General features: G+C 23.3%; 5 protein-coding genes across 5 annotated transcripts; 2 read left to right on the plus strand and 3 right to left on the minus strand.

The window, feature by feature from the left end:
• Positions 1-7,967: 7,967 nt before the first annotated feature.
• On the minus strand, positions 7,968-12,825 carry LOC129618512 (homeobox protein 2-like). Its single transcript, XM_055533308.1, has 4 exons — positions 12,660-12,825; positions 12,033-12,389; positions 9,871-10,026; positions 7,968-8,203 (listed from the first exon to the last, which is right to left on the minus strand). The coding sequence occupies exons 1-4, from the start codon at positions 12,823-12,825 to the stop codon at positions 7,968-7,970; spliced, it is 915 nt and encodes a 304-aa protein (XP_055389283.1).
• A 2,755-nt stretch (positions 12,826-15,580) lies between these two features.
• LOC129618514 (uncharacterized) lies at positions 15,581-16,391 on the minus strand. The gene is made up of 2 exons (XM_055533309.1): positions 16,090-16,391; positions 15,581-15,818 (listed from the first exon to the last, which is right to left on the minus strand). Exons 1-2 carry the CDS (start codon positions 16,389-16,391, stop codon positions 15,581-15,583), a joined length of 540 nt encoding a protein of 179 aa, XP_055389284.1.
• A 9,193-nt stretch (positions 16,392-25,584) lies between these two features.
• Positions 25,585-31,996, plus strand: LOC129618515 (uncharacterized). The gene is made up of 8 exons (XM_055533310.1): positions 25,585-25,656; positions 25,781-25,941; positions 26,168-26,339; positions 27,070-27,224; positions 28,513-28,609; positions 28,684-28,877; positions 30,963-31,076; positions 31,876-31,996. The coding sequence occupies exons 1-8, from the start codon at positions 25,585-25,587 to the stop codon at positions 31,994-31,996; spliced, it is 1,086 nt and encodes a 361-aa protein (XP_055389285.1).
• Positions 31,997-43,948: 11,952 nt separating this feature from the next.
• Positions 43,949-45,086, plus strand: LOC129618516 (uncharacterized). Its single transcript, XM_055533311.1, has 4 exons — positions 43,949-44,200; positions 44,347-44,554; positions 44,661-44,796; positions 44,861-45,086. Exons 1-4 carry the CDS (start codon positions 43,949-43,951, stop codon positions 45,084-45,086), a joined length of 822 nt encoding a protein of 273 aa, XP_055389286.1.
• Positions 45,087-45,130: 44 nt separating this feature from the next.
• LOC129618511 (uncharacterized) lies at positions 45,131-46,338 on the minus strand. The gene is made up of 3 exons (XM_055533307.1): positions 45,805-46,338; positions 45,529-45,642; positions 45,131-45,457 (listed from the first exon to the last, which is right to left on the minus strand). The coding sequence occupies exons 1-3, from the start codon at positions 46,266-46,268 to the stop codon at positions 45,226-45,228; spliced, it is 810 nt and encodes a 269-aa protein (XP_055389282.1). The 5' UTR covers positions 46,269-46,338; the 3' UTR covers positions 45,131-45,225.
• Between the last annotated feature and the right edge of the window lie 13,122 nt (positions 46,339-59,460).

Consider the following 59,460-nt stretch of genomic DNA (forward strand, 5'->3'; position numbering starts at 1 on the left):
AAAAAATTTGCAATTTTTTGACAAGGTAGGGGGTCGTGCAAAATTTGAAAAAATTTTCAATTTTTTGACCAGGTAGGGGGTCGTGCAAAATTTTAAAAAATTTTCAATTTTTTGACAAGGTAGGGGGTCGTGCAAAATTTTAAAAAATTTTCAATTTTTTGACAAGGTAGGGGGGTCGTGCAAAATTTTAAAAAATTTTCAATTTTTTGACAAGGTAGGGGGGTCGTGCAAAATTTTAAAAAATTTTCAATTTTTTGACAAGGTAGGGGGTCGTGCAAAATTTGAAAAAATTTTCAATTTTTTGACAAGGTAGGGGGGTCGTGCAAAATTTTAAAAAATTTTCAATTTTTTGACAAGGTAGGGGGTCGTGCAAAATTTTAAAAAATTTTCAATTTTTTGACAAGGTAGGGGGTCGTGCAAAATTTTAAAAAATTTTCAATTTTTTTGACAAGGTAGGGGGTCGTGCAAAATTTTAAAAAATTTTCAATTTTTTGACAAGGTAGGGGGTCGTGCAAAATTTTAAAAAATTTTCAATTTTTTGACAAGGTAGGGGGTCGTGCAAAATTTGAAAAAATTTTCAATTTTTTGACAAGGTAGGGGGTCGTGCAAAATTTTAAAAAATTTTCAATTTTTTGACAAGGTAGGGGGGTCGTGCAAAATTTTAAAAAATTTTCAAATTTTTGACAAGGTAGGGGGTCGTGCAAAATTTTAAAAAATTTTCAATTTTTTGACAAGGTAGGGGGTCGTGCAAAATTTTAAAAATTTTCAAATTTTTGACGAGGTAGGGGGGTCGTGCAAAATTTTAAAAAATTTTCAATTTTTTGACAAGGTAGGGGGTCGTGCAAAATTTTAAAAAATTTTCAATTTTTTGACAAGGTAGGGGGTCGTGCAAAATTTTAAAAAATTTTCAATTTTTTTGACAAGGTAGGGGGTCGTGCAAAATTTTAAAAAATTTTCAATTTTTTGACAAGGTAGGGGGTCGTGCAAAATTTTAAAAAATTTTCAATTTTTTGACGTGGTAGGGGGTCGTGCAAAATTTTAAAAAATTTTCAATTTTTTGACAAGGTAGGGGGGTCGTGCAAAATTTTAAAAAATTTTCAATTTTTTGACAAGGTAGGGGGTCGTGCAAAATTTTAAAAAATTTTCAATTTTTTGACAAGGTAGGGGGTCGTGCAAAATTTTAAAAAATTTTCAATTTTTTGACAAGGTAGGGGGTCGTGCAAAATTTTAAAAATTTTCAAATTTTTGACAAGGTAGGGGGTCGTGCAAAATTTTAAAAAATTTTCAATTTTTTGACAAGGTAGGGGGTCGTGCAAAATTTGAAAAAATTTTCAATTTTTTGACAAGGTAGGGGGTCGTGCAAAATTTTAAAAAATTTTCAATTTTTTGACAAGGTAGGGGGTCGTGCAAAATTGTAAAAAATTTTCAATTTTTTGACAAGCTAGGGGGTCGTGCAAAATTTTAAAAATTTTCAAATTTTTGACAAGGTAGGGGGTCGTGCAAAATTGTAAAAAATTTTCAATTTTTTGACAAGCTAGGGGGTCGTGCAAAATTTTAAAAAATTTTCAATTTTTTGACAAGGTAGGGGGTCGTGCAAAATTTTAAAAAATTTTCAATTTTTTGACAAGGTAGGGGGTCGTGCAAAATTTTAAAAAATTTTCAATTTTTTGACAAGGTAGGGGGTCGTGCAAAATTTTAAAAATTTTCAAATTTTTGACAAGGTAGGGGGTCGTGCAAAATTTTAAAAAATTTTCAATTTTTTGACAAGGTAGGGGGTCGTGCAAAATTTGAAAAAATTTTCAATTTTTTGACAAGGTAGGGGGTCGTGCAAAATTTTAAAAAATTTTCAATTTTTTGACAAGGTAGGGGGTCGTGCAAAATTTTAAAAATTTTCAAATTTTTGACGAGGTAGGGGGGTCGTGCAAAATTTTAAAAAATTTTCAATTTTTTGACAAGGTAGGGGGTCGTGCAAAATTTTAAAAAATTTTCAATTTTTTGACAAGGTAGGGGGTCGTGCAAAATTTTAAAAATTTTCAAATTTTTGACAAGGTAGGGGGTCGTGCAAAATTTTAAAAAATTTTCAATTTTTTGACAAGGTAGGGGGTCGTGCAAAATTTTAAAAAATTTTCAATTTTTTGACAAGGTAGGGGGGTCGTGCAAAATTTTAAAAAATTTTCAATTTTTTGACAAGGTAGGGGGTCGTGCAAAATTTTAAAAAATTTGCAATTTTTTGACAAGGTAGGGGGTCGTGCAAAATTTTAAAAAATTTTCAATTTTTTGACAAGGTAGGGGGTCGTGCAAAATTTTAAAAAATTTTCAATTTTTTGACAAGGTAGGGGGTCGTGCAAAATTTTAAAAATTTTCAAATTTTTGACAAGGTAGGGGGTCGTGCAAAATTTTAAAAAATTTTCAATTTTTTGACAAGGTAGGGGGTCGTGCAAAATTTGAAAAAATTTTCAATTTTTTGACAAGGTAGGGGGTCGTGCAAAATTTTAAAAAATTTTCAATTTTTTGACAAGGTAGGGGGTCGTGCAAAATTGTAAAAAATTTTCAATTTTTTGACAAGCTAGGGGGTCGTGCAAAATTTTAAAAATTTTCAAATTTTTGACAAGGTAGGGGGTCGTGCAAAATTGTAAAAAATTTTCAATTTTTTGACAAGCTAGGGGGTCGTGCAAAATTTTAAAAAATTTTCAATTTTTTGACAAGGTAGGGGGTCGTGCAAAATTTTAAAAAATTTTCAATTTTTTGACAAGGTAGGGGGTCGTGCAAAATTTTAAAAAATTTTCAATTTTTTGACAAGGTAGGGGGTCGTGCAAAATTTTAAAAATTTTCAAATTTTTGACAAGGTAGGGGGTCGTGCAAAATTTTAAAAAATTTTCAATTTTTTGACAAGGTAGGGGGTCGTGCAAAATTTGAAAAAATTTTCAATTTTTTGACAAGGTAGGGGGTCGTGCAAAATTTTAAAAAATTTTCAATTTTTTGACAAGGTAGGGGGTCGTGCAAAATTTTAAAAATTTTCAAATTTTTGACGAGGTAGGGGGTCGTGCAAAATTTTAAAAAATTTTCAATTTTTTGACAAGGTAGGGGGTCGTGCAAAATTTTAAAAAATTTTCAATTTTTTGACAAGGTAGGGGGTCGTGCAAAATTTTAAAAAATTTTCAATTTTTTGACAAGGTAGGGGGTCGTGCAAAATTTTAAAAAATTTTCAATTTTTTGACAAGGTAGGGGGTCGTGCAAAATTTTAAAAAATTTTCAATTTTTTGACAAGGTAGGGGGTCGTGCAAAATTTTAAAAAATTTTCAATTTTTTGACAAGGTAGGGGGTCGTGCAAAATTTTAAAAAATTTGCAATTTTTTGACAAGGTAGGGGGTCGTGCAAAATTTTAAAAAATTTTCAATTTTTTGACAAGGTAGGGGGTCGTGCAAAATTTGAAAAAATTTTCAATTTTTTGACAAGGTAGGGGGTCGTGCAAAATTTTAAAAAATTTTCAATTTTTTGACAAGGTAGGGGGTCGTGCAAAATTTTAAAAAATTTTCAAATTTTTGACAAGGTAGGGGGTCGTGCAAAATTTGAAAAAATTTTCAAAATTTTTGACAAGGTAGGGGGTCGTGCAAAATTTTAAAAAATTTTCAATTTTTTGACAAGGTAGGGGGTCGTGCAAAATTTTAAAAAATTTTCAATTTTTTGACAAGGTAGGGGGTCGTGCAAAATTTTAAAAAATTTTCAATTTTTTGACAAGGTAGGGGGTCGTGCAAAATTTGAAAAAATTTTCAATTTTTTGACAAGGTAGGGGGTCGTGCAAAATTTTAAAAAATTTTCAATTTTTTGACAAGGTAGGGGGTCGTGCAAAATTTTAAAAAATTTTCAAATTTTTGACAAGGTAGGGGGTCGTGCAAAATTTTAAAAAATTTTCAATTTTTTGACAAGGTAGGGGGTCGTGCAAAATTTTAAAAAATTTTCAATTTTTTGACAAGGTAGGGGGTCGTGCAAAATTTTAAAAAATTTTCAATTTTTTGACAAGGTAGGGGGTCGTGCAAAATTTGAAAAAATTTTCAATTTTTTGACAAGGTAGGGGGTCGTGCAAAATTTTAAAAAATTTTCAATTTTTTGACAAGGTAGGGGGTCGTGCAAAATTTTAAAAAATTTTCAAATTTTTGACAAGGTAGGGGGTCGTGCAAAATTTTAAAAAATTTTCAATTTTTTGACAAGGTAGGGGGTCGTGCAAAATTTTAAAAATTTTCAAATTTTTGACGAGGTAGGGGGTCGTGCAAAATTTTAAAAAATTTTCAATTTTTTGACAAGGTAGGGGGTCGTGCAAAATTTTAAAAAATTTTCAATTTTTTGACAAGGTAGGGGGTCGTGCAAAATTTTAAAAAATTTTCAATTTTTTGACAAGGTAGGGGGTCGTGCAAAATTTTAAAAAATTTTCAAATTTTTGACAAGGTAGGGGGTCGTGCAAAATTTTAAAAAATTTTCAATTTTATGACAAGGTAGGGGGTCGTGCAAAATTTTAAAAAATTTTCAATTTTTTGACAAGGTAGGGGGTCGTGCAAAATTTTAAAAAATTTTCAATTTTTTGACAAGGTAGGGGGTCGTGCAAAATTTTAAAAAATTTTCAATTTTTTGACGTGGTAGGGGGTCGTGCAAAATTTTAAAAAATTTTCAATTTTTTGACAAGGTAGGGGGTCGTGCAAAATTTTAAAAAATTTTCAATTTTTTGACAAGGTAGGGGGTCGTGCAAAATTTTAAAAAATTTTCAATTTTTTGACAAGGTAGGGGGTCGTGCAAAATTTTAAAAAATTTTCAATTTTTTGACAAGGTAGGGGGTCGTGCAAAATTTTAAAAATTTTCAAATTTTTGACAAGGTAGGGGGTCGTGCAAAATTTTAAAAAATTTTCAATTTTTTGACAAGGTAGGGGGTCGTGCAAAATTTGAAAAAATTTTCAATTTTTTGACAAGGTAGGGGGTCGTGCAAAATTTTAAAAAATTTTCAATTTTTTGACAAGGTAGGGGGTCGTGCAAAATTGTAAAAAATTTTCAATTTTTTGACAAGCTAGGGGGTCGTGCAAAATTTTAAAAATTTTCAAATTTTTGACAAGGTAGGGGGTCGTGCAAAATTTTAAAAAATTTTCAATTTTTTGACAAGGTAGGGGGTCGTGCAAAATTTTAAAAATTTTCAAATTTTTGACAAGGTAGGGGGTCGTGCAAAATTTTAAAAAATTTTCAATTTTTTGACAAGGTAGGGGGTCGTGCAAAATTTGAAAAAATTTTCAATTTTTTGACAAGGTAGGGGGTCGTGCAAAATTTTAAAAAATTTTCAATTTTTTGACAAGGTAGGGGGTCGTGCAAAATTTTAAAAATTTTCAAATTTTTGACGAGGTAGGGGGTCGTGCAAAATTTTAAAAAATTTTCAATTTTTTGACAAGGTAGGGGGTCGTGCAAAATTTTAAAAAATTTTCAATTTTTTGACAAGGTAGGGGGTCGTGCAAAATTTTAAAAATTTTCAAATTTTTGACAAGGTAGGGGGTCGTGCAAAATTTTAAAAAATTTTCAATTTTTTGACAAGGTAGGGGGTCGTGCAAAATTTTAAAAAATTTTCAATTTTTTGACAAGGTAGGGGGTCGTGCAAAATTTTAAAAAATTTTCAATTTTTTGACAAGGTAGGGGGTCGTGCAAAATTTTAAAAAATTTTCAATTTTTTGACAAGGTAGGGGGTCGTGCAAAATTTTAAAAAATTTTCAATTTTTTGACAAGGTAGGGGGTCGTGCAAAATTTTAAAAAATTTGCAATTTTTTGACAAGGTAGGGGGTCGTGCAAAATTTTAAAAAATTTTCAATTTTTTGACAAGGTAGGGGGTCGTGCAAAATTTGAAAAAATTTTCAATTTTTTGACAAGGTAGGGGGTCGTGCAAAATTTTAAAAAATTTTCAATTTTTTGACAAGGTAGGGGGTCGTGCAAAATTTTAAAAAATTTTCAAATTTTTGACAAGGTAGGGGGTCGTGCAAAATTTGAAAAAATTTTCAAAATTTTTGACAAGGTAGGGGGTCGTGCAAAATTTTAAAAAATTTTCAATTTTTTGACAAGGTAGGGGGTCGTGCAAAATTTTAAAAAATTTTCAATTTTTTGACAAGGTAGGGGGTCGTGCAAAATTTTAAAAAATTTTCAATTTTTTGACGAGGTAGGGGGTCGTGCAAAATTTTAAAAAATTTCCAATTTTTTGACAAGGTAGGGGGTCGTGCAAAATTTTAAAATATTTTAAATTTTTTGACAAGGTAGGGGGTCGTGCAAAATTTTAAAAAATTTTCAATTTTTTGACGAGGTAGGGGGTCGTGCAAAATTTTAAAAAATTTCCAACTTTTTGACAAGGTCACTTTGCAACTTTTTGACTTTTAAAAAATTTTCAATTTTTTGACAAGGTCCGAGGTAGAGGGTCGTGCAAAATTTTAAAATATTTTAAATTTTTTGACAAGGTAGGGGGTCGTGCAAAATTTTAAAAAATTTTCAATTTTTTGACGAGGTAGGGGGTCGTGAAAAATTTTAAAAAATTTGCAACTTTTTGACAAGGTCACTTTGCAACTTTTTGACTTTTAAAAAATTTTCAATTTTTTGACAAGGTCCGAGGTAGGGGGTCGTTCAAAATTTTGAAATATTTTCAATTTTTTGACAAGGTAGGGGGTCGTGCAAAATTTTAAAAAATTTTAAATTTTTTGACAAGGTAGGTGGTCGTGCAAAATTTTAAAATATTTTAAATTTTTTGACAAGGTAGGGGGTCGTGCAAAATTTTAAAAAATTTCCAATTTAAAAAAATTTTCAATTTTTTGACAAATTAGGCGGTCGTGCAAAATTTTAAAAAATTTTCAATTTTTTGACAAGGTCGGTATAATTTGGGTGCAGGGTATAAGACAATCGGCTTATACCGACTCAAACGTTTTTATTTGCTTTAATAATAAATCGTAAACCAAGATGGATGAAAATTTAAATTCCAAAATTATTATAATAGTGTGAAATTAGTTTTCTTTTTGTTGGTGATATATATGCATCAGACTCTTAAGTATACATACATATATTACAAGCTAATTTTAAAGGTCGTTAAAAATACATGCATGAATACATCAGAATTTAAATGAAGTTCCAAAGTCCAAATTTATATCTCTTCACTTTTATAAAATATTTTTTTAGTTACACAATGATATTAAACAAAAATTACTTGGATGAAATTCTATGCTTGATTCCGTTTTTTAACTATAATATGTGGTTAGAACAATATAAGAAATTTCCAGGTATGATGAAAAAAGTCTTGTATTTTTATAGTTTTTGGTAACAGTAATTAATTTTTAATTTATTTTTAATTAAAATTCAATAAAATAAATAAAAAATTAAAATAAAAATATGTTGACAAAGACTAATGACATTAACATTAACAGAAAAACAAGCAAACCCAAAATAAAGAAAAAAAACTTGGTATTTTTAATGAATTGTTTTTTTTTATATTTGGTCTGAAAGGAATTTAACGTAATGTGTATATGTATGTGCACTATAATAAAGTACACTATTCGTTCATTAAAGAATGCATGTTAAATTGTAATAGTTAAAAATGTTAAACTCTTTTATTAGATCAAAAATTAGTTGTTCTAATATAAAAGAAAATATTTGGTGATCAGATTCAGTTTGACAGAATGATAACATAAATAACAGAAATACAGAATTTGGTCAGTAATGCATTTTTAAATCTGGTTAAAAAAATTTAAATAAATTTTTTTAAGCTTTATTTAAGTACCGTTCGTAACTTTAATATGAAAAAATGTTAGATTATATTTCATGTATTTCAACAAATTTTCTGGGTAAATTATACGAAGCGGGAAAGTTGCGTCTAATCTATATACATACATATATCAGAAGGTTAAAAAATTGTTTAAATTACTTATTTTAATAGAATACATAACGTATATTTAATAACTGTTTTCAACTTACTCATTTAAAAATTTTTCAATTTTATCGTATAGTATAAAGCGAGATTGCCTATGATATAAAATATCCACAATTTGTAAAGGGTCATAATGATATTTCCTGATGTCACGTTTCTTACGTTTACCAAAAACAGGAATTATAATATGATTTTTTTTAAACTTATTATGATATCCTTCAGTATATTTTCTATTGTTGTTGTCAATATAATTTTTATTCCATTTAAAATTATTATAATCTGAATTGAAGTTTTGATTTGATGAAAATATTTGATTTATTCCACTATAAAAGAAAAAAATTTTTATTAGCTTTATATTAAATATCACAAATATTTATTGGATATTGCATGTATTAATTTCTGAAAGTATAGGGAGTCTTTATTTGGACAAAACTTTGAACTAAACCATTTCCAGGTTTGATTTGAAACATTGTTTATTCATTGTTAAAAAATTCACAAAAATCCTTAAATTTAAAAATTTTTGGTAAAAATATTGCATATAAAATTATTGTACTCGTATTGTATGTTTCCTTTGAAAATAGTTTTATTTTTGAGAAATATTCAAAAGCAAATGAGAAATAATTTTTCAATATTTTTTATTGTCAGTTCAATAAATTTACAAATAGAATGAAGAGTATTAGACTAATAACAATGATGTTCTTAAAGTTTCATTGTAATGGCATTTGAATGTGTACGACAAAGAAGTTGCTCTAACATCAATAATTTGTCATATGTGTACAATAGTATTTACATATAAAATTTACAGAATATAAAATTCTATAAATCTGTGTACTTTATTCTTTTGAATCAAAATTTCTTTGAAGTATTCAACTTTATATCACATTAAAGTTAATTTTTGATTTCTATTCGATCAAAATCTATTCGTTTTTGTATCAATCGAAATTTAATATAGTCTCGGTTAAAAATTTTGATAAGGATTAAAAAATATTTTTTTTTTATAAACTATAGATATGACAATGACATATAAGTAGTTATATAAATTTATGTTAAATATTTGAATGTAGAAATAGTTTTGGAAATGGTGAAAGGATTCATATAAAAGAAATCTACAAATTAAAATTTTGAAATGGGAATATTTCATATTCCAAAGAATGAAATATTTCTGAAGAAGAAAGAGTATAAATGTCCATTTGAGTTAAAGAGAATTAAATGAAATTTGAGATTTTCCAATGTATTCATGTAAAGCCCATATTATATATACGATCAACATACACATATATGCACAAGTTGTTAATAATATGGCTTATTCTACACGAACATAAAAGTTTTTAGTACACACTGCTCCTTCTGTTAAAGATTACGTTCAATTTAAAAAAATTAAAAACGATTATATGAAAAAATTTGATTTTATCGCGAAAACCTTGATATGGTGTTCCTGGTGGGAAAACTTGTTGCAATTAATTAAATTAAGAAAAGCGATTTTTGTTTGAACGTAGTTATCATTGTTCAAATTGAATTTTAAGAAAGTTAAAATTAAATTTTAGTGCTTTAAAAAATATTAATATTAAATTTTAATTTTTTTTTTCTTAAAAAATGTTAATTTTTTGTGCTAAGTATGAAAATTTAAAAAAAAATTTTTAATAATAATTTTTTGACTTACTTCGTTTTTGTGATTGTATTCCAGGATTCATTATCCCATTTACCATTAAAATTGTTAAATTTATATTTATTTTCATAATTATTGTTAAAAGGATTTTCCTTAAAATAATTATTATTTTTCATATTTTTCTGATAATATGAATATTTTAAAGGTGGATGAAAATTATTAAAATTTGTTGGTGATATATTTTCATTTCCTTTCAGATTTTCATTCGATTCCATTTGATTGTGATTAAATGTTTTATAATAATCATCATATCTATATATTGGATGAGTTTCATTATCACTTCTTTGAAGACCTAAAGTACCATTATTTAATTTATTAACAACATTTTCAATTATTTCACTTGGTGGATCACTTGGTAATGCCCATGCCAAAGCAACTGTTATACCAAGAATTAAATAATTATTATAATCGACAATTGGTACGATTCCATCCCAAACTTGAGTAAAAGAAAAAAAAAGTATGTATGTATGTAAAAATAAAATTATTAAATATTAAATCGCATAAATATAAAAATTTCCATATTTTTTTCCAAAATCAAAACTATATTCAAAATTGTAATTTTATTATTTATAAGTACATAAATTTTGTTTTTCCACCTCTCAAATGAGGAATTATGTATTTAATGAAGAAATTATTAATAATTATTAATTATATACACACACACATTTATATAATTATTTTCATTAATTATTTTAATAAAATATTTAAAAAAAAATTAATATAATACATACTGTACTTATAATAGATTATTTAAATTTATGTAAATTTATAATTGAATAATTTTAAATTTATAAATTTTAAGCTATAGTGAAATTTAATTATACGAGTAAACAATATAAATAAAATGGTGTATGGAAATTTTGATATTTATGGATATAATAATTAATTTTATTATACGCAAGTTTTGGTTTTATTAATTAAAAATTCGTTGCCGGAAAATTTGGAATCGCAACAGGTTGTTTGCAAATAGAATAGGAATAATTAAGATTTATTATAGGTTAATAAAAGTTTTTATAGCTTTTAATATATTAGTTTTTATTTATAATACATGGAATGTTTTATTATTTTGTAGAACAATTAATTTTATATTAAAAATTTTTTTTCAAAATATAACTCTCAAATTCTATGAAAGGGATCACTTTAGCAATTAAGCGAAAGGGTGTGTGTACGGTTCGTACTTTAAGTACTTCTACAAATATTTTTAAAAATATTTTGAAATAATTAATTTTCGCTGTGATGGAAATAGTACGATTTTTTATGTGTAAAATCTAAAACATCAATTATTTTAAAAGGAATAAAATGCAAGAAGATAATTAATTTATAATATTTAAAGATTTCATTTATCATAAACTTGAAATATTTATGATTTATATTAAAGAAAATTTAAAATTTTAAGTAGGTTAAAAATTAAAATTTAAGGCTTTGTGTTGGAGGCGATTTGTGTATTAACAACAGAGATTTGAACTCAACTAAATAGTGATGATTACTTATAATTTTGTTTTTCGTTATTAAAATTAATGAACGCTATTCTGTTAATTAGTTTCTAGTAGCATGAATTCAATTTTGTTGTCTTATAAAGAATATTGTGAATAATGATGTTGAAATATGAAATTAAATAAATTTTTCAAGTCAAATTTAAATACCGTGATTATAAAAATTTAAAAATTCAATCACAAACAATAATGGATCACATTTTAAAGTTTTAAAAATTTTGCAACTTTTCAATATGACAATAAAATTATATTAATTTTTATTTTATTAAATTAAAATTTTAAATTCGAATATAATTATTTTAATTTCTTTACATTTTGTAATTCATAAAATAAATTTTAATGAATTTATTTTTAATATATATTATATTTAAACTTATATAAATTTATTTTTATTATGTATCAGTAATTTCCTTGGAAAACACATATTTAATAATATGTGTTTAATGTCTTTTCTAATAATATAATTTGTGTAATGTAATGCTAATGTTTTCTTAATAAATACAATTTACCAATATGTTTTACACCCCCATCAGAAGATTGTTATATTTAAGAATTTAAATGTTTTCGAAAAAGAGTTGTTAAAGTCTAGAAAATTGATTTTTTGGAGATATTCGAGAATTTTAGAGTTTGTAACTTTTAAAACCATTTTATTATTTCGATTAAGGAAGACATTTGAGGAGTTCAGTTTGTCATTGGAAAATTTAATATTTTCTAAATTCTCATTTTACATTATTACAGTAAAGTAAACTAAAAAGAAAATTTAATTTTCGTGTATATTAATCTATATGTAAATAAATACGTAATGCTTGTATATATGTTAAAAAAAATATTAATATACATTTTGTCTAATTTTAAATTCCTTAATAGAATATATGAATTGAAAAATTATGTATGGGTAAAATATAAAAGAAAATATACATAATCGTTAAAAAAATTTACCTATACGTACCTATTTGAAATGAGCTTCCTTCCGGGAATGTTAAATAACGTCTACTTCTAGACAATATCCTTTCAGTATCAGCATTTTCCTTATTTTCTTCATATTCCTTTATAAAATCTTCTTCATCTTTTTGTCCTGCTTCTTCATCATTATGATAATGATATTTTAAGTAAACATCCTTAAACATACTACTATGCTCTAGAACATTATAACTAACTTTCGTAATAGGTTTATATTCATTATTAAGAATATTGATGTCATTATTAACATTAGATGATTGTATATTGTGAATATTATCAGTGATAGGATGATGAAAAGTTGAAAATTTTTTGTTAGAATAAGAATGTTTTTCGATACCAATGAACTCTTCAAAATTTCTATTTTGTTTTTCATTTATTTTATGATTAATATTTTCATTTAATTTAAAAATTTCATTTTGATAAAATTTACTATCATCATTACTATTATAGTTTTGTTTTATTGAATTTTCTTGTAATGAACTATTTTGAATCATAGTATTTTTAGTATAATTATTATAGTTTTTTATAATTTTATCATTGTGTAAATATTTTCTGGTAATTTTTTCATTATTTATTTTATGATAGTGATTATTTATAATATCATGATTATCAAAACTATCAGTAGATGGAGAAATAAAATTATTATCGTTATCATTTATGTTTTCGTTGTTATTGTTGTTAGAAATGTCAAAATAATCGATGGTGTGAAAATTTTCGCTATTCGTATCATCATTATTATTGGAATAATCATTTTCATTGTCATTTCGGTTATTAAATGACATTATCAAAATTAACATAATTAGAATGAAGAAGAAAATTAACCAAAACATCCAATGCCAAATGGTTGCCGATTTTAATAATAATGTTCTTCTTGTTTTTGATGATATTTTTGATATTGATAGTGATGACAATAATGGTGATGATGCTGATGATGATGATTTGGATATAGATGATCTCTTGAAATATAATTTTGAAACCATAGTGATGGTAATTTATCTAAAGGAATATAAATATATCAAAAGAAAAAATAAAGAAAATAAAGTAATTTTACAAAATTTATAAAAAGGATTTTACTTGGATTTCCTTTATTTTTGCGAGGAGGAGTGTTTTTTTTTAAAGAAAATTGATATTGCAGGTGGGTGTATTTTTCAAGAGTAATGAGAACTAATTTTTGTATATATGATTTCTATTATTTTTAAATAACAGCAAATATCCGTACAAACCTATATGTTCGACAATATGTGCAAAAAGTACAGTTTGCTAGATTTGCACAATTGAACAGGTTTATAATAAAATCTAAGTTTAATTTTGTTACATGTATTTGTAATAAAATAGTTGTAGTAACTGGTACTATATATAATAATTTTTTTTATTTAAAAAATTAAATCAATTTCATTTTAACTTTTAATATACCTTTTATTCTATTAAATTCAATATTTTTATGAACACTTAAACACTTAAAAAAAAATAAAAAAAAATTACAATATTGCAATTACATCTGCATAATTAAAAATATACTCCTAACGTTACTACAAATAATTTAAACTATTAAAATCCAATTCAGTTCATCTTTACTTAACACTCTTACAATAACACTAATGAAGCCCACTACATATTATTCTAAGACATTATACTACATATTATTCTGTAACTATGCAATGTAGAAATGTTCTATGTGGTATAGTTTTTTTTCTTCTTGGTTTAAAATATCTATTATATTATTCTATATTGAAAATCAATTGAAAAGTTTATTACCATTTAATGTTCTAATTAGCAACATTTTAAATGTGTTTACTTATTGTATACTTTAAAGTTTAATAAAAAAATGTAACAATACAGCAATACAATTGAATGAACAATTTGTTAATGGATGTTTAGTAGTAATTGTTTATTATTAAAAAAAATTGTACAATTATACTTAATTTTTATGTTTTACTTACATATATATATGTATACCTACATGAATTTATTTGTAATTATTAAATGGTTTTTAATAAAAAAGTAACACAAACTTAATAAAATGCAAACTATAGTTGTGTTGAAAACTTGTATATAATATTCTGTATGTTATTACTCTAGCTACTGTAGAATATATAGGGAATTTATGCAAATATGAAATTTATTATTATTCTATTATTACTATGCTATGACGATATGTAAATTTATGCCTCATCGGCAGAGTTATCCTGAATGTTTGAGAAGGCTGTAATATATTCATCCAAAAGGTTGGACAAACAGGGGAATGTGGTAATTATATGCCAATAGCAATCCTAAATTTAATTAGCGAAATCTATAAGAAAGCTATTAATAAACGAATTCGTAACTTTGTTGAATCAACAGTCGCTTTTGATAAAAATTAATATGGCTTCATAGAAGGAACTTATACTGATTCTGCAGCTTTAGATGAAGGTCATTATGTTTCGGTTATTTTTACTGATTTAATAAAGCATTATTTTTACAGATAAAATACAGCGTGCGAATCAATAATACTATAAGCGCTGAATTTTTTATAAACACTCTCTCTATAATAGGAGAATCTCTATAATAGGACCATTTATGTATTCCTTCAAGTTGTAATAAGGAATCAAAGTACATCAAAAAAAAAGGTAAAAAAAATATCAAAGTCTTATATGGATTTCATCATATGGAATATCATGAAATTATATTAAAAGCCGGATATAATGTAATATAAAGAGTGAAAAACATTTAACGTCTTGAAATCTGCAAAGATGAACATTAAAAATAGGATAAATATTTAAGCATTTGAAAGAGAGTATTATTCCAATTACTATGGCAATAAAAAGAGATATTAATCAGTTGTTGTATTTCGAGAAATGCAAATATGTTTTTAAAACAGCAAACAAAGGGATGAAATATGAAATTAAATTTCAATTCCAACAAGATAAGGGCATACAGTACATAATTATAATATTAGGCAGAGAATGCATTTAGTGGTACCTATAACAAGTACATTTATGAAGTTGGGAGGCCCAAACAAACAGTAATACATTACTGGATAATATCAAGATTTGTAAAAAAGTAAATTTGTTCAAAAGTAATGTAGCTTTTAGAAAAATTACTTTGTAAGATTAGTTTTAGTATAAATTTCTCATAAACAATAAATTATATATGAATTTTGTGAAATGAAAGAATAAATAAATATATAAATAAAATATTGTAAATAAATATTGTAAATTTGGGGTAAAATATTATTGGGTCGACGATATTATTTTATTCTTATTTAAAAAATTGAAAGCCAACAAAAGATTTCAGGAAGTATCAGTTTTAATAGATGATAATATCATGGCTATACTTTTAATATAGAACAGTGCTAATTCCAAATTCTATAAATTAAATCAGAAGTTTATTTTTATTCAATTTCTTCTCATATATATTAAAAATGCATACTATATAAATGAAAACATTAAAAAACAAAAAAATTATTTAAAATTTTTATTCAATCACAATAATTTATATAATAACATTTTATCCATATAAGTACATATATTTATATATACAAACATTCAGTACTTGTATTCATTCAGCCCAAACACTTGTAGGGCAAAGAGGATATTTTTCATTACAATCACCTTCATATGAATGCGCTTCATCATATATTTTATGTTTTTCTTGTTTAACTTTAAAAACTGGTTGTGGTAAAGTGAAAATAGCTCTTAAAATTTCTCGAAATATATCTACAGGTTCAGTATCATCTTCTCTCTGACCAATTTCACATAATGACTTTAAAATACATTCAGTTCCATTTTGTCCCAATCTGAAATTAAATATATTATGACATTATTATTGAAAATTAATATTTATGTGTATTTTATATTTATGCAGTTAAATTGTATGTATAGTATATAATATGTATGTATTTTTATATAATGTTTATTTTCATGTGGATGGGAATGTAAATTTTAATTTAATTTTTATATCCTTATAAAGTCCTTTATATATTAAAATGTAGTATGGAACACGAGTAAAATTGAATAATAATTTTTTATTTTTTTTTTTTCTGGTTTTTCTCATAATTTAATACTTACTGATCCAAAAATTTTTCAAGTTTCTCATATAGTTCCTGACGAGATGTACGATGATAATTTATATCTATGAGATCGTATTTATCATAACTTGGTATATCTGTGTCTCTTTTCTTACGTTTACCAAATATCGGAATGACGTATGGCTTGAATGAAGTTTTTTTATTTTTTTTCTTAAATTTTTTTCTTATTTTTTTATTATTAATATTGCCACCAGATGTCGTTGATGTAATTTTTTTATCTTTAAGAGAATTTATCGATGTTTTGTATGAATATTGATTATATTCAGTGTTAGCATTTTTCATATTTGATGAAATTCTGAAATAAAAGAAAAAAAAAATATTCAAAATAAAAATAAAAAAAAATTATAAAAAAAAATAGAGAATTTTTATTAATTTAACATTCACTTAAATTGATTAATGAAAATCATAAATTTTTATTCATGTCAAGAGGTTTTGTTAATTGAAAATGGTAGCTTTTTTATTTGCTATCGTTTTTTTTTTGTATTTTACTAAAAATAGAAATTTCTACAAAAAATTAACGAAACATAATTTCATATATGAATTTTGTTATAATAAATATTTCATTACAATAGGTGGGATATTAAGTAGCCATAATGGTTGTATACAAAATTTTATTTTTCAAAAATTATAAAATTTAAAATTAATTTTAGATAAACGTATAAAAATGTTTATATATGATGTAGAAATTCATAGTTGAAATTCATGAATTGTTCTTTGCTCTATACAGCGTAATATGCTTGTATGTAATGGTTGATATTTATTTTTAAAACCTCGAAGTTATTTTTTAGCAGAATGGTTGTTAGCAGAACCATATTTATTAGTAAGACTTAATTTTTTAATACAAGAATATTAGTATTAACTTCAAAAGCAAATTTCTGCAATTTTTTCAACTATATTGTCCAACCATATTGCTTTTACAATAGACCCATGGAAAATTCAATAAATAAATATTTAAATGTTATACTATATGATATTGATAATTTTAGACACGTTTTCATTGCACTAATTAAATCAGTTCATAATATTTCTATAATATAATTCCACTTTAATACCAAATACGAATCAAACTAACAAAGTTTTTGTCAAATCAAAATCAAGATCATTTAATTACTAGCTATATATATTTCTGAAATAAATTTTATGTTAATTATTATAACTTGGACAATTTATAAGAATATAAATATGTAATAATAATTATAACCATATTATAATTTTGATAAAAATTTCCTTCTATAATTAATTATTTTGTATTATTTTTTGTAGTTAGCATCAGTCCCCTCTTCCTTAACAATATATAATGTGTTACTGTCTATCAAATGCAACATATCAAATTTTTTATATTGTATGTCATCGATTTTTACATTTATATACAAAAGATATAAAAAAGATCCTGTGTATATTAAGGTATATATAACATAAAAATAGAAATACATAAAAAAATATATTTATATAATTATTATACATATACATATATACAAGTAAATAAATATAAATTTCATGTAATACCTGTTATATAGAGATGACAATATCATGGGATTATTATTTTTCCAAATAGGATTGTAATGATTATTATTATATGGCCCTAACCAATAGTTATGTCCTTGCCAATATCCATTTAATGTTGAATTTTTATAATATTCACTGTTTTTATATGGTGTTGATTTATTTAGTTTGGTTTTTTTTAAATAATTGTTGCTATTGGTATTAAAAATACGGTCGTTAAGAATGTTATCATCAATAGTATTAGAATAGTTTTTCCATTTGATACCATTATTATTATTATTTCTCCATATTAGTTCAGCCTGATGATGATGTTGATGTTGATTATTATATTCATTTATACTATTGCCATCTGTTATTATTGGATAATTTTTTTTTTTTTTGCATTATTATTATTGTTATTTTATTTTTCGATAATGATAGCAAAAATTATATATAAAAATACATGTATGTATGTGTGAAGGTGATTTATTTATCATTAATATGAAATTTACGTTTTCATATATATATATATATATATATTTTTTTTATATTTATTTATTTATATATGTACATATTTTCATTATTATTCTTACCATTTGTGTTCTTGTATCCTTGTTCATTTTCATATTTATTTTTTTGTTTTCTATTTAAATATTTATTTTTATCATCTGTATATTTGATGTTATTAATAGAATCTTTACGATTTGACAAAATGTCGGTTGTATTTTTTTGTGTACTAAAATGTTCGGAAATTTTTTCAAGATCATCAATTTGTTCACTAGGTGGTTTAATTGGTAATTGCCATGCAAGCGCAACTGTTAATCCATAAAGACCATAAAATTCATATCCTGGATAATAATAATAAGCACAAAATGCTAAAATAACAATAACAAAAAAAAAATTAAAAATTATATTTTATGATATATAGGAAATGTTAACATTTCACGAATTTTTTTTCTAATGTACTTATACATACATAATATACATAACTAGTTTGTTTATATTATGTTCTATTATTTATGTACAAGTTTTAGCAAGAAATTCATTTTTTTTTTGAAAATTACATTTTTTTTCAAAACACAAAGTTTTTAACTGAAAATTAAAGTGAAGTTTCATGCAACAATTTGCTGGATTTTAAGCGTAAGTCCAAATTATTTTAATAAAAAATCGTGAAGACTTTGATCTGGGATCCACCTTAACATAGAGAAGTACGGAAGACATATTACATATTACATATAATATGATCGATATTAATTTTCATATTTATTAAAAAAAACTGTTTTTATTATTACCACATTTTAAGAAGCATGGTTAAAATATTCAGTTGCAAGGAAATCCGTTTATTTGTTTTATAAATGTATAATCGGCTCATATTTCAGGTTCAGTTGCTGAGATCTGACTTACTCCTGTAGTTGATAACTACGTCGAAGAAAATTCATATTTAAATTTTCACAAAATCGGTTCAACCGAAATAGGCAGACAAACGAAGCGACACAGACAGAGATGTACATTTCCATAGAAAACACGACTTAGGAAATTTTAGTCCCGCCACATAACCGCAAAGGCGTTGAACGAATTTAACTTAAGAATTAAATTAAATTTTCTTAATTTCCACAACCCAACAATGAGTTGTCATTGTACTTACATAATTGTAGGGAACTGCCTTCTGGAAATATTAAATAATATCTTTTTCTTCGTGATTTTTTCTCATCTGATTTTGTATAATTAATTTTTATATCATCATTTTCTTCTTTACTATTTATATTTATAAATTTTACATTATTTTCATTATTATTTATACTTATATTCATTTTATTATCATTTTTAATAATATTTTGAGTGATTGAAATTTCATTTTCATTATTTTCACTTAAAATTTCATTATAATTTATGACATTTACACTTGATTCTGTCAATGTTAATTTATTTTTATTCTTAATTTTTGATGTTTTATTGAATTTATTAAATTTCTGTGAAATTTCATTATTCTCGTTCACAACATTTTCAATAAAATATACAAAAAATGTAATTGCTATAAAAGCAAATAATATTAATATAAAAAATATTATTTTTAAAAGAAAATAATTATGATGAGTCGATGACGAATTCATTTAAATTTTATTAAATTCCTATAAACTATTGTACTTTGTTAAATTAAATTAAAAATCAAAGAATAATTTTTTTCTAAAATTTGGAATTGGCAACTACATGTATGGGAAATAAAATAAAATTTATTATTAATTATTTTGTAATTTCTTATAAATTTTAATTTTTGTCTTTGTTATTGAAAAATATTTCTATTATAAATGAAATCTCCTTGACAATTAATTTAGAATCGAAAGACAAAGAAAATAGAACTAAAGAATAAAAAGAAAATTTTGTTCTAATATTAAATTAAAATTTTGTTCTAATATTTGTTAATTAAATTACCATTTTTATTTTTATTGGCTATAAATATTGCTTTTGGGTTTGTATGAGTCAGTGAAAACGATGAATATTGGTAGATTAATATCACTGACATTTTATGATTCAAAATTTCGTAAAAAACATAATTTTAGAAAAATTTATTTTTAGCACTTTTCCAAAAAAAATTTAAAAAAGTTTGGGTATAATCCGCCTGTTCGTCCGTCCGTGGACATATTTACCAAACTTTCATACCTTTGCAGATAAAATGGTCTTTAATATTTACCGTTATCTGAAATCCGTTTTTTTTCCATATTTTTGATATCATTTTTATTCTAACCTTTAGGTTTCTTATAAATTTCAGGTTCTCCTAAACCTCACGACTATTTCGGAGTCTCAAATTTTAGCACTTTTTACAACAACTTTTTATATTTTTTTTTTTTAAGCTTCAACTTTAGAATTTTTGGTTCCTCAAATTTCTAAAACTGCAACCTTTTCCAAATTTCTATATATGCAGAAAGATATTTATCGTTATCTTGCCATTAAACAAATATAATTATTAATTTTAACTCGCAATTAACCCTTCAAGTCGAGCAATACGTTTACGTCTTTTAAATTTTTTTTTGTTTTATTTCAAAAGTTGCACACCTAAAAGTATGCAATTTTTGAAATATATTCCTATAAGAATAAAAGTAATTTTAATCATGTAGTACATACATATATAGCATACATACATACATAGCATACATACATACATAGATTATTTTTAAAAGCAGTATTTTTACCTGTTGATGGGAAAAGTGCTACATTACAAACCATTGGTTTGACTCTACTTTATTTAAACTTAAATTTCTTTCAATTTCAGTATAGTTTTTTTTATTTTTAATTTTAATTCATTTACAATATTATTGAACTAGTATCATTCCTACAAGTTTTATTTTAAGTAAAGCGTATGGTCTCTGTTCCTATATGTATATTAAAAGAAATCTATCAATAATTATATTTCCAATTCCTCATTATATCTGAAGTGCATCTCAATAAATAAGTTTTATTAAAAATTCTTTTTGAAATGGCTTGAAATCAAAATTATATTGAGTTAGAGTTTCAATTTCGATTTTTAATTTAAATTTGAAAGGAATACTGTTATCTTTCTATGTGGTATTGTACATACACATATACATTTTTATATGTGTATTTCCATAAGTGTTATACTGTTTAAGTAAAAGTCCATTTATATTATAATTATTATTTGATCGCATATACACACATATATGAATATGAACGCGATAAATGAAAATTTATATTGTTATCATAGCAATTGTTACCATTATATCCTTTTTATTTAAAAACTTTCTTCAAAATCAGATCCTCTTTCATATTATACACATAAAATACTCGTATATACAATATTGTATAACGTCACACATGTACATGAACATGTGCACTTATATAATGTGCTGTTTTATTCTAGATTTTGGGTCAATTATTTTTAATTAATATTCAGGAAGGTCATAATATTTCAAAACAACTTAAATGGTGTAATTAAAAGCAAATACATATTCTTATACTTATATATGTATTATATGTATGGAGATAATGTATATACAAAATACCATCTCTTTCACAAAATATATACGCGAGTATACATACTTAAGTAGATAAGTATTTTTTAATTATGAAGAATATAAGTTAATATTTAAAAATTAAAAAGGATATCAGCCATTCATCAAAATGCAAAAAAAAAAAAATTATTATGTTTCAAATAACATTATATAACGCTTTATCATATACAAATATGTACCATGCATATGTAACACGTGCAAATGACTGTGAATTTAAATTGGTCAGAGAAAGTTACGCTTATAATATAAAAGCAATAAGCATCATATCTCTTAAGTTAACCTAGACAAGTAGGCAAATAATAATAATAATTTTAATGAAGTTTAAATATTTACTTCATAATATATTGTAATTATTTATTCATGGAATTCTTATAGATGTAATTGCTTTGCAAAAAAATTAAAAATGCAATGAATGCAAAAAAAAAAATAAATGAAAATTAGTGCGTACTCTAATGAACCAAATAGGAGATGTATAGAAGCTAAGACAATTTATAATGTTCAGCCATGTTCATTATGAAATTATTAAAATTTAATTAACCAATTAAGTCGTACAATTTTATTATTAACACGATTTTCTATAGAATGTTATTTGAGAAATATTTGTAAAAAACATACTATTCCTTTTGGAAAACCTAATCTTACTATAATTCTGATTTGAGCAGCACATGACTGCTAACGTTATAGTTTTAGTTTTATAAACATATACTTTTAGAATACGTTCGCAAATAACGAAGCTTTATATTAGTCTGGCGAAAATAATTCACGAGAGTGCTATTCCGCGAAAAGTGCTACACTTATGTACATAAATTTTACGCAATAGTCAATTGGTTTTCTTGCGAAATGGAAATATTTTGGGCTATAAACGTTTCCGAATCTTATAGGAGCTGAAACCTTTTGAATACAAATAAAATATTGCATTTATTTTATAAATTTAATTTGAAAATTCTTCAATTCTTTAAATTAAACCAAAAAATTATTTAGTAATTTTAAAGGGAAATAACAGTCACAAAAAAAAAAATAACAACTAAATATAAAAAAAATATTTGACTAAACAAAAGCAATACTGTTACAATTTCGTTAGAAAATTGTATACATAAATAATTTTCTTTTAGAAAATCTAGAATATCTAGGTGACCCATTAAAAGTGGAACGTTCATTTTTTTTCCACATAATATTTATATTAAAAAAAAGAAATGTTTATTTACTGTTCTTTAACGCTCATTTGTCGTTCTTTTTTTACTTGTATTTAGAAATTATATGTATAGATTTGAACGTGTATGTATGTATATTCAAGGATAATTATCATAAGCAGTGAATCGTGTATTCAGAAAAGGTGTTAATTACATTTATACATTAGAAATGTATTACAAAGAAAATTTTGTATGAGTATATTATCTTGCCATACCATTATACCATGCGTGCTATGCTACAAATATTATTCCATATATTATTTTTGATACTGAACACATTATTATGTACTTAAGTATTGTATGTATGTTAAATGGAAGTTTTTTTTTTTGTTTAGAATATGCCAGTAACTTTAACTGTCATTTATTTCAATGATATTTAATTTGAAGAGTACAATGAACTCAAAGATGAAAATTAAAAATTGTTATAGAATTTGAGTTAAAATATATTTATATATGTATGAATGTATATTTGTGTATACGAGTATTAATAATGATGAACTTTTTTATTAATGTGTTAATTAAATGAAATATGAAATGTAGTATTCTTTATATCGTATACATGCAATATATATTGAATTTTGAATACTATTCGAACTGTATGAGTGCCTACAATATTATTCCGTACTGAAGATTAACAATGAAAATAATAACTGAATAATTCATAGAAAAATTTATGATTAATTTTATTTATTTTAGCTCGTAATATATTTAAAAGAGTGTGATTTTCTTAATTATTAAATTATAAATATAAGCATTATGCTTTCCGAAAAGAATTATTGCATGCAGAAAAATTGATGTATGACATGATACTTCATACAAATAGTATGATTTTACTTTATTAAATTCGTTTTTGATTGATTTGATTGAAAAATGAGGGCTCAGACAGACATGCAATTTTTATTTTTGCAATTACTGCTTGATTGTAGAGACGTTGGGTCAAATTAACATCGCAAGTTTGAGTTGCAATCAGTTTGTTGAAAAAGATATTATTGGAATTGACTGGTTAATTGCGTTTGATCACACAATTGTATGTTTGCGCGTTTGATTGTAAACCTTGAATTTGGAATACAAATAAGAAATCAAACAATTGCAAAAGTTAAAATGGTACGTCTCCCTAAGCCCCCCTTTTAGTTCCAGCAAATTTTAGTAGCACTCGTTATGATACTCATATTTTGAATTTCATATAATATTCTTTTATTCTTTAAATGAAAGTACGTTGAGTATTTACATGAATAAATTTATTTATTTAGCTGGAAAATTCTTTAATAATAATGTCAATTTAAAATTGTTTTATTCCAGTATTAAAGCAATTCAAAAAGTTTGTATTACAATTTAAATATGTAAGTCACTGAATAAATGTGAAAATAAATTACGATACTTATGATATAACATATGTGAATTTTTACACCGAAAAGTTTTCATGTTGCCAATGTTATTGTTGACAAAGGTGACAAAATTTAAATTAAAGGAAAGATTTTCATTAAATCTTAGTTTTAATGTGTATCTATTTTGCAATTGTACCTATTCTAAAAACAAATAATTTAATAATTGAAGAATTGCAATGCCATATTTACTGTGCTTGTTCAGTGTACTATTTTGAAGGTGACCGCAATATTGATATTTTATGTATGCTTTCTATTCATTATTACACATTATTGTGACAATATTCGTAAGTATATACTAATACAGAATAATAAGAATACAGATGTGTAATACATGATAATTATTGTTTCGATTATATTTTCTTTGATGTGCGATAAATAAATTACAGTTTGTTACAGGTGTTTGTAATAGAATTTTCTATAAGTGTCGCACCTAGTTGACAAAAATTTTTTTAATAATAAAAGTGAGAAAGGAAAATAATTCATAAAACGAATATGATCTAGAATAGTTTTGATTATTTGGTTAGACCAAGAGATGTGATCCAAAATAGTTTTGAATTTTCAATGATTGTATATTTTAACAAAAATGACTCTATTAAAGCTTGAAATGATTTTTTAATATTATAATATTATGTAAGAATATCAAGGAAATGAATGATTGTAGAAAATATTTTGGATGCTATATCAAAATGCTCAACATTTAGCTCAATTGTTTTTTTTTAAATTGTTCGAATTTTTCTAAGATTTAAAATCACTTAATCTAGATTTCTAGAATTTCTTTGAAACTAGTTGTACAATTTTTATGAAATGAGCTTAAATAAAAATTGAAATTTATATTTGTTTTATTTTAAAAGAAGAAAAAAATTTTCATTTAAAGTTTGAGCTGTAAAAGTTGTTAAAGTTTTTATAGTCTAATTGATGCACTAAAACAATTGATTCAATAGCAAAATAAATTTTCAATTTATATTCAGAAGAAAATTATTATTGCTAAGTAATTTATGATGACAACGACAATTCATAGATCTTCAATCAAATTTTTTACATGTCATGTCAAATTTAATCTTTCCTCACACCAACCACTCTAGAACTAAATTCAATCAAAAAAATATTCTTAAAAATTCTTCAAAAAAAAAAACTGTGTAGGTATTTGTCTTTAAATGTACTTACAGTTATTATCAGTTCAAAAATATATTATTTCATTTTTACTCCCAAGATATTATTCAGTAAGCGATAGTCAAAGTTCATAGATGTGATTATATGTAGTTATGTGACAAATTTATACTTCAAATAAAACCATCAATCTGAAGTGAAAATAATGTTAAAAAAATCTTTTATAATTTATATTATATTAAATTATTTAAGTGTTAGTAATGTGATCGCTGATAATCTATTGAATATGACATTCAAAGACAAATTATTGAGTAGAGAAAAACGTTATTTGGATTTTGAATATACAGCTCGTATGTTTGTAAGTTTTGTAATGCATGAATTCTCATTATAATTTTTTAAAAATATTTTTTCTTTTATATTTTCTTGTATTATGAAATATTATTTTTTAATAAATATGAAATTTATTAAATGTCGTGGTGCAGTTTCAACTTAATGTCAAAAATAATATTTTAAGAGTGAATGAATTATGGGCATATGCATATGGTTTTCGTGCCCTTATGCCAATTGAAACAAGTATACAACATCGACCATTTAGTAGAAGAAGAAGAAGTGTTTATAATACGTTGGAGTCCTTATTGGATTTGTAAGTATAAGAATATTATGTACAGCTATTGTGAAATTTCAAATTGAAGTATGGTATATTAAATTATTATATAAATAAGAGATATCACCTCTAACAATAATAATCGAGGGGTGTCATATCGTATGATGACGAAATTTTCACATTTCCACTATTCGTCAAGTCACGTAAAGTGAAGCGCACGGCCATTATCTACTTTTTACTCAAAGAGTGTTGTTATTTTTCCAAGTCCTCATAATTTGGCTAAAAATTTGCCATGCTTTGTCAAAATATTTGACTCAGGTTTTTGGCTACATTCATATGAGGCGAATGTAGCCAAAGGTAATGTGAAGAATTTGTTCGCTTTAGGAGGCGTTTTTGTCTTAGAATATGGCCAATGTAGCAACCAAATGGCTAATCATGTAGGCAACTTGTCTTTAGTTGAGATCTGATAACATTTTGAGGGTGCGAGTAATAATATGATCTCGTCGCGGCAACATTTACATTTTATTGAAAGGATTCAATAATTTGGAAACTTTGATTCCGTATTTTTCTTTTTTGATATTAATGAAAAATAACTCCAAATCCATGAATACATTGCGATTCTCTCAGTTTCAATGTTCTTCTTATATAAATAAATCTTATTTGTTTGAAAATTTAATTGCTAAAATTCAGAAAAATAAATTCAGTTTTTTATATTCGATTTTAATTATAAAGAAATTTTAAAATGTGAAATTGTTATGCTCCCGTTCTATAAGAAAATATTCATTTTGTGGAACATTTTCCTATATGAATATTGTATGAATAAAACCGCAATTTACATAAATTACTGCATTTTGTCAATGCATTAATTTGCACATTATCATAAAAATTTACTCAAGCAAATTTTATTTCATATGGATTTCAAATGGTTAACAATGTTCAATAAAAAATATCATGTTAAAACTTCCATCGTTTTAATTTTCGTATTGACAATAGTTCAAGGAAATATTCAATTTAAAAGTTCAAAAAATAAAAATTTAATTCGTAAAAGAAGATATTTAGATTTTTTGGAAAATTCTAAAACATTTGTAAGTAATATTGTGTTTTTTTTTAAATTTATTAAAGTACTTTACGTTTATAACTTTATTTAAAATTTGAAATTTATATCAGATACGAATTAATCATAAAAATAATATGTTGGAAGTTAATGAAATTTTCGCTTATGCTTCAGGATTTCGTGCTAATTTTCCAATTGAATCTCATGTAAATGGTAAGAGTCGTGTAAGAAGAGAACTTTATAATGTTATAACAACATTATTAGATTTGTGAGTATATTATATATAGAAAGAAAATGTTCCACTTTTAATAAATATTACATATATTAAAATTTCAAATGAAAAATGTAACAGGAACCCTTTAAGAAACAAACCGTTATACATGCACAAATAGCGAAATTGCTTCATATTGCAGTTATTATTTTGATCAATAATAAAATTTTATTTCATAAAATTGGTACGCGTCTCAATAATTTTAATATTATACAACATTATTATGTACTAAAACTCTTATTTAAAAATTTATTGAATTGAACCGATTAAAAGTAAGAAATATAAAAAATATTGAATAACTGTGTGATTTAATATTGACAACAAGTCAGTGGAATTGATTTCATTTTCAGTTCTTCGAATTATTACAAGAGAAGCATAAACAGCGTCAATTTCTTTATATGACTGCAGAACGGGTGGATTACGCATTATCAATGTAACAAGAAAAGGTAGAAAAATTTAAAAATTTTTGTCTTTGACTGGACTCGAACCTATGTATTTCAAGCGGAAGATAATAATAACAAAGCTACAGAAAAAATGATCGAAGATTTATTCTGTACGTTCCATTCTATTGCATTTATAGTTTACATTCAGTAAACTATTGACCGAACTGCTTTACATTCAATCTCTTAAGAATACCTTTAATGTACTGAACTCATTTATAAAAGAAAAATGTTTACACCAAATATGGTATTACCTTGGCCATGAGGAAGGTGGGAAATATTAATGTACTAATTTATCGGAAGTCCAGAACATATCTGTTAATGTGAATTGCTCGATTTTATCTGTAAAAGAATATTGTATAGCGAAAATGTACGCGCTGGGTACAACTTTTCCTTTATTCATTGTAAGAGAAAAATTTGGAAATTGAAAACCAGTTTTTCGGATTTGTTAATTGGTTGAATATTGCAATATAGCCTATTCAAACTCAAACAAAAGTCACAGATTTTTCTTCTCTTCGCCGTATCTTATCTTCTGAGTTTGTAATCAAACATCTGCCTAACATACAATCAAAGAAGAATTATAAAGAAGTTGTAAAAATTTTTCAAAATTAAATTAGCACTAATCTTCCAAAAAAAATATTTGTTTTCTTCTTTTTATAATAAAGAAAGACAAAAAAAAATTAATTTATTTTTTATAGGTTTTCAGTTTTAATTCAGTTTTTCATTCAAAAATAACTTTAATTATAAAAATTTAATTCTAGTGTGATACTAGATATTATACATAGATTTAGAATATAAAAAATGATTTTATTTTTAAAAATTTTAACATTTAATTTAATAATTTTTATTGTTATTACAACAACATATTCAATAAATGGTACAAATTCAATATTAAAACGTGGAAAAAGATATTTAGATTTTTTGAATTTAAGTCGTATGACTGTAAGTGTTATACTTAATAATATTATAAGAAGTTGAGAAGGAAAACGTATTTTTTGATATTAATTTAATTACAGTTTCGTGTATCAATTAGAAATAATATATTACAAGTAAATAATGTATTTTCATATTCGGTTGGTTTACGTGCAAATATGCCAATTGAATCAGATCATTTACATTATTTAGATTTTAATATACATCCACATCATCCGAAACCAAAAACAATTAGACGACGTCATGTTTATGAAACAATTGAGGATTTATTAAATGCGTAATTAATTAACATATAATAATAATTATATATTATTAGTAAATTTAAATTAGTATATGTATATTTATTATAATAACCATGTAAATACAAATGGATTAAGGATGTTACAATTTTGACATTTATATACTGAATTCATTATACAGAATACATGATGTATAGTTACTTAAATATGAGTTAATAGATGGACTTTAAAATTATGTAAAAGATTGGTATACAAGTTGTGGTCCCATAAAATAATATTAGGCAATAACTTTTGTATATATGATTTGTATTTGGACTCGCTTTACATTTTGAGTTACGTGGAAAAAGGTTTGTGTGTCAGCTAAATTTTAATTTGAAAATATTCGGATAAGAATATAATAAATGTGATGTTATAACATTAAGACACAGGATGATAGGATTTGGGATTTTGAGAAAAAGTCAATATAGAAATAATCTTGCCTCCAAAAACCAGAATTTCCAAATTTAAGTAAACAAATTTATTCAAATTTATTTTAACTTTAAATTTTTTCTATAATTTTTTTTATTATTTTAAATTAAATAATAAGGAATCTTCTTTAAAACAAAATACGGAAAGACCCGTATAACAAAAAAAAAAAAAATTATTTATTGAATTTTCGGTTCGTGACGGAAATTGTTTGAAAACTGTTTTTTAAAATAATTGACTTAATTGTTATTTTGTCAACACTCTATTTATTACGCTCAGTTAATTTATTGATTTTAAATTATATTAAGTGATAATTAATGTTATTATGTTGATAGAAAATTTTTTATTAAAAAATTTGTTGATATTGTGGTGTGGTTATACTTGTACACATTATTATTAAAATTTTTTAACATGAATATGCAAATGAATAAAAAGGACTTCAAAAATTATCTGGCCTCAAGTTCAAATCATTAGATATTTCATTTATAATATAGAGGTTTTTTGAAATTTTGTTCAATGAAACACTTTGATATTTAAAATTTTATAATGAATTTTTCATAGAAATTGTTGTAATGATGCGCTAAAATATAAATGAACTGCTTTTTTACAATTTTTATTAAGATATTGTTAATTGAATCCGGAATGTTATGGCGACACAAGAATAACAGCATAAATTTTATTAAAGACAATAAAAACTTTTCAGTCGACCTTAACTAAATGAATTATATCATGACAGTTAGCTATCAGAAGAGTATATCACCTACCCGAACCTGTTAAGTCGTTCCACAAAAATTTCTGTTCTAGAAATTATTTAGAACTTAACTGATTTTACAGATTAAGTAAATAATTGCAATTTAGGGACTTGTTTTTCCATATAGTTAATTCAAAACTAGTAGCAAATAGTTCCTGCAAAAAAGAAGTTAAGAAGTTTTGTGAGGCTCATCAGATTTAACTTGCAATATGAATCGTATTTTCGAACCATACTATATTATTTTCCATTGTAATGAATGCATTTTCAATGTTGCCTTAAAAAAATAATTTTTCATTTGAAAATATTTCTTGTAATAATTTTCTTAACCTTAGTGCACAGTTTACTTTCCAGAGTCACCTTAAAATACAATATTCACTTAAAATTTAAATTAAAGGAAACTTTTAAATTCAAAATTTCTGCTTAATTATAGCTTTAATTTACTGTCTTTTTTTGTTCTCTTATTATATGGTATTAAATTTATTTAGTTAAACATAGAGGGTGTTGATTTTTTTTATCCTTCACCTTAATTGGTTTTTCCCTTTTTCCTTTTATGATACTGTGAAAACCAAAACCAAAAGTGGATTTTTAGCATATGGGGATTTTTAACATGACCTATATTTTGTAATGTTATGCAAATATACTTTTGTATATTAGACTACATCTTTGTATATAATATAATTATGTATACTTAATTACATATTTTCATATTATATGAATACATACATAAATTTGTACATAAAATAAAATTTAGATTATATTATATTTAAATTTAAAAAAGAGAATTTGCAATCAAAATATTATTTAATTAATTTAATTTTCTTTTACTTTCACGCTATTTTGAGTTCATCCAAAAAAAAAAAAATGGGTAAAATGAATAAAAAAATATAATTTTTTTGGGAATTTTCAGACATGGATTGGATGGTCGAGCATGTATACTAAAATCATTTTGTACGGTTACTGAATCGATACGTGAAGGTTATGGAACAGGAATGTTATTTAAAATATTTCAGTTAATTTTTACGTAAGTCGCAATTTTTTTAATCTAAGTTCTATGATTCTTTATTAGTATAAGTATTTTGTGTATAATGCTGTTGATTAATTAATGGTAAATTATTTTAATATGGAAAATATTATAGCATAGTGGTACGGTATTCCGTATTATTTACACACGCCTCTGCGTGTTTAGTGTGTTTTTCAATTTTCAAAAAATTTATTTAAAGTATGTGATAGATTATTAGTTATTTTTGTCCATAAACGCGTAATTGACGAATATTTAATTTAAAATTTAATACAAATTTGGGGCAGACGCTTCCGCTTTTTGATTTTCTATAAATTTATAAATGAATTGATTTTTTCGGTTTTAGCTTTTAAATAGCAAATTAGTTTTGATTATATGGTGGTTATGTAAAAATATGTTTTGTTACTTTATTAAATAAAATTTCAATTAAATTTCTTCTTTTTAATGAACTTTATTTAATACGTCACGTCATAATACGAATATAAGCTTTCTTGTGTATTAATATGCACCACCTCTCATTGTACACATCGCACTTTTAGGAACAAAAAGGTATTAATTGAAATATTTCCGTTTCTCTGGTTTTATTAAAAATTTTAAATATTTGAGTGTTTTTAAACTTACTTACTCTATTGTTTACGGGGACACAATTGTTCCAAGTTTTCAAGAAATCATATACATTAAATTAATACAATTTTGTTCCAGGAGTACAATACATTCACTTATGTTTTATATTTATTTGTAAACTTGTACAAGATAAATTAATTTTTTTAAATAATATTCAAAATTTGGTATTTATTTTTAGACCCCGAGATCATGATAAAAGGCATTTTCCATATTTAAATGAAAATAATTGCAATCAATTGTTACATCAGCATTGTCCTTTTGGTTTTGACAGTATATCACCATACACAGATGATTTTTGAAGAAATTTTTTGTGAGAAAAAAAATATTTCGAAAAGTAAAATTGTATTTTTTATTAAAAAATAAAAATAAATTTGTGACAAAATATTTAATTTACATTTTTACAATTAATTTAATAATTTCTGAGAATAATTTATGATTAATGAGAAAATTGCATTTTTCATTTAAGAGACAAGTCTAAGGACTATGAAAATTAAGAATTATTTTGTTTATGTTTTTAGAAAATATAATTATGTATTTAAAATTTTTATTATCATAAAATGTATCAGGAGGTTTGATTTTCTGATTTTTTTTGCGAATTTGTAAATTATTTCAAACGCTTACATTGTAAGGATTAAAGGATTCTTTTTGAGTTCTTTCCAAAATTTAACCTTTTACGAATTACCTGTTTAAAAGAAATTAATTAAGAAAAGATTACAGTAATTTTAAAAAATATTTTTATTTTCCATTTTATTTTTTAAGTTCCACTTTATTCCATTACTGTTTTTATTAGATGATAATTTAATATTAGCCATAATTTTCCAACAATTCATACTTCCATTATATTCCGGGAAAAACTCACTATTAAAAATAAAAATTTATAATATAATTTAAAAAATTGTAGGATAATGTGTGTTAAGAATATTATAACAACTTCTTAGACAGTAAAATTATAGCATAATTTAGAATTTGTGCAAAATTTAGAAGATTCAATCTGGTAAACTTAAATTAAGTCATAAAGAGTCAAGTTTTGGATAATGTTACAATAAATACAAGAATGTTCTTGCATAATTTTCTAGATCGTAAGTTTATTTTCTATCCCGTTTTATAATTTTCAAACTATAATTACAATTGAAGGTGTTAAAAAAATGAAGGAACTAAATTATATTTTAAGAAAATATCAATCTTATTTACTTCGCCTTCTCTGATATTTTTCTGCCAAGAGGTTTATCATGGCAAAATATTAAATATGTTTAAGACATATTCAAGAAAGTTCTTAATTCAATTAAATAAATACATATAAAACGCTTTTTCCGCGAAATAAATTTAATGTTTATATTTATGTTAGCACCTTCAATTTTCAACCCCATGCAAAATTTACTTATACTTACCTTATAGAAATTTGCAATATATCTAAAATTAAAAAATATTTTATTATAAAATTTTCTTTTAAATTATTACAAATCAATTCTAAAATAGTATGCCAATCTATTTTTTCAAATCTGTAATAAAAAATGTTTTAGATGTATTATAATTTTAATAATATAAGTGCATACTAACATTTTCATATATTCTCCAATTATTTTAAGTATGATTTGATTCTTCTGATTCGAAAAATCATTCGGATTTCCATTATATTCATTTTTTGATTGTGTATCACTTCTAATTTCATCAAATTTATTTTTAATAAATTCTTTTTTTGTTTTTTTACTTGAATTTACCGATATTGTTTTAATCAAATAAGCTCTTTTATTTCTATTAAAAGTTTTCTTATTATTTCGATGTCTTATTCTCCATTCATTATTTTTCATATTATGTAGATTTTCATTGGTATTATATATATTATGATTATGATCATAAAAATTAATTGTAGAATTATTACAACATAAAAATTTCCTATGTTTTCTTTGCCATGAATCATTTGAATAAGTTTTTTGAATCCTTTCAATTTTATTCCTTTGACCGTCAATAATATTTTTTGTAAGTTTTCTCTTTTTATTATTATTATTATTATTGTTGTTATTATTATTATTAATTCTCTTATAAAAATTATAATATAATGTCTGGTTTGGAAAAGTTTTTCTATTAGTATAGTAGTTATTTAGATTATTGCCTTTATTTTTATATAATTGTGTTGATGGTATTATATTTTTAGTAATTCTGTTGAATATTTCTGGTTCTGGTTTTTGTCTCTTAAATGCCAATGAGAATTTCCTTTTAGACCATGTATTCTTATTAAAATTATTTACTTTATAATCCATAATATTATTATTGTTATTATTATTGATGTCTTGATTATAATAATTATAATTCGAATATACTGGATCATAGTAATTTTGTTGAAATTCTGAAATATTTATGATAAGATTTTGTTATACACATATAGGTACATACATATGCAAAGATAAATAAATGAGAAATTCCTTAAAGAAGAGAAAATCAAATTTGAAAGTAGTATATTGAAAAATATGAAATATAACATTATTAAAATTTATTTGAAGTGAATAAGAAAAAAATAAGAAAAAATTAAGGAAAGGAAGTTAAAACTTTTCGAAAAGTTTATATTGAATGCGTATTGAACTTTAATATAAAACTTTGAAAATATTTTCATTTCAAAAACAAAAATTTATTTTTGGATTTTTTTTTTTGTTTTGAATTTGACTCAGTATGTCTTTTTAATTTATGATAGTTTCCGATTTATTCTTGAAAATAATATTATATTTCTTGTTAGGGAATAAATTTATTTTTATGGAAGAGATTATTTTGTGATATGTTTTATATTATCAATTTAAAGTTTGATATGATTTTATTGGAAAACAAAATTTTATACAATTTAAATAAAATGTCAAGAGAGGTTGAAATCCATGACATTTAATTTATTTAAAATAGATTTTATAACAAGGTGTTCGTGTACGCGATTGGAATGATCTATTATAATATTCTGTATATATATGACAAATTTCGGCATTATGGAACAATATCAGTTCGTGCTTTTCATTTTAAGATGCAAAACTCAAATGGAAATTATTTTTACCTTGTAATTAAATATTTTTTTAAAATATCAGAGCGGTACTTATTTAACAGTTAAATAGAAGTAAAAAAACAACCCTTATGACTTTAAAATTATTTTTAAAAAGATTTTTTAGAAGTGTTTTCCATTTTAAAGATGCCAACTCATAAAATAATTCAATAGAGCACAAATTATATGATAAAATTCAAAATTTTTATAGTAATTTCAGCTACATAAAAAAAAATATTATTCTCTTCTTATTTAGTTTTTTTTCTTTTTTAACTTGATTATGCCCCTTAATCACCTATAAAAATAATAAAAATTTGATTTTTAAATGGAAATTTCTTTTTAATTTGAACGAGATTTAAAGAGCATAAAATTTTTTTATGATATAAATGATTTTGTTAATCGTATTAAGGGTAAGAACCTTTTTTAAAATAAAAAATTTTTCTTTTTTTTGCATCTCAAACATTAAGACGACTTAATGAAGCAAAACGTAAATTTCAAATACTTTTATTGTATATACAGTCAAAGTATCAACCATACTTTTTTAAGATAGAATTTTTATGTCCATTTCAATTTTTTGTTTTGTTTTTGTAATATTTTTCTTTTATATGGATGATCCTTTGGAATACAATGAAGAAGGTATTGACTTTTACAGTTTGAATATTTTTATTATTGAATTTTTAAAAAGGAAATCTTTTTGTGTTGTGTACATGGGTACTTTTTATACTTTTAGTTTTTCTTTTTTCTACTTAAATGAAATTAACGTTTACTGAGGATATGAACGCATAGAATTTAAGAAAAGTTAGGTTTTAAATTAAAAAATTACAAGCTCATATTTTTTTAAAATTTCTAATGAACCCGGTTTGTTCAAGTTTTTTTTTGTTAAGTTTATTCAATTTTTAAAAATAGTTGGTTTCATTACAAGTTTAAGAAAAAAAATCAAATCAGATGAAAGCACGCGCTAATTCATAATTTTGCCGAACTCATAAATTAATAATGGTTCTTGTCTAAATTAAATTTTTTGATGGTATGAGCCAAATAATAATTCCTCAGTGCTCTGTTCTATTTTAATTGTAAAAAAACATTGAAATTCAAAAGAAAATTCCATGAAATATTCAATGAGTATAATGTTAAAGACTTTTAAATTACACTTGTAATAAGCTTCAATGGATTCCAATGAATATATGTATGTAGTTTAGATCAAAAATTAAGACTAAACAAATTTATCATATTTAACATAAAAATAGAAATAAATAAATTTTTAATCTAAAAGTTCATATTTAATTTTAAAAAAAAAATAAAGTAAATTTTAGTTTTTTAAATATTAAGATGCTTTGGGTTTGTAACATTATAATTTAAAATCAACCAATTTTATCTTATTTGAAACGTGATATTTTCAACCGCAGTCATAAAATAGTAATCCCCGTTTTTTAAAGTCAAAACTATAATATTTTTTAAATTATATGGTTTAACCACATATAATCTACTAGAGTCTGCCATACCACGTATATAACGCAGAGCGATATATACTATAGGTATATATTATAAAAAATCTTAATAAAACAACACTGACATCAAGTAAATAAAACCTGATTTACTAATTTATGATTTCACCGTATAACAAATATATATGTAAGTATATATATAACAAAAATTTCAATCTTTGGAATATTTGATTTATTTTATAAAGAGTATTTGAGTAAAATTTAAAAATTTACTCATAAATTTTTTTTTCGAAGAGAGTAAACATTTTCATATTATATTTAAAGTATATTTTTAAGGGTTATATGAAATGTTTACAAAATAAAAATGTTATATAACCAATAAACCATGAGTATAAAAGAAAAAATATCCTAGGAAACTAAAATTTAATATTAAAATGTAAAAAAAAAAATAATAATAATAAAAAAACCCAAGAATTTTCTTGTTTTTTCATTTTTATACATACTTTTAACTTTATTCCATATTGGTTCCTTTTGATGATGATTTACTTCTGCATATAGATGACTTGCTGATGGTAATGTTGGCGGTAATGTTATTAAAAGCGGTTGTGCTAATATTGGTAAAACTTTTACTGTTTTCATTGATAATGATGATGGTGATAACGATGATGATGATGATGATGATACAGATGATATTGATGGTATATTTGATATTATTGATGATGGTGATGTTTTTAAGAAAGTTGTCGACATTATCGACTCTATCGATTTAGATGATGATTTTATATTATGCGGTTTTACTTTATATTCTCTATTGGTTTGTTTTAGAAATTGTTTTTGTTTTGATAAAGGATAGAGTTTTATATTCAATTTTTCTGTCAGTTCATTTATTAAAGTTGGCATTTCATAAAATAAACTAATTTCACCGATATTTAAAAGCCCTCGAGGATAATTTGAGATTAGAAGTTTTGTGTATGCTCCTGTTACCTATACAAGTATGTAAGTATAATAGTTCATGTATATATATTTATATGAGAATGTGAATTGCATCAGCAAATGAGAATATTTTTTATTTTTTTTTTTGTTTTTTTTTGATAAAGAAAATATTTGAGTATAAATATTTTGTAAAGTTTTTAAATTATTTGATTTATCTTTGTGTGTATACATTGTAGATAAATAATTATATAAAAAAGAATTTATTATTAATTTTTATTTGCAATATGCCCGGCTAATACATGAACTAAGTGTTGTTATGCCAAAATATATTTATGAAGAATTATTGTTTTTTGAATTGAGAGTTTCAGAAAATTATTAAGTGCATTAAAAATAAAAATTGGCAGAAATTAATTTTTTGTCATATTCAAAATTTTTACTAGATCTTTAATTTTAAATTACGCTTTGTACTTATACATAAAAGTCATCGAATACTTAATTTCTGGCACAACAATTTGTTTTGCTTCAATTTTTGAAGTCTTTTAAAATTTTTAACCTATTGTAATAATATTTACGTTATAAATTTAATTAAAGAATAAATTGTAGAATTTAAAGACGTACTAAAAATTACAAAAATTGCAGACTTACAAAAATTGCAAAAAATTCGGAATTCTGGTAATGCAAATTAAGAAAATATTAAATTTATGTGATTACAATGAATAATTTTAAATTTTTAATTTTTTTTCTTGTTTTCCTGTAAGCTATAGTTCAAAAACTAAAACTATGGCACAATTAATTATCTCACCACAAAATTAGTTCCTTTATTAAATAACAAGTAACGTTTTTTTCGTTTTAATAAATTTTCATAATTAATTTTCTCCAGCCTTGTTATAATTTCCTGTGATCCTTCAAAAGTGTATATTAATTTTAATAAGAATATTTGTGTTAAAAACATATAAAAAATTAATTTTTTATAAAAAATTTTCATGTTGCTTTTTTTTTTTCGCTTGTTTGTTTTTTACTTAACTTCCTTTACTTTCCTAATAAAACACCATTTTTAAAAGAAAATGTCACGGACATTAATGCGAAAAGAAAGAAAATTTATTAAATTATATGCAAGAAAGATAACAAAAAAAAAAGAATAACAAAAAGGGAAAAACTGAAAAAAATTATAAGTAAAGAGTAAATGAACGAAGTAAGGAAAAAAATTAAAAAAAAAATGTTAATATCTTAAGGAATTTGTTAGAAAGTTTACTCTCTTTTATGTCACAGACATTATGAATGATGTAAAAAAAAAAATAAGCATAAAAACTAAAAAAAAAAAATGTGTTGAAAAGTCCAAATAAATCTTAAGAGTAAAAAAAAAACAAAAAACTTTTTTAATTTTTCAACACAAAAAATGCAGATAGATTTAAAAGTAGTTCTTCATTTCATAACATAATACATTACAATTATAGGATATTGAGGTAGATGTTGCGAATGCCGAAAGCTTTCTTACAAATACTATTGTATTAATAAAACAATTTTTAATGAGAATCGTGAAATGATAATAATGTTCTATGGATCTAACTTAAGAAACAAAATTTTTTCTTCTATGTATCCGCTATTTTGAATGCTTCAATGGTTTAAGTATCAGTATATAATAATCTCGTATATTTTTAAAAATTGTTTTCATCCGTTTAGGGTGCTTATCGCCAAAAATATTGGAACCAATATCTCAATAATATTCATATTTAACGAACTTTTTAAGTTCCTTGCTGTTTTGTGTAAAAAATTTACTTTAATCATGACATTTAGTTTGACAAAGATGGCGTATTTTACTTGTTACCATATAATTATAAGGCTTTAATTCATCTCCTTTATTCTAATTGATTAATTTTTCCAATAAGATTACATTTTTTTTCAATTTGAGTTTTGCATTTTTTTCTCAAATAATTGAGTGAACATCTCACTTTTAAGAACAAAGTGAATAAATTCACAATAACTCTTCTACGCAATACAGAATAATTCTTTCCATTCGAAAAATATACTATACAAATATATAATTATGATAGTTACTCATTTTCAACTCACTTGGCGAGTAAAATACCGAGATACATGATCAGTCTCTTAATGTTCAAATAAATTCGAAAATTAGTTTATAATCTTCTCAATTAAAAGACGGAAAGTTACAATTCCGCTTGAATAATTTAATAATTGCATTTAATGCCTTATTCCTGAAATAGAAAACCCTTTAATATAATATATTAGCGAATATATATATCATGTCACATTGTTCAGCCAAAACAACACATTTCCTTTTATTCATAATACCATTTAAAAAATTATTCACAAAAAAATAAGAAATTGTGTGGGAAGAAATAACAGTTATGTGCTTGTTTTTATTTTTTTTTTTTTGCAACATAAATAACTATTTATATAACTGTTATATTATTATAATTATACTTGTGACATCTTAAGAAGAAGTAAAAAAAAGGAAACGAAGAAAAACATACATTTTGCTGTTAAATACTTTTGATTCATTTGCATATTTTCTCTGCGCTACTTATTAAATGCATTTTTATACATGATATAAACATATTATACATATATACATATATATACTTACATAGTATAATACACAGTTTTACTTAAATACATTCATAAATGTATATTTTATTTAACAAAGTAAGTATATTAACAAATATAAATGAAGAAAATTTAAAATCCTTAGTGAATGAAAATTTCTTATGTAAATAAATTCGTTGTATACGCGAATTTGATCTTGTTATTTTCAAAAGCAACATATAAAATGGAATAACAAAATAACAGAATAGAATCAAACATTCTTCTTTTTTATTTTCAATAAGTATTTACATAAAAACTTGTATTATTATACAAAAATTCAAAATTTTAGAATAAAGATGCATTTTCTTTATTATACGCTTACATCCAAATTGCCAAATTGCAGTATGAACTTTAGAATACAAAAAGTATTTGCACGATAGGTTGACGGCGTATTGAATAAAAAAGTTGATTTTATAAACAATAAGGTGCTGATTTGGTATGTGAAAAAAATTAAGGTTTAATCGCATATTAATTAACCGAAAATAATAAAATTTACTAAACATCTTACAACTTTCGGTCTGCAATTATTTTTGCGGGAGTTTGAACAGTTGATTTTTTATGTTATTTCCACGTAAATTCTGAGCTCCATCAGGTAATTTCTATTTAGCAAGTAAATAGATGTCTGACTTTGTTATAGGTTCAATGTTATGTTTTTTTGTATATGTAATCGTCAGATATGTAATTCAAATTTATTCAAATTGTTAAGATTTCAACATAAAAAAAAATCATTTTGCTGTATTAAATGTTTAAAATTTTATTGTTTGCAAAAAATATTTAATAAGTTACAAAATCTTTTTTTGCATTCCGAGTATATTCTGTAATTCCACGCAAAAACAGTAAAGAAATTAACAAAAATATTCCAGACATGCTAAGTTATCGAGCAATACTCGTATTTTATAAGTTTTCGGGCAATTTTGACATAATCGTATAACAATTACTAAAAATCTAATATGATAATATTAAACTTTCTTTTATGAATTATGATAAAAATGTAAGTATATATTCAAACATCTAGATAGAAAATTATTTCTAAAATCAAGGTTTCATTTAGTTCGCAAATCTTTTGTTGGGAGAATTAAAAATTTCCGCAATGCATTTTTAAATAAAATATTGATTTCAGATACAGACTAGCATTTTGTATCTCACATTTTGTGATCACAATTACATACCTACCTTAATGACACAACTAAATAATATAATGTAGTCAGACCGCATTTTAGATGTCAGTTAAATTGTACTCTTATATTATAATATATGCGCTTATGTGTGTACATTATGCAATATGTACGAGATTATAACGTCTTTGTGCATTTTATATAAATATTCAAAAAATATCAAAAGACTTATCTAAATAATGTTATTTCTATTTTTTGATGTCGGTACCATCTTTTTTTGCACAATATGATGTGTTAATATACATGATATAACATATATGCACTTATATAATATGATTGCATACTTTTGAAATATAATAATGTTATTTTATGCTTGAGACGTTAAAATTCTTTATTGAATTGAATATAATAGAATAGAATGAAGAGACAAGTGATTTTGGCAATATATTAGTTTTTTATGTGAGTATTATTCGAATAATATAGTAATAGAAATTTAGACAATACACAATAATATATACATTGTATATATGATTCTTTGCCTATAGAAATGTATATATAAGATTAAAGGATGAAAGTTTCAAATAAAAGAACGTAATCGTTCTTTTGCATATTAAATATTTTTTTTGTTTTATAAAATTTTTAATGATTATTTTTTTTATTGTTTGTTAGTTAAAGGTGATAACGTTATTGTTGTTTTTGTTTACATAAAGCTTGTAATGTCGATTGCTTCTTGAGGGACCTGGTATGTTGAAGTATGAACTCTTTATATTATAAATATTCATTTAAATTTTCATTTAACATTTTCAATAAAAATTCAATTAATTAAAGTAAATCTCAATTCAATGACTCTTATGACATCTTGTGGCAAAAAACAAAAGTTAAATATTGAAATATATTTCACGGTTTATAAGAAAACATCGTATGACGTATAGCCTTCCTTTACTCCAATTTTATAAGTTAAGTCGTTTAAGTTCTTAGGCTGCTGAATCTTTGTAATATAACTTAGAGTAGGTAGCAGTTGTTTAGTGTTTCGTTATGGCTCTGTATTATAAAATTTTTATTAAACTAATCATATATGTAGATTGACAACTATGAACGTAAAAATTTTTTATTTAACAACTTAATACCCAAAACACATTATATGCACTTTTTCAATAAAAATTTTTTTATAAGTACTTAATAAATTTTTAAAGCAAACCTTCTTTAATGACAATTACCTTACATAATGAAAAATTAAATCAAAAAATAAAATTTTAAATAACTTTAAAATATGTTTCGTATCTCGTGTAAAATTACTTTAAATCGCGACTTTATAAAAGAAAAGTTAAAAAGAATATTTTTATAGTATCCATTAACACATATCTGTTACTTCCTTAAAAAAAATTCGAATTATTATAGTATCTTGTACATTGAAAATAAAAAAGAATAAAATCTTATTACGATATTAACATTTTAACACTCTTTAAATTACTCAGAATTATAACCCAAGTATATAATTTACAAATATTTATGTACCGTGTACTTAATATACATTGTATATATTATTAAAAATTTTATGTACTTTTCAAAAAAAAAAAGAAAAAAAATTAAATTATAAATAAAGCAGCTATACAATAATATTACCTTTTAACCTGGTGAAGAGACCTTAAATAAATACCCGTAATGTCATAACTTTTTCAAATAATTTCAATGAATTGGTTAATGGTTGTTAAAATTTTTAAATCAACGTTAAATGATTTTAAAAAGAAGTGATTAAAATAAATAAAAATAAAAATTTTTATAGGTAATATACAGGGTGTGTTACTCTTGAATAATAACTTATCTATTATTAATTATTACCCTATTATTTCCTAATAATCGATAGGCCTCCTGGCGATGTCTCGGAGGGATATTTCCTGCTTAACGACAGTCACACAATGGCTCGCTGTTGCCGGGAAATGAACAAAAAGTTTTAATTATCTCTGCGAGTGTCCGGCTCTGGGCTAGGCTGGGCTTGTCTGGACAAGATATGAAAAATTAAGAATATGGACAAGATATGGGATTTAAAAAGATTCTTCAAGATCACTGCCATAGTGATAACCCTGCTGGCACTTGCCACGTCAATCAACCAACCAACAAATAAGTTTTGATCGTTGAATTATATTGTTTTTTTTTTGTATGACAATAAAAAATAATATTCCAATAATATTATATTATTTAGCGCTTTCAGAGAGCCGGGCTCGATAATAGATAAAATTGGCAATTGGAAACTAGGCTTTTTTTCAATAACATTAATGTGAAGCAGGTTTTTTAGACTCGTTTATAATCGTTAATGTTTTGAATAATTTTAAGTATATTTCCTTCCAAATAAATCAGAAAAAACTTACTGCCTCTGTTTCTCAACTTACGTCAATACATGTAACTGTGATTACGAAACATATATTCTTTCTTTCCTTTTAAAAAGAGAACAGTAAGTTTTGGGTATAAAACTTCATGTTTAAGGCTTGTTTCTTTATCACCTTGTACTTTTGCCATATAAGTATTGTTAATGTTGATATGTATGAAACTATTGATATGTAGATGTACAGCTTTTCTCTTTTATAAAGTCATTAATATAATTGCCATTGGTTTAGTAATTTAGAATGAATAAAAAGAACTATTATGGTAGATTAAATTTTAATTTATTTTGATTTCTATATGCTCATATCATTACTTTAAAATTTATCAAATTAAAAAGAATTTGGAACGTAAAAAAGTTATAATTAGAATTTTAAGCTTTAAATAGATGGAAGATAGAGGAAGAATAGAAAAAATTTTTTTTTTATTGGAAACTTTTTAACCATTATTTTAATCTCATTGCCGACTTTTGAGATTTGTCGAGAACAAAAATAAAAAAACAGAAATCAGTAATAAAAAATAATTTCCTTCTTTCACATTAGAACTAACTAACTATACGTTAGCAATTGGGTAAATACTTCGGTAAGCATTTAGATTATTGACTATAAAATCAATTCATCAACAAAATAAAATTGAAATTTAAAAGAGAACAGGAAGAGAACAAAGAAAAATTTATTTATTATCTTTGATTTTTCTTTTTCAATTGGAATTTTGTTTAATTCTTTCCTTTTTATTCGATGAAAACAAAAACACAAAAAAAAGGACATGGAAACAGAGTTGAAAGTCGAAAATAACGCAAAGAAATCCGATAGTATTAAATCAATTTTTCAAGGATTAACATTTATACTGGTTTTCTATTTACTTGTATTACTTGGATTCCCGGGATCTTCATCATCCTCATCATTATTGTCGTTACCATCATCAAATGCAAAACAACAGGAAATGGAATTACATGAACCGAAAATTTTGTCTCGAAAACGTAGATTCTTAGCTTTTCCATACGGATCGTCATTCTCAGTAAGTATATTGAAAAACAAATTGCCAATTTTATTATAAAGTATATTGAGAAACGTTTTTTAAAAATTCTGATTAAAAATAATTTATTGTAACATTGCAATTATTCTTCTAATATGCGAATCATCATGAATTTATCCTTTTTAAAGGCTACAATTTGTACCACAATAGGAATGTATGGTAATCCAAATTATAATTGGATAAGTTATGCCCTAAATTTTGGTGTATCATATAATTTACCAAATGAAACATGGGTTGTGGATGCTGCACATGGTTTTGGTAATTTAAAATCAAATGATGGTACATCAACCGGTACAGGATCAACAGGTGCTGAATTAATTGAAAAAAGACGTACTCGTAGAGATTTATATAACAGAATTGAATTAATAATTAATAGGTTCGTATATTTTTCAATTGATATATTTATTATACAGACAAGCCAATTTTTAATAATAATTAAAAGCCGAAAATTGTTATTTAATTCTTAGAATGGGTTTCGATGGTCAACAATGCATTTTAAGAGCTCTTTGTGAGGCATCAAAATTATTCTCTGATTTAAAAGGTACAATGGTTGAAGAAATGGTTAAAACTATATTTAGGTGAGCATTAAAATTTTCCTTTATTCATTTCAATACATTCAAAAAACAAATTAATAAAATTCAGTTATCCTGGTCGAAGAAGATATGTTAAAGATGAATTAATTGATACTGAACGTTATAAGGATTTTACATATCAGAGAGCATTTCAAAGGGGTCATGCAATCGAGTATATTTCGGATTGTATAAATTTCTATCCAAATTGCACATTTTCCCTTATAGATTTAGCGTTCGGTAAATATTCAGTAAGACCAACAACACTTATGAAAAAAAATAATTATTCATTTATGTGATAAGCAACAGCCGTAACATACATAATTTATTTGTAGTTTTGTATTTAAATAATAACCTATACATTTATATCATGTATTTCTAGTAAGATTAAAAATTTTTTACAATTTTGTCGATGTTATTTCATTTGTTTCTAATTAGTTAATTAAATTTGACTGGAGTAGCCAAAGGATCATAAGTTGATGAAAACTTTGGTTGTGGCAAATGTGATGGCGGTGGTTCCGAATATTTTCCAAATGCCAAATCAAGTAATGAAAAATTACATCCATCATAAATTAAACTGCAATCATCTATTTTGTCACCGGTACGATAAGCTTCATCATATTCCTCAAAATCTGATGGTTCAAATGAAAATAATTTTGTTTTTGGTAAGCTGGAATAAATATTGAAATATTTAAAAATTTTTAATTTGAAAATATTTTAGGCGAATTTGTAATTATTTACCTAAATATTGTCCTAACTATTTCCTCTAGCATAGTTTTCTTTGTTTTTCTGGTAAAGAATTGAGCACTTTCGCATAAGGCTCTTAAAATACAATCTTTCCCATTGTATCCCATGCTGGAAAAGTATAAATAAAAGTGTTAAAGTGGAAAGAAACTAAAATAATTGTAAAATTCTGAATTTTAGGTGTTTTGATTCGGTAAGATTAAAGTCCTGCCGAACATATTACAAAAATTGAAAGGGTTTAAGTATCATTGAGTCAATTACTCCGATACTAACGTTTTTTCAATAAAAAATTCAATTTCTTTGTAAAAGCTTCGTCTTGTTTCACGTTTAGAAATTGCTTTTGTTGCTTTATCATAATAGTAATCATCATGAAAATGGTTATGGTCTGGTATATGATAATCATGTTCATTCTTAATAACTGGTTCTTGATTAATACGATGTTTTTTAAATTTTTGGAATTTATTTAAAATCCATGTTGAATTTGGTAAATCGTATGCAAGACCCCAATTTAAACCAAAACTCATATAACTTGGATCAATATTACCAATAATACCGATTGTCGCACATATAGCACATGTAAAAGATGCTCCCTCCGGAAAAGATAAATATCTACGAACTCTTTTTTTAGGTGTTTGCCTTCTCTGTTGTAGTTGAATTGATTTCTCATTGTTAGACGTTATTGTTTCTAATATTGTGGACTTCGATTTTAATGTTATTGATTTTTCATTAGAATTCATTAAACTATTATCATTTTCCTCATAATATTGTTTATTATAATTTTCATAATATGATGAATTATTAATTGAAGATTTTGAAATGAAGTCATTGGTATCAGTATTGTTATTATTATCGTTATTATTTTCCAATTTTAATGCATTTATATTAACAAATTTAAGAAATTGTTTACTTATTTCAAATAAAATTATATTAATACATATAAAACGTATGACAACAATAAATATTATTTTATATTTACGGAAAAACTTGCAATTCTCCATGTATGTGATTTTTTAAATTAAATCTAATCAATTCTAATTCTCAAATTAAAAATTTTTTACTTAAAATAAAATATTCAAATAAAATCAAATTAATATTTTAAATTTTTGATTTTAATTTCGAAAAATTTAAGTAATACGGGAATAATATTAAATTTTTTAAAATAATTATTATATTGTCTTGTGTAAGGTAATCTCTAGCTCATTTTTGATTATAATTTAAAGCAAATTTGATTTTTTTATCACGTTTCAATTTTTAACAACTTCACTAACAACTCACTCATTCAGCATGCAACTCTACACTTATCAAAACACTTATTAATTAAATATGTAGTTGGTTTTTAATATTAATAAGAAACTGCAAAGCAAATTGCATTCAGTTATCAATAATAATTTTCAATGAACAGTTTAACAAACGTTATTTAATAATTAGAGTAAAATGGTGTAAAAAAATTAATGTATGTGCTTCTTAGGTGCATCTAAATAAACAAATAATATGAAATTTTGTATGCATTATGCAAATTTTCTGAATTCATAAATAAACTACAATATAATAAAATTGAAGTTGACTACAACTGCAAAAATTTCCTACGAGTATTCCATTACACATTATGTTTACAATAATATTGTGTGGAAATTCAAGAACAAAAATTTTCAATATAGTGAGTGAATCGAAAGAACTTGTATTGTTTAAAGAAAAAATCGATTTTATCAATTTTTAATTATAAAAATATGCATATTAAATTTGAATTGAGAAAATTGAGAAAATTTTTGATACTTACGAATCAATGATTGTTTCAATATTATTGTACAATTCTCTTCGATTACGTCTTAAAATAATTTGCCTTTGTTTCGGTTTTAATGATTGTTTTCTAATTTGATGAATAATCCATGTAGCATTCGGTAAATTAAAAGTAAATCCCCAATTAGTTGATATACTAATTTGTTTATATGGTGGCTTAAGTAAATATTCAGTTATAATACCATGAGTCATACATATAGCTGCCTAATTAATAGAAAAATTCAATGAAAAATTTAACAGATTTATAAAATTTAAAATTTTTTTTATATACCGCCATTGTAGCACCTTCTGGGAATGCTAAAAATCTTCTTTTTCTTGAAAGAATTTTTACTGAAGTTGTATTGTGCGAAGAATATGTTTCTGTAGCATCTATGACCCAAGCTATTATTATTAAAATTAAAATAGAAATCCATAATGGGAATGTTGCTATTAATATTTTGATATTCATTTTTTTTTAATTTGTTTTTTTTTTTTAAATATAAACTCAATTGAACTGCAGGTTAGAAAACTTTTTATTATACTATTATAATTTTTTATTAAAATTTTTTCAATTGAAAATAGAATGGCTATACTTAATTTATCTGTTAATTAAATTAATTTATTTTTTGTTATTTTCTTTATTTTTTGTTTTTGGTATTTATTGTAGGTTTAAAAAATAAATTTGAGTGGTATTACAACAATGAGTCCATGATTTAAGAGTTCTAACATATAGACTATTGCGGTTGTATTTAGTCTTCTCCTTTTCTCTTTATCTTTTATAGTATTTAATCGTCATACATAAAACTGTTTTCGGTTATTTAAAATTCTACCAATTTTCTGAAAGAGGTAAAACAAAATTGTAAACTTGCAGGGATCCAGCAAAACTTCTTGTTTAGCTATTTGTGAATAAGTACGAATTATAATGAAAGCTTTTCTAAACAAATTAATTAATATAACCACGTTTCATCAACGTAAGGAAACAATTATGTAAGAATGACTGTTAAGTATCCTATAGCATCGAAGAAATATCGAAATGTTGTTCTATTTAATAATTTATGAATCATACACATATACATATATTAATATTTATAAGTATTATAGTGACAAAAAAGTTTATGAGAGGTGAAAGTGACCTAAGAACCGAATAAATTTTATTTAATGGAATTTTTTTTGTATTTGATTTTAAGAGTACAATAACCTTGCATTAATCATAAATTACAAATCGCAAATTTGCGAAATTGAATTGAAATCATGTTTGAGATTACAATCGCAAACATGATTTGTGTTTTAGTGCTTCAAAACTGCAAAATGTGTGTAAATATGAGCACTTTGACGCAAATCAAATTCTTACCTACCTTTTGATGAGTAATCAGCAAAAAATCTCAACGTTCATTTTTCTGATTTTACACAATAAAACATATTCCATAGACTTTTGTTTCATTTGATTAGAATTTTATAAAATTTTGAATTGTAAAAATCAATGTATTAAGTTTGATCAGAAAATATAGAATATCATCGGATAGATCAGTTGATCTATCCATATTTAACATGGAAAGTTTAATTATAAATGGCCATTTAAATTTTAGTTTTAAGGAATAATTTTGTTAGATAAAGCAGAATGGCTTGAAGTTTATGAAAAATTTCATTGGATTTAATTTGGAACGTAGTAGCTAGCCTTTTTGTTTAATTATAGTCTATTAAATCAGATGTAAACTTAAAACAATAATATTATATAAATAGTGTTATGTCAACACTACATTTATAAACCGTATGTTTTCGGAGCGCTGGAATTTTCAACAATTGCAATAAAAACTGAAAATATTAAATTAAATATATTTTACTTTCAAAAATGAGTATGGTTTTTTAAATTTTTTAACTTTTAATTTTATTCGCTTTCGTTCAGTACAGCTATGGTTGAAATTTAAATGAATTGAAAGATGTTGGAAACTTCAAATTCGGTGGCGGCTCAGAATATTTTCCAAATGCAAGGTCTAATACTGAGAACATACATCCTCTATAAGTTGAACTACAATCGTTTATTTTATTTCCAAAACGATAAGCTTCATCGTAATCCTTTAGTTCTGACGGTTCAAATGAAAATAATTTATCCTTTGGTAAACTAAAAATGTTATAATTACAATTTATGATTGGAGTTTTTCGAATAAAATTTAAAAATTTTTACCTGAATATTGTTTTAACAATTTCCTCTAGCATTGTAATTTTCGTTTTCTTACTGAAAAATTGAGCGCTTTCACATAGGGCTCTTAAAATACAATCTTTTCCATTATATCCCATACTAATTACGCGAACAAAATAAAAAAATATAAGAAAAAATTTTTTTGTGTATCAAAAACTCTTTTAACTAATTTGTTTGAAATGGGTCCATAAAAGTATTCAGAAAAAAATTGGTCACACATTTGAATTCTATTTCAGGAATATAATGTGAATTTTTTCGTGTTTAAGAGTCGAAATACAAAAAAAAATATTTTAAGAGCTAATTGAGTATGCCAAAACACTTAAGGCGCTGATATGGTAAATTAAATTATATTTAAAAACTTCAAATACTACGTATTAACACACACACTATTCCACTGAACCATTGCTTTTAAAAACAAAATCACCTTGAAATTTTAGTGTCTATATAAAATAAAATTGATTTGATCCAAATAGATTTTTTAAAACTTACTTGTCAATTATTATTTCTATTTTATTATAAAGTTCTCTTCGGTTCCGTCTTAAAATTATTTGTTTGTGTTTTGGTTTTAGAGATTGCTTACGTAGTTGATGAACAATCCACGTAGCATTTGGTAAATTATACGCTAAACCCCAATTTGTTGCAATACTTATTAAACTATATGGATACCCAGGAAATAAATAGGTAGGTACATAACCATGAGTCATACAAAGTGCTACCTAAAACAATTCAATTAAAAAATCTGAATTAAAAGTTATTAATTCTGGTATTGTAATTAAGGAAGCCTTGGAAGAAAAATAAAAAAAAAGTTATTCTTACCGCAATTGAAGAACCATCAGGAAATGCTAAAAACCGCCTTTTACGTGAGAGAATTTTTAATGAAGTTGTATTATCTGATGAGGATATTGTAAAAACGTTTAATAACCAAATCATCATTATTATAATGAAAATTGAAGATCGTATTGGAAATGAGAATTTCAATAATTTTGAATTCATTTTGAAAAATTTAACCGTATCGAAGTGTAGATTTGAAATTTTTACATTTAACTATAATATTTTTGTTCAAGCGATTAAATTTCGTTTTATTATTATACATCTAGAAATGTTATTCTAGTATTCGAAGTTGTTAATTAAATTAAGAATTTTTCGTTGTAATGTCGCGTGTTTCTTGTGTACAATGACCTTAAAAATTTTTAGATTTTTTTTCTTTTTTCTATTTTAATTTGAGACAGATTGTAGGTGACTTATTTTTAAAAATTTTTCTCACAGCAAAAACTATTTCCAGAATAGTTCTGGTAGATCATAAAAATATAGTATGCCAATTCAAATAATTGTTGACGTAGATAGCTTCTAAAGAAAAGTGGAAGTAATATGTGTTATTAATATAGGTTTGATATAAATTGACCCTTAATATACTTGTCAGTTACTTAGCTTTTGTTTATTCAAGGTATTTATACATTTAATCAATAATTTCTCAGTTAAAAGTGGAATTTTCAATATAGAATTGCTACTCCAAATTTCTCAATTATTAACACCTAAACAGTCTTATTCTTATTCTTATAATCTAATAACTATTAAATGAGAAAAATCACAGTGTATAGCAGATTTCGGGAAATCCAAAATTTAAAATATTTTGGTTAACTACTCAATATCATTTACTTTGTATTGCAAGTAGTATGAACTAAAAGGAAATATTGAGTAGTTATTTACCTGTTCTTCGTTCTAATTTCTCTCAAAATAAAGTAGAATAAATCGATATCGAAATTATTAGAGCGTATAAATTCAATTGATGTAAAAAAATTTTTTTTAAACAGGATATTTAACAATGGTATGTGCCTTACAATGGAAAATTGCATAGTATATGTTTGTGTGCACATACATTAAAAGTAAAAATTTTTATAAAGTGAGTTTTTTAATTTGAGTTTTGAATTTGTTTTGAGCAGAAAAATCAAGGTATTGTTAAGGTTTATATTTTTTTTCTTTTGTTGCAATATTTTAAAATTTGATTGTATTACTTTTATTAACCTAGAAAAATTTAATTAATACTTTTTGTTTTTATATTTTTGTTTTTTTTTTTATTCTTAATTTATATTTATTTATTTTCAAATTAAATGTGTTTCTAGTGTACGTTTTTAAGTATTTGTGGGTGCTCAAAATTTTTTTTGTTATTAATTAGTGCAATATCTGAAATTCTTAGAAAATAAGAAGGTATAGATTTGAGCGTGTCGAGATTTTTAAGATATGAGTAAGTTTGTTTTTAGAATACGAGTGAAATGTTTTATAGCTATAAGAAGTACCTTTACAACTGCAAAGAATAGCCGTATTACTAGAATTCTTAGTCTTATATTTGAATAGTGCAGGTTTTGTAGCTTCCGATGTATGATCAAATTACTTTTGAAATACTTACTCCTAACAGAGGCTCTATTACTTTACTTCTATATTTCCGAGATATAATCGAATTGTAAGATATTATACACCACAATCAAATTTTATTCAAGACGAATAGAATTTTGTTTTGTTTTGTTATGAATGAAAGTTCATTGTTTCTTAAAAGTTAATCAGTAAGGCAGAGTAATGAAGAATATAAAGGATACCATCAAATAAACAAGGAAATTTGCAACTGAGGTAATACTGAGATAGTGAAATTGTTGGTCTAGTCAGAAAGTAGTTCAGCTATTTTAGAGCATCAACTTTATTTTATTAAAGAACATCAATTTTATTTGTAACGAATGTTTATTGTCGTTTGTTGAACAAATTTTCAATCTGATAGAATCTTTCATTCAAGAAGATGTTGTCAGTTGCCATACAACAAAGAATGTAAATCAACAGTGTAAAATAAATTTTTAAGGTATTGAATTGGCCATCATTCAGTATAGATCTTAAATACGATCATAAATTTAAAAATAAAACAGAAATGATATGGTCTTCAAACAAAGCTTCCGGTAAAATTAAAACTGGGAGAAATGTGGATTTAAATAACTTTGAAGTGCTGTCAAGATCTTTACAATTCCATGTAAACACGAATTTAACGCCTGAAATAAATATTATTTACTATTGAAATTTCTCATATATTAAGTATATCGTACAAGCAGTGTCGTGATTATTATATATAAACAAAGTAAGCATATGCAATGAACGCCGGACAAGAATGACGCAATTATTAAGGGCAATGTGCAATGTTTATTGTATATTGTTCGTTGTTTTGAAAGCAGGGAGGGGGCAATTTTAGGGAGCCGCGTAAAGAGCCAGTCCTGCACACAATTATGTATAAACAGAATATGTACCATATAAATTTGTTTGACAGAAAAAAATATATTTGTCATTCTAATACTGTAAATAAATTGGAAAAAATTTTGTTGAAATCACGTCGAAAATTAAATACATTTTTAGAACAAATAATCAGCATTTTTAATTTTTTAAGAATGTTGATGTACAATGGGAATTTCAGTTCATGTTTTGAAGTAATTTATAAATAGTACGAATTTGAATAGCACTGGGTGATACATATATATATATATATATGGATATTCACTGTACCTGAAATGTGAATAATAAAATAAAAACAAGTTTTTTTTTTTTTTTTTTTAAAACAAATTTTTCATAATTTTTTTTTATTAATAACGCGTAACATTTATTTATATAATTATTAATTTATTTATATATTAGTTTATCATTATTGTTAATAATATTTTATTATAATTGTTATTATTATTATTTTTATTATTACTTTTTTTTTTGTTGCTTTTTTTTTCATTTTCTTCATCTTCAATAGGTTTTATTTCTTGTGTTTTATTTTTTAATTTATTAATTTTTTTTTCTTTCTTTTTTTTCCTTTTTTTGTTTTTTGTTAATTTTTATTATCTATTGAAGTTTAATAATTTTTTTTTATAATACAAATTTTTTTTTCCTTACTTAATAATTAATTATTAATTATTTTTTTTTTTTTTTGAAATTTTTTATTTTGTTTTACAAATAATTTTTTTTTTATATCTAAAAAAAAATTTTTTTTATTAAGTTTTTTTTTTTTTGGTTTTTTTGTTTGTTTTATTATTAAATTTTTTTTTTGGGATTTTTTCTCTTTTACTTGTTGATTTTTTTGTTAATAAATGTTTATAATATAATTAATAATAGATTTTTTTTTTTTGTTTTTATTTTATATTTTTATTTTAAATTTTTATGTGAATTGGATGAGAATATAAATAGGTTTTTATTTTGTTTTATGTTTTTATTTTTTTAATTTTTTTTATTGATTCATACAATTTTTCCATTATTAAATTTTGGGTTTGTTTTTTATTTTTACATAATTCTGATCCAAAATTAATAGTTCTTTCGGATAATTGATTATAATATTTTCGAATAATATTATATAATGGTATTAATGTATTGTATATATACAAATATAATATTAATTAGTATATTCTTTATTTATGTTTTATATAATGACATTTTTGTTTTTTTGGTTAGTTTTTTTTTTTTTGTAATATACTTTGTATATTTTTTGTTTTATTCATTATTTATGGTGTTATCCAGTGATTTAACATTTTTTCTGATAAAACAAGAAAATAACTGTACACTATAAATTTATTATAATATTATGCACATATTTGTAATTTTAATAAATTCAATTTTTTTAAAATATTATATATAATATTGAATACAAATTATTCTCTTTTGTAAAATTTCAAAAATATTATTTTAAGAAAAGTAGAAAAAGATTATTTTTAAAATTAAAAAATAAAAATTTCCTGTTGTTTATAGCCAGTGTTGTGCAAATATAATAAAAATGGTGTAAGATATTTTCTTGTTTTTTCTTATTTATTCGTTTTTTTTTTTAATAAAAATCTTAAATGAGAGAAAATTTTTTAGTATATATATAATTATAATAAAAAACAAAAAATAAAAAAATAAAAAAATTTAAAATTAAAAATAATTTTTTATTTTTATTTTTTTTTTTTTTTGAATTTATATAATATTTTTATATTAAATTTTATTTATATTGTATTTTTTTTTTCGTTTTCTTTTTTTTTAATTATTAATTTTTTTTTTTTTATTAATTTTCATCTAATTTCTTTTTATTTGGCAAGATAGTTTTGAAACGCATTTCTAATGCCTTCAAAATTATTAACTAAAAATTTAATTTTAAAAAATCTATCGTTTTCAAGTTTTTAGAAACGTTTTGTTTTTTTTTTTTTTTATTTTTTTTTGATTTTTGAAGGCATTTATAATATAATATTACATTTATACATATAATATGTTATTATTATGGTATATAAAATGTATTGTTTACATATTGTTTTTTTTTTTTTTTGGTATTTGAATGCTTAATGTTAAAAATATTATGTAAACATTTTAATAAGTCAAAGGAAAAAAACAAAATGTTTGTTTATCATATTATAAGTATATAATTTATATGTATACAGTTTTATTTTTAGATCTAGATGAAATTTATGATCTTAATATATAAGTTATATTTTATATTTTGTATTTACAGGTTTTTTTTTTTTGGTTTTCGGTTTAAAATTATTTATTTTATTGCCTCGCCAAAATAATAATTACAAAATAATTTTGTTTATGTATACAAAAATATTATGTATAATGTATGATGTTTAATTATAAATACAATTGGAAATTATAATATAGTGGAGAAAAATGAAAGTAAAATAAAAAATAATTATGAATTTATACCTATGTATATAAAATGTTTTAATTATTAATTAATTAATGAGTTTTGTGTTGCATAATTAAAAAAAGAAGAATTCTATAACATATTATGTATAGTATATTTGTATGCATGTATATGTAAATATTATAATTTGTATGTGATATTATATAAATAATTAAGTTTTTTTTATTGCATTATAAAATGTAAAGAATTTGTTATACATATATATAACTGGGAATATATAATTCTTTTTGTATATATATACGAGTACATGTTATAATATTATGTTCTTTTTGATTTATAAATGTTTGTATGTATATTATCTATAATTGTTTACAAATTGTGTTTTTTTTTTTTTAATTCATTGTATATAATTTTTATTATTTGTTTTGCGTATTTTTAATTGAAATTTCTATAATTTTTTTGTTTTTCATTTTACTTTAGTACAATTATGTTTTTTTTTTATTAAGTTATTTTGAATTCTGATTTTATATGATGTGTGTTTAATTCAATAATTTTCTGTATTACAGTTTGTTTTTGTAGTAGATAGGCTTTTTTCAGTATAATATACAAGTACATATATATTATATAAATATATGCAATGATTTTAAAATTAATTCATTGTGATAATTATATGTTATACATATTATATATGAATATGCAAATAAAATTTTCATTTTACATATTTATATAAATATAAGGATTTTTATAGCATTTTAAAATATTTGATGAATATAATTTTTTAATAAAATTTAAAATGCATGGTATTTTTTTATTGTGTTGTAAGAAAAAAGGGAAATTAATAAAATTTCTCTATATGGACTTTGCGTATATGATTAATATAATTATATAAGTGATTTTTGAAATATTTTAAACTATAGCTATTATGAGTATATTTTATAACAAGGAATTGTTGAAATAAATCAAAAAAAATAAAAAAGAATAATGAAGGTAGCATGATAAACAAATTTTAACAGTAAAGTGTTATACATTAAAATTTTTTGAAATCATATTTTTAAAATTGTATATCCAACAAAACTCTCTGTTGTTTTAAATATACACGTAATAGTACTGATTCGAAAAGTTGTTATATATTAATTGCATACTTTTAGGGATGAACTGAAATAGATTTTTAAAATGCAATTTATTTGAAAGTTAAAATAAAGCTTTTTATTTTAATATGAAATCAAAAAATATACTTTTAGTACATAGGTAATTTTGAAATTTAATGAATTGTATTAGAGTATAGAATATTTATAACATAAAATTTGGGTATATGTATAACAATAAATGTACGTATATATGCATTAAAATATTGATTCTGAATTAAAAAAGGAATTATAATTGAATTGTATGTATATAATAAAAGGGTTTTAATATATAAAATTGAAGTTTTTTTGTTTTTAAATAAATTATTTAAGATATTCTAAATTAAAGAATATACATACATACATTATACGATTTCGTTGAATATACTCGTAATATGAGTACATATTGTGTGTTTTTGTTTATTTATGGATCTTGTTTTATTCCTGTATATATAGAAATTATTCTATATTATTATTTTTGTTGTTTTATTAATCTGGATTTATTTTGCTTGTTAAATGTTTATTCTTTTTCACTTTAATGAATCATATATTGGCTTCATCTTTGAATGATGTTATTCATTTATAAAATTTTATATATTAAATTAAATATTAAATGTTATTAATTATAATAGGGCTGAAAAATTTATGGGAATGCAAAAAAAAAATTGAAATATTTTATTAAACATTCGATTTCAATACAATATTGGTTGTTATTTTAATGCGATCAAATTTACCGGTGGCAACCAATATAAAATTAAATAAAAAAAATTTCTTAAGGAAAACAAATTATTGAGTAATTTCTTGAGCAATATTTAAATAAAATTGAGCTAAAATTTAAATGAGCAATAAGGATTTAAAATGTTTATACATAAGTCGAATTTTGTACTACTTCAGCCCGAATTGAGAACAGTATTGTTAGAATTCATTGGGTGTGAATAATATTAGTCGCTCGAAATGACATTTCAAATCAAGTCACTCAAAAGAATACTATATATTTAAAAATAAAGGTTTTAAAATATTGATATATGCATGATTCCAAGTGATTTTGTTGGTTTTCAAATATTTTTGTAATTTTTTTTAATGAATTTATATTTTTTTATACATGTAGGTTTAATTTTATTCTTGTTGTTGTTTTTTAAATGTCTTTTTTTGTCTGTTTTGTTCTCTTGTCTTTTTTTAATTTTTTAATTCTTTTTTTTCAGAAAAGCAATATTTACAAAGTTGAATTTAATTTTATGTTTAATATAAGTATAAGTTTTCAAATTTCTTATTAATTATTTAATATATGTTTATATGTGTACGTGTGTGTGTTCAATGATTAATATTTTTTTTTCATTATTTTTCTTAATTAATTATTACACTAATTTTAATATAAAAAATTTATAAACCCGTATAATTTATTTTTATTTTTATGTTTTTTTTTTAATTATTATTTATAAAACTATATTTAATATAAAATTCATAAATATAAATTATTACAAAAATGTAATTGAAACCAAATTATCTACAAATATAACTTTTATTTTTTTTTTTTTTTTTGGAATTTTTATGCTTTTTTTTCTTCTTTTTGAATTTTTATTTATTTATGTATTTCATTGAAGTAAAATATCGAATTGAACGTTTCACATCAAAATATATACTTATACACTTTTTGTAATATAATATAATCATATACATATGCATATATTTAAAATATATATAAACAGTTAAACTTCGATTACTTGAACCATCTATTATAAGTTAAGTATTATACTTTAAATCGCAATTACTTTTATAAATTTAAAAGTTCTCAAATATTTGATTTTATCTCTTGTATTAGAACATTCTAAATTTTTCGAAAATATATTTATCTGAAATTTGAAGTTGTTCGAGTTATCGAGGTTCTACTGTATGTGTACATACATAATTATTTGACATAATATGTTATGCTTATACATTATGCACTGTATATATATATATATATATATATATTTATGTACATAATATACTTAAATATGCATACGTATATGAATACGAATTTTATAATAATTTATTTATTTAATTATTTATTTATTTATATTTTATGTGTTTTTAAAAAAATATACCTATATATTATGTATATGTATATAATATAAAATAAATTTATAAAAAATAAAAGAACAAAATGGAAAAAAAAATAGAAGGGCATAAACAAAGAAAAATATATCGTATTTATATATATTTAAAATGGCGTTCTATATAAAATATAATTTTTTAATATAATTATTTACGATTTTAATTATTTTATCACTAACAAACATCTAAAATGATTTTTACTTAAGTTAAGGACTTTATATACATCAAATTATTTAACAATTATTAATATTTTTGACATAATAATTAGATGTACGATTTTCTAACTACATATATATCTACTTGTTCATATGTATTGTAATTATATATGTATTATTTGATGTATTTGTGATGATGTTATGAATTTATTTTGTTAATCGTACATTTTGTATAAAATATAATTATTTTGTTTTGCATCAACATTAAAATTAATAAAATTAAATGAAATCATTTAATTAATTAAAAAATTCTAAATTATAATTGAATGAAGCTGTCAATATTTTAATGTCAATTTTATTTTGACGTATATAAAGATTTTTACATATATTGTGTGTGTTTGTGTGTTTGTGTCTATGGCTGTGAATATGTATTTGACCGTGGAAATTTAAGAGAAATGTTGAAAATGGGTTTTTTTTTTATTTTTAGTTTTTAGTTTTTTTTTTCAAAATTTAATTTTCTATTCTTACCCTGTCTTAAGTAAATTTATGTTTTTCTTATAAAAGATCAATTAATTTAAAATTTTCAAAAAATTAAAATAGAATGGAAAAAATTATTTTTATAGTGGTGTGCATTTTGAAGAATTTCTTTTTTTTTTTAAATATTTGTATTTTGACCGTTTCGTTTTTTTTTTATTTAATTTATTTTAAATTAATGGTCATGTGATATATTACCCGTTAAAATTTAATTAAAATTATTAATAAATATTATTATTATAAAAAAAAATTTTTTTTTTTTTACACATTTAAAATTATTTTTAAAATTATAAATAGGTAATTGTATTTTATTAAAATTGAAAATTTATTTAAAAACGAAATTTTTTTAAACTGTTATATTAAACCGAAGTCACTGAAAATTATATCTGTTATACAATGATATAAGACTTATTAAAAATTATGTCA

This window comes from Condylostylus longicornis, unplaced genomic scaffold, assembly GCF_029603195.1.
Source record: "Condylostylus longicornis isolate FDR11 unplaced genomic scaffold, ASM2960319v2 ptg000008l, whole genome shotgun sequence".
Taxonomy (NCBI): Eukaryota; Metazoa; Arthropoda; class Insecta; order Diptera; family Dolichopodidae; genus Condylostylus; species Condylostylus longicornis.

What these genes read in the sequence shown, in the direction of transcription:
- LOC129618512 (XM_055533308.1), bottom strand. Translation starts at nt 12,825, where the DNA reads ATGTCATTTAATAACCGAAATGACAATGAAAATGATTATTCCAATAAT. An exon ending in TATTTCTCCATCTACTGATA is followed by an intron (nt 12,390 to 12,659) that starts GTTTTGATAATC and finishes GAAATTTTGAAG; the next exon opens with AGTTCATTGGTATCGAAAAA. An exon ending in TACTTTAGGTCTTCAAAGAA is followed by an intron (nt 8,204 to 9,870) that starts GTGATAATGAAA and finishes ACTTCAATTCAG; the next exon opens with ATTATAATAATTTTAAATGG.
- LOC129618514 (XM_055533309.1), bottom strand. Translation starts at nt 16,391, where the DNA reads ATGAAAAATGCTAACACTGAATATAATCAATATTCATACAAAACATCG. An exon ending in CTTGAAAAATTTTTGGATCA is followed by an intron (nt 15,819 to 16,089) that starts GTAAGTATTAAA and finishes ATTTAATTTCAG; the next exon opens with ATTGGGACAAAATGGAACTG.
- LOC129618515 (XM_055533310.1), top strand. Translation starts at nt 25,585, where the DNA reads ATGACATTCAAAGACAAATTATTGAGTAGAGAAAAACGTTATTTGGAT. An exon ending in AATATACAGCTCGTATGTTT is followed by an intron (nt 25,657 to 25,780) that starts GTAAGTTTTGTA and finishes GTCGTGGTGCAG; the next exon opens with TTTCAACTTAATGTCAAAAA. An exon ending in GCAACCAAATGGCTAATCAT is followed by an intron (nt 26,340 to 27,069) that starts GTAGGCAACTTG and finishes AATTTATATCAG; the next exon opens with ATACGAATTAATCATAAAAA.
- LOC129618516 (XM_055533311.1), top strand. Translation starts at nt 43,949, where the DNA reads ATGGAAACAGAGTTGAAAGTCGAAAATAACGCAAAGAAATCCGATAGT. An exon ending in CATACGGATCGTCATTCTCA is followed by an intron (nt 44,201 to 44,346) that starts GTAAGTATATTG and finishes TCCTTTTTAAAG; the next exon opens with GCTACAATTTGTACCACAAT. An exon ending in AATTGAAAAAAGACGTACTC is followed by an intron (nt 44,555 to 44,660) that starts GTAGAGATTTAT and finishes AATAATTAAAAG; the next exon opens with CCGAAAATTGTTATTTAATT.
- LOC129618511 (XM_055533307.1), bottom strand. Translation starts at nt 46,268, where the DNA reads ATGAATTCTAATGAAAAATCAATAACATTAAAATCGAAGTCCACAATA. An exon ending in GAATTTTTTATTGAAAAAAC is followed by an intron (nt 45,643 to 45,804) that starts GTTAGTATCGGA and finishes ATACTTTTCCAG; the next exon opens with CATGGGATACAATGGGAAAG. An exon ending in ATAGTTAGGACAATATTTAG is followed by an intron (nt 45,458 to 45,528) that starts GTAAATAATTAC and finishes TATTTATTCCAG; the next exon opens with CTTACCAAAAACAAAATTAT.